Here is a 60,948-nt window from a genome sequence, read left to right as displayed (position 1 = left end):
ACGGAGCAGCAGCAACAGTCAAGTGTCTAATGGATGGAGCGTCGCACAACCGCGCGAGTTCGGAAACACTGTACACACGAGACAGAGTACTTCAAAGCCTTCTGGGTCCAGCGGGCCACGTTATTTCAATTAGCCTCCGAGAAGAAGCTTTCTTCTTCTTCTTCTTCTTCTTCTTCCCCGGTCGGACCCCCACCCATCACTCCCAAGGATCAGCCACACAGGACCCTGTCACTCTACTTCCTCCCCCCACACACACACACACACACACACCACCCAACCTACAAGTGCTTTGTTTTGGAAAAGTTGAATCGAGTCCGCTTCAAAGTGGAGACGACCGCGGCGTAACATGAGAGGACGGTCTGTCCGGCGAGGCCGTGGCCGTGCCAGACGATGGGTGCCTGCTGGTTCGAGGAGGGGATGATAGTGTATTTCTGAGCTACATATACACAGATGTTCACACACACAGTTTGTGAAAAAAGACATTCAACTACGCAGGGTTTCCACTAAATACCATTTAATGATTCCTTCATTGATTCTTCAGTTGTTTTTTTTATGAAAACACCGCGAGAAGCAAATCCCGTGCCGTCTTGAAATACAGATGTGCAGCAGTGCAAAGACAACTCAGAGAGGGTTGATGCAGTGTGGAGACTTCACGTGACCTTCATTATGTTACGTTTGTGGATTTTTCTCTCTTTCTCAGTCACTCAGCGAAACCCTCGGGTTTGACTGAAGGCTGTGAGCACACAAAGGCTGCGTGTGTGTTCACAGCCCCTCCACCGAAAAGACGATCAGGTTCGCTTCACGTCTGCAGTGAACATGAACACATCTGGTCCTATTTTCAACAGGAGAAGGGAGGAGTGTTGATTGTCATGTCGATATCGCTGTGGAGTGTTCATACAGTTCTCTCTCTCCCCAGGATCACAAGACCAGTCAAGCGAAAACATGAAACAATAAGCTTTTTCTTTTTTTCCCTTTACCTCAATGCTAACCCCGTGCGCCATTTGCCGCGACCTGGAGTTCATCCAAACGAAACAAGAGGGAACACATGAGGCTAAACAACACGCTGAAAGACTTTTCCCCCTGCTGAGGTCAAACGTTCAAGAGAAGATTGCTTGCCCTAACAAACAAACATATACAATATGGTTTCCAAATGCCGAGCTTCAAGCACATTCGTTGCACACAGGCCGCACGGTCGGAGGGTTTCCTTGTGGGGCCGTGTGACCCGAAAGCCCGAAGAGCGCTGAGGGTTCAGCAGGTTTGTTCTTGGGTCACCATCACGTCCCCTGATCGCTCTCTGAAAGTGTAAAAGAAAGAAGAGTCACTGAACGACGTCGGAGTTACAGACTGAAAAGGAAAAAGACAACCAAGTAGCGAAAGGGACTTTTTGCCTCGCCACTTCAATTCAGTCATGTTTCTATTTCCAAGCTGATTATTCTCACCTTCCCAGAGTCATATCGGGGGCCATCTAGCCCGCCGCTTCAAGGGAGTTGAACATGTGACGCAACGGGCAACACGCACTCGTTGAATGAAAAGTGAGCGCAGGGGAGTCGTCTGGTGACGCCGCATCAGGCGCAGGGATCATGTTCAACTCGGTTCTCCATATCAGCATTTTATTGCTCCTGTTCGTCGTGTTTCATTCACGGCGCAAAACAGGGACATGAATGCGCCGAGTCCTCCCGGGGCATTTTGAACTGGCAGTGCATTAGTTGTGTTTTGGCCATTTAAGTAGACGACTTTACAGCAAAGATTGACCGTATCTTATAACAACAACAATAATAAGCTTTATTTGTGCGGCGCCTTTCGCAGACCAGGGTCACAAAGCGCTTTATCATAACAACATAAACAATACACAGTTCAGAAATACATATAAATAGAACATTTTAAAAAGTTCAAAAGGCCAAAACATCTCAGCGTCAATCAAAGCAGCTCCAGGACAGTTAAGTAAAAGCCCGGACAAATAAAACAGTCTTCAGTTGCCTTTTAAAGGAGTCAACAGACTCCATCGAGCGAAGGGAGAGCGGAAGACCGTTCCATCTTATCGGATATATCTGTTTTTTTTTTATATTATGCAAGTTCAAGCCCCCCTCCCCCCCTCCCCCTCCCCAAAAAATGTGTTAAAACATACACATGCAGTATGTGCATGGAAAGTGCTCTCAGTGCTCGTAATCGCTCTCGTATAGGAAGCAAAATCTACCGTCTTCTCTCTCTTTCTCTCTGGGAAATTGCACACTGAATTTCAGCTGACGTGAATCTGAGGCTGCGGCCATTTTGGTTATCTTCCAAAGTTACGGCCTTTATAGTATATTAATCCCCCCCCCCCTCACCTCAGCTCAGCTCAGCTCAGCTCTGCAGGGTCACGACTCAATTCAACGGGGCTTTTTTGGCGTGAAAGTTTCACTTTCGGGGTGAAACATGAAGGAATTTTGTGCCAAAAGAGAAGACTATCTCGGCGCCGCCGAGCGGTCACATCGGAGCTCATTCGAGGACGCAGGTTGAGGACTCTGGATTTAGTTCCCCGTCTATTGGACGCACGTGAGGAAGGGATCTCCCGACGGCCGGCCAGTACGAACAGGAGGAATGATAACAGCAAGCCAGATGTCTACCGTTACTCATTTAAAAAAATTGTGGTGAAGGTCACAGTGTTTGCCCGCAGCGGATAAACCAGGAGAGAAAAAGCCTTGAAGAAAAGCAACTTTCATGACGAAGGAGGAGGGGAAAGAGCCGATGCCCATTTTCCCATTGTAGCATTGATCCAGTCCAATAAGTCACTTGCCAAAATGAATGAACACTCGACTTGCCCCGTGGCTGTTTTATCCCGTTAAGACATTTGTGTGAAATTGTCAAAATTGTGTTACGCGCGGTCACAGTCATGTTGGACCACCAAGTTTTTTGTTTTTTTTTATCACTTCATCTCATCAGTCGTGTCAAATTCGAAGAAAGTCACTGCAGGCGCTCTGAGACATCGGCGGGCCGGTCGAACCCGAAGAAATGATCCACTCGAAGTAACGCGAGGCTGACTGGAGGCGTCCCAAACTCAGCACTAACCCACGAACATTGGCGGACCCTGTGATACGTTTCACCTGCTGCGTTGCCTTTGAGGAGTCCCATCGTGTTTATTTCAGATTTCCAGGTGTTTAGGCGGTTTGTTAAATGTGCTTCCTCTCCCACTCCGTCGATCAGTTATGAACCCTGAGCCAGGTTCATCTTTACCCTTTTTGATGTGTCATACAGCAGAAATGGAGCGTGTGTGCGCACACACAGACACACACAGACACACACAGACACACAATGGTGTAATGACTTTCTTACTCTCGTGATGAGCTGCCAGCAAACCTGTTGAAACCTGCGGAGTAACCCTAGATGTGGAAAGTACCCCGCAAGTCTGAGACACAGGTTACTGAAGCAGAGGAGGCCCTCACCATCTCCCTGCGCTCACACACACACACACACACACACACACAGACACACACACATGCACACACAGGGTTGTGTAGTATCACTGCTTCTTTTCCCGAGACACGCAACCCAGACATGATCTGAAATCCAGTAAGACCCCCGCTACTTCCATCCTGCTGCGCTTCTGATGTTGGGAGGAATCAATGTGTCTGCACTTGTTAGTGGGGGAGCGTGTGTGGGTGCGTGTGCGCGTGTATGTGTGTGTTCATGCATGTCAGTGTGACCACTCACACTCGAGGAATGCACAAGGTTTCCCTTTACACATACAGGCTACTGTACACACGCAGCCGCAGTACGGTTCATGCCGCATGTTACGCGTCTCCGTGTGTGTCGTCTCTGCCGTACTACCGTGCATGTGCACCAGCATGTCGCGCATGTGTGTGAGAGATCACCTGCCTCACATCTGCCGACCTCTTGACACTCTCCGTCTCTTTCCACACCTGGCCTCGCATGATCAAGGCTCCAGGGGAGGGCAGGTGCGCTCGCGAGTCGCGACACTTGACCTCGTGACGAGAGCGCAGCAGTTTTCTTGCCCGGCCGCCTCGAGTGCCGCTGGGAGCGGGAAGCTGGCTCCTGACTCCCGACAGCCATCTTTTTTTCATCCTCTGCCGGAGTTATGGCGAGGGGAAAAGCCTGAATGAAGTCTATGAGCCCATAAAAACAGAAGGCCTTTAATTTCCTTGTGTACGCCCGGGGAGTACTGTTGGCCTCCCGTGTCTCTGGTCGGCAGTTTATTAGTGTGATCCCGCAGGGTGCCTGTGGTTTATTTGGTTTGATCAGATCAGAGAGAAATATCATGAGTAACGGTGAAGCGGCTGGGACATGTTGGACTTCAAACGGGCAGGTGGGATGCATCGCTGTCGTGTCTTCAAAAATGTCCTCAGTATTGAGAGGAAATGGGAGGGGAGGAAGACCTCTAGCTATGTACGGGTTTTCACAAGGTAGCAAGTGCCTCCCTATGGCCAACATATAATCCATCTATTAAAAGACAGAATGAAAGACATATACGGGCGCATATGGCTGCAGGCCGAGCGAGCAAAAAACACTATTTGTGGACGAACTCAGTGTTTGTCGGATAGGTGGAGGTCGTTAGTTTGATTCTACGATCTGTTTTAGTCTCAGCTTTGTGTTAAAAAGGTTTAATACTACTGTTTTTATGAGGAACCTGTCCGTGGTTAGTGCATTACAGACAGAAGATGGCGAGGATGAGGAGTTAAGCACTGAAACAGCAGCATCTGTTCAGGTGTCGGCTACATTTAAATTATTTTCTCTGCTTTACCTTGCCGTCAGACTGCCCTTTCTGATGGGGAACTGAAGCTGTTATCTCTGCTTTTCCTCAAGGCCTTTTTTACTCTTTTGCTCTTTGGACAGTCATTTCAGCTCGCAGAGCGCTGCTGCTCTATCGGCTGCCTCCATCGGGAAGTTTGTGTTTGCTATTGAGCGACTTTGGTGTTTTAATTTAAAAGATTACTTCGGCATCACCCAAAGACTCTCACTAACTCAATGCAGACCATTGATTGACAACGATGCTACAAACCCCCCAGACACACACACACACACACACACACACACACACACAGGCATGTTTTTGCCATTCAGTGGACATTATGTAATTATGTAATTATCTGTCTGCCAATTAAATACACACAATTCATTCTGTATATATTGGACTTTATGTACAACATGAATTGTACATATAATCTAATTCACATTTTAATTTTATCCCATTGATATCAGCCTCACGTCAAACCGTGCGCTATATTAATTGCGTTGTAATTGTATTGTATAAATGGAAACATTTCCGACTGCGTTCATTAAAAATGCGTTTACTAAACAAAGTCGGTGGTAATTTTTTTGGCGAGAGGGAACGGCCTCAACGAGTTGGTAGATGAAGAGCTGCAGGCGACAAGCTGCACACCTACAACAAAATGTCAGCGAGATAACCGCCTCTCCTTCTCCTGTGGAAAACTACTCCCGTCTTCTTCATGAAAACAGCGACTGCACTTTAAACAGATGCGACAGTCAAGTGGAGGAAGTAAAACAATACTCGTGTTGACAGGTAGAAGATGATATTTGCATTGTCGAACGACTGATGGAAACTATCTACGAATGTTTTTAATTGAGATAAATAATTATTCTGCAGCAGCAACCAAAAGTAAAAGACAGGAGAGGGCATGTTACTGTCTAAAACTGATGTAATAGTTTTTCTCGTATATTTCTTGTTTCCTATATCGATCTTGTGGATCTTATAGGTGAGCACGGGCGCCTCCCAGGGATGTGTGGTTTGGATCGTCCACCTAACAGGACAGAGACCAACTACAGCAGATCGTCACGTCTGCAGAGAGAACTATCGGTTCCAGCCTGCCCTCCGTCCTGGACTTGTGCACCTCCAGAGTCAGGAAGCGAGCTGCAAACATCACCGCAGACCCCTCACGCCCTGCAGGACACAAGCGGTTCCACCTCCTCCCCTCTGGTAGGCGCTACAGAGCAAAACCACGCAACACAGGAAGAGGAAATAGAAAAAGAGGAAATAGAAAAAAACAGGATCTGTTTCCTGTTTTTCGAGCTTCTTCTTACTGTCCGTCACTGTGATGAAGAGTTAATCAGACACCTCCATCTGCACTATCAGCACTATTCCATTCAGATTGTTGTCTTCGATCAAAGCGTATTTAAGCATTTTGAAGTATTATGTTGTATATATGTATGGGAAGAGAAACGTGTACACACACACACACACACACACACACACACGGCGAATAAAGCTGATCCTGAGCCAGAACAGAGACATTGATTTTTCCGTGAGGTGAAGCATGTGTGGACCCACCTGTTTCGCTTCCTGTCGTGCAGGCGGATCATCACTCCCACCGTGACCAGCGCTGAGAGGGAACCCACCGCGCCGAGCACAAACCCCACGTTACTATCTGTGAAAATCACAACAACAAAGCAATCAGCCGCTGTTATCGGCCATTGATCCTTCCGCAGGATCCATCCGTCCTCCGCAGCGTTTAATATCTGGATCAATACGAAGCCAACAGGCACGAGGGGAAGATCAATCAGTGGTCAGGCTTCCTGTGAGCAAGGCATCAGGTGGACGGTGGTTGAAGGTCCATGGAAAGGACGGGGGGAACCGTTTAGGTGTGGCTGAATTTTACGATGCATCTGACTTTGTTTAGTGCGTTTTATCCTCAGAGCAAGAATGTATGTATGTAATGAATGTCATTTATTTTATTTAACTTAATCTTTTCTTAGCCAGGACATTCCCAAGGGGGTCCTGAAAAAGATGACGGCGTGAAGGTTTCACCACATAAAAACAGACCTAAAAACAAAACTGTAAAAAAAAACAATATAAAAAAATGACATAAAAAAGGACAACAGACGTAAAACAAACCAGCAATTTGCATCCAAATTCAGTGTCTGGACAGTCGATGCTCAAATGATCCTTAATCCTGTTTTGGAAGTCCCGCGTGCTTACACAATATTCTGCTTTAAAACGTCTCTGCAGCTCAACCCACAATGAGGGCGAAGAGGCTGTAAAAGGGATGACGTATTCATGAACAGAGGTTGCAGATATTCATTGCTTCTCGTGTCAGGAGAGAACAGAGATAATGAGGCCGTTTGTTTAAAATGGCCCGATGAGCGTAGTACAACGTAAAGTGTGTAAATGTAAATACACGACTTGGTCAGATGCGATTGTCAAATAAATATCATCTTGTTACCATCTGAGCATCACTTTTCTGTTGTGAGTAGATGTTGTTAAGCAGCTCATATTTTAGCACAGGTTAGCTTTAATTCTACTAATCTCAGTGGTTAACTGGGGAAAGTGCTGATACTTTTTAAACCAATTGGGCTGAACAGGTTGACTATTTCACCAATTGGCTTAAACAGCTGAGCTTGTACATCAGAACCATTTAAATCCAGACTAAATCTGAGAAGTGGGGGAGAGATTCAGAGGTCTGAAACCAATTTGTAGCATTACCCACTGCGTGTACTTTAATTGTTCAGATCTTCTTTTTGCTCGACCAAAAATATTCGTTAGCATTTTATTGCTACATGATTGTCTTTCCAGGAGATTTGCTTCACTGTGAGGTACATCATACCTCAAATGTTCTGTATTTTACTCACATCACCCACTTCAAGGGTCTTTGAGTACCTTTAGAAGCGCTATGCAAGTTTGAATTATTATTATTACTTTCATTCAATGATCATGAAAGTGTATCAGTGCAAAGTAAAACATTGCCTTTGCACACGCACCGAGAGCACAATGCTGGATGGACGGCTTCCTCTGGCTTGGTTTTCCTTAACAATGTCTGCATTTGCTTTTGGTAACATTGTGATCAAATTAGAAGATCTGAAATGTTCCTCTGGGTCTTGGCAAGTTCAGTGAAGTGCTTTCCAATCTATTTGACTATTCATACAGTAAACTCAGCCAGGAGTAATTTGTTTTAAAAGGCAGGCAAGTATCCAGACGTTCAGAGGAAGATGATTATCAGAGCGCCGTCATCTTCCAACGCATGATTGCACGGACATGTGTCAAGTGTGGTAGCTGTTTGTCAGGTAAGCGCCGCAGGTGCAGGACCTTTTAAAACATCATCAGCTCTGGGAACATCAAACAGACGCAGGCATGCAGAGGCCCAGTGAAATACAAACCCACACGTACAAATATTCCCTGAAGTTTCTAAACCAATCGGTTTCGCTCCCCACGGCCAGGCTTTGGACGCAGCAGCGCCGGCATCAAACTGCCGGAGGCCGAAGCCTGAAGCCTAAAGCCTGAAGCCCGAAGCCTGAAGCCTGAAGCCCAAAGCCTGAAGCCTAAAGCCTGAAGCCTAAAGCCTGAAGCCTAAAGCCTGAAGCCTGAAGCCTAAAGCCCAAAGCCTAAAGCCTAAAGCCTAAAGCCCAAAGCCTAAAGCCTAAAGCCTAAAGCCTGAAGCCTAAAGCCCGAAGCCTAAAGCCCAAAGCCTAAAGCCTAAAGCCTAAAGCCTAAAGCCTGAAGCCCGAAGCCTGAAGCCTGAAGCCCAAAGCCTGAAGCCTGAAGCCCGAAGCCCGAAGCCTGAAGCCTTTGGCATCCGGGAGACAAGCTGCAGGTCACGAGCACTTGGAGGACTGGCAGTCAATTAGTGAGAACGTTCAACCTTTCCTCTTTTTCTTTTCTGCTAGTAAGATTATAAAACCATCTCATTACTCCGCTGGAGCTAGTCCCCTCCCCCTTTATTGATCATGGGGTGGGACTGAAAGATGGCGTGCATCACTCATCCGGGCGACAACCCTTTGGGTGTGGAAAGTGAGGCCGATGCAGAAGTGTCTTAAACTTGCATTCTCTTTAGCGGCCATCAGGGGGCGACTCCTCTGGTTGTGTAGAAGTCGATGAGAAAATGACTCAACTCATCACTGGATTATTCCCTCAGTAAACATTGTAGACATGAGTTTATGGTCTGTGTCGGGTCTGTGAGTTGTCTGTTTTTGTATCAGTACACCAAAGGAATTCTCACAAGCAGATGAGACGAATCAGAAATCAAAGACATGTTTACACAACCCGAGCACGCCCGTAGACCCCGGAAGCGTCTCTTCAATAGCAATTTAGATAGTTTTTTTTTTTTTAATTCTCACTACATCTCGACAGCAATCAAGGAATCAAATGCAAGAACAGCGCCGTTCATCGTCTACCTTCATAATGATAATTTTAGGGGCGTGGCTTTCGGAGGAAGGCCTGAAGGGACGGCTGTCAGCTGACTTGGCAACTTTTTTGCTTGATTTAGCAACTTTTGGAGACAGTGCTGAAAGCTACTTTCATTGAAACATAGTTGGCAACACTGAGCTAGGCTTTTTTTTTTCGGTTGGCTGATTTTTAAAATCCAGCGTACTCTTGCAAGTTTCTCAAGATTAACATTCGTTTTGTTTTTTGACAGAGCTGATATCATCTCAAAATAATTCGCTTGTCATTTTTTTTCCTCCCTCGGAAAGGTATGCGTGTGTCTCTGTACCAAGCTACTGTTGTCATCCGATATGTGCATCTCACCATGTCTGACTTAATGGGACGGGTGGAAGTATTCTTGGTATTTGAACCATGTGTCAGATGATGAACTTCAAGACGTCAAGTACAAACCGAACAAAACACCCAGTTGCATCAACACACCACAAACAACACAGAGCTGAGTAGTAGCCAACTAAAACATTTATTGTGTCAGAACGGGCCTGTTGACTCCTTCTGTGGTCGGAGACTCATACCCGTGCACACACGTGCGCAGCGGCCCAACAGCCCAACACAACACAAGCAAAGAAATGCAGTGAGGCCAGTACCGGCTTGTAAAAGCAACAATCACATTTAGACCTCACCGCCGAACAGCGCTCCTCAGATACGTCACATGACGTCATGTACGACCTGCGCATGAGCACAAACTCAAAGAAAGCGTTTTTAAACTCGACGCTATCGATCAGACTGGAAAATAGTGTAAAGGTTGTTTAGCTCGACTTGACTTAAAGGTCTAATTCAAACTTCTCCCGTGTGGAAGGCAATCAGGAGAAATACGGTGGCCCGACGGGAAGACCCGGGTGACTCGACCACCAGATCCATCCTTTCTCATTATGTGCGACACTCAGCCGAGATTTCCAGTTCTGACCGACTGTCAAACTGGATAACAAAAGACAACTGTAATGCATTCACTCTCCCTCTGAATGTGTTCATGTTTGACAAAAGGTTTGAACCTTAATCACACGCCTGCACGGGTAATCGGGTCGGCCCTTTTGCATCGGCCGAAGTTCAGGCATCGCACCGGAAAGGAAACGTGACTGGTTTGAAAGTCTGAAGCTCAAACTCCTTCCGTGTGCGCTGCATTTACCGTACCAACGACCTGCGTCTCCCTCGGCTCGCTCCCCTGTCTCATCTCAGGGGAATCCGAGAACCACAGACAGAAAATTGAGCGAGGCTTTGTTTGGCCACCCTGTTTCCTGTGAAAATCGTTTTAAACGCCTCCCTGGCAGCTGTCACCTTTCCTTTAATCACCTTCTCCTCCTCTGCGCGAGGAACTCTATTAATACCACAGCTCCGTCAAGGTGGAGCGTTCCTGGTATTGGTATGCATCCGATACTCGACCAGGGTTATTGTTTTTCAGAAGACGAGGCAAGGCGCAGCCGAGCTCATAAACTCGATGACCTCATACCTCTCAAGTCTCCCGTGGCCCCGTTAGCGCTCAGACCGAAAAACACTCCGAGGACTTTCTACCCAAAACCCACCTTCACCTCTCCAACACTCCCATCTCTCCAGCCGGAGATGTTACCATCGATCATCACAACACACCGCACTCCTGTCTGCAGCGGTCGGGGGGGAAAGTACGACAGTAGATTTTCACGCATCTCAAATAGGCGGGGCTTTTAGTGACGGGAGACATTCATACAGAGGTTCACTTTGAATGGAAAGAGGCCGAGTGTCGGCTCTTCTGACGGCTCATTAGCGTGACTCAGAGAAAGAAGTCAAACTGGATGCAGTGGCATTTTGTCGTTGAGCGGCACACCGTTTTCATCTTCACTGTGACTGCAATCCTCTGGCGTTCAGCCTGCACCGCCACAGCTGAAGGGGAGGAGGAGGGATCCGTTGGGGCGTCACCTGCTAGCGCCTGTATTTAGTGTTGTTTACATGGCTAGAGGTCGCATTTGAATGGTGGAGGTAACAGCTCATGCAACACCTGCCATGGTGACCCTGTGGTCATGTTGACAGTTGTTAGCACTGATTTGTGTAATGAGAGTACTGCTGCAAGTGTCACATATAGCTAAAAAAAGACCCAGATGTGTGTGTGTGTGTGTGTGTGCGTGCGTGTGTGTGAGCAACATGCATGGGCACAGCTGAAGCTCGACCGCACACCGTATGATTACTTTCATCTGTACGTGCATGTGAATGTGTCCGTTGTTCCAGACAAATCACTCGAACCCTCACAGATGCTTTGTGAACTTTCTGTCCGATTAGTTCTCGCAGGCTTCTCATCAGCGCTGCACTGGATAATCAAGTCAGGAAACTTGTATGTTTCCCGAGTGAAGGAATCAGGATCGATTGCGAGCAGCAGTGACCCAGACTGCTGATACCTGGACCTCATTGTCGGCCATATGAAGTTGATTCACCGGCGATTACTATCGAGAGGAAGTCTCCGTTTGCAGTTCTCACGAGGAAATGACGGAGGCCTGCGGTGAAGCCGTGAAGGGATGCAAGTGGAGGTGGATCACAAGGCAAGTGGCTTTGTTTTTTTGCTTCCTCTCACTTTTCGATGAAGCCAAAAACCCTTGAGTTTGGTTCTCAAGGTTCTCACAGTATTTGTATTACCCAACTAACTGATTAAAGATGTAATTTCATCCAATATGTCTGTGCCGTTGCCACTTACTTGCTGAAAACCAGCCTTAATAGCACAAAAAGAGGAAATAATCTGGTCACACAAGGAATTTAGTAGGAAACACTGCCGCCTGCTGGCGACCGTTGACAACTACAACAACACTCTCAGAGACTTCGCGGCTGGAACGGTGAATGAAACCCTGAAACGGATCCAGCTGCTTCCAATTTACCAACAGAAAGCCAATCCAGGTTAAGACGTTTATAGCTTTGTAGCGAATGGTCTGCATGAGCAAGCGAGAGCCGACCCCATTGAATCTTTACTTTCAGAGAGACTGGATGAGACGACGAGGACTCACAACGTCCGGTCGTGCAGAAAAACATGTGAAGAGTTAGACAATAATTAAAGTAAGTAAGGTAATTTACTTTGCTTTGGGCCTTTCTAGAGCAATCGTGGGAAACAGTTTCACGAGTGAATGAAACAGAGAACAACACAGACTTCAGTGTGATTCAGGCAAAAAAAATGAAAACGCGGGAAAGAAGGACGTTTTTTGCACGTTTTAACCAAATTTAAATGATATCATGGAAGTACGCTGCATTAAAGACGGCTTCCCTTCCTGCAGCCTTTGGTTTTCTATGTCGTACAGTATGAGATAAATAATTGTTTTGTAAATAATAATGTCCTTGTCATGTGGTAATGCCAGGAAGGGACTGGTTTTAAACCTCTGCCTGACTGTGTTGAAGATGGATTTGGACGTCTGATGTCCCAGAATCTGTGCATCTACTGCCAAGGTTTAGAGGTATTGTTTGTCTGGAAGCTAATATTAATAGTCGACTCAATAGATGAAATCCCACCTGTCACACAGTAGGGGGGATCCCCGGTCCAGGTGCCATCACCCAGACACGTTCGCTCTGTTGCACCGAACAGCGTGAAGCCTTCACTGCAGAGGAAGCTCACAGCGTCCCTCTGCAGGTAATGTGTCCCGTTCTTCCTCCCATTCCTGGGTGTGGGGAGCCAGCCGCAAGACACCACTGAAGGAACGGACCAAATGGTTTTTAAAAGATCCGCAGATTTGTAAACACATAAAACGTATTCTTTCACTTCATTAAGCTTTCGTATTGAAGAGATGCACCGACATCAGAAAACAGTCCGATACGACTCATCGGGTATTGGGTCAATATGTTTAATTTAATATGTTTATATTATATGCAATATAAACTGGAATTGTTATTTCTGATGATGTTTTGACCCTGTTAATGTTTTAAGATTCTCTACCAAGTTGCTAGATCACAATGTATTATTTTAAGAATAAATAACATTTAAACATGTATATCTATTGTTCCATTTAGTTTTGTAACGTTTAAATCAGGCAGAATGTTGCCTTACACATACATGAATAATCCCAGTTTATAAATATAACGCTGGTATCGGATGGGCACAAAGAGCAGGCATCGCCGTCGGGACTGAAACTAAGTTGGAGTTTGCAGACTGGGGATCCAAGTCAAAAGATCCAAGTCAAAAGAGAACGAAACAGTTGCACAGGTCTTGTTTCGCATGGTTCTCTACCTGGCTCCAGGGCCGCCACGAGGGCCCGGTGACTGCTGAAGGCCCGCAGCGTGGCGTTTCCCAGCGCGAGGCTGCGAGCGGTCAGCGTATCGTATTTACAGAACTGTGCTCCTTCTCCAAAGCACACGGCCAACATGTCCGCCACCAGAGGGTCGTCCGGTCTCTCGGGGAGAGAGAAGGCAGGAACAAAAGCAGGGTGGGGGCTCGGTGGAAAACTGTAGGTGTCCAAGAGGTACTTTGAGTCATAAGTGAAAAGGGAGGACTCCTTTGAAACGTTCCCTGTGGATACAACACAAATAGCAGTTAGGTTATGCAGCCATGTTGGATTGAAAAACTAATTAAAATGTTCCTAAACCAACTGAAAGTGAACTGAACTATGCAATACTGTTCTCACATTTCTGTGCCTTATTTGACATTGTTTAATACTATTAGCATTCGCCTCCTTTTTATTATTTATTGTAATTCTGTGTGAAAGGAGAACCTAGCAAAGTACGAGTGACTGTCTGTTAACTGTGCACATGACGATAAAAATATCTTGAATCTTGAAATTAATGTCAACGGTGGTAGTCGAGATGTCAGAAACATCAAAAATTCCCACAATAAACAGCCTCAATGGCATTTCTATTTGTATATTGCAGACATGTAAGCAAGGCACATGCAAGAAATATAAATGTGTAAGAATGAGTAAACAGGGAGACTAATAACCAATTTAGCACCTGATCAGACACGGCTAACTATAATTATAGCAATTATTTCCATATCAGACAGCTCGGCTTAAACCTAATCTCTAAAACAGGGCCTCAAAAAGAGAGAATACGAGTGTATAATTTGGAGATAAGAGCATAACTCACATAATGCTGTGACAGTTTTGTTTTGGCACAGACTTTGATGCATGGAAAACTATCAGCAACATTAAATCAATTAGTTCCCACAGGCGTAAGACGGGTGTTTTGCTGCTCTTAGACTGAAGCATATGCTTTCAGTCAAAAGGTCAAGTCAGCTCCTGGCCCGTTTTGAGGCTGTAATTAAAGCCCCGAGACATTATCGTCGTGCATGTGTGCGGTCTGGCCCCGACTGGGTTCCAGAGAAGTGGTTTCACTTGCGCTATCTCTCTGTAATCTGCCGGAGCGGCGCTAACTCTTAACATGTGCCTTGTTTTCTTCCTTCAAAACGTTTGTCGAAGTCGGCGGCCAAACGCGGCTCCAGTCTGGCAGCCATCAAGGAAGACGCAGTGATGAGGGGAAGTATTGGCAGATCATGGAAACGCTAATCAGCTCCTGCCTTTCTGAACATGTGACACGACTCGACACGGTCAGCCACTCTGTTTTGGGGATTGTGGGCCGTAGAAAGAAAAATTACGGGCAAAACAAGAGTAAATGCGTAGTTTTTAAACAGTTTAACTGCAATGAAATCAGTGTGCCACAGAACATTCAGTGTCTATCAACATCACTACAGTTTCCACTTAAAATATGTTGAGGAAATCGCCAAACGACGAAATTGGTTTCCGTTTACGGCCTAAGGAGCCACCGAAAAGATTAAACGTAAGCTCGCTCTCCTGATTATTTTAGCGTTGATCAATATCTCATGTCCAACAGTCTTTCGCACTCACATCCAGATCCAAAGGTGAAGATTTCCTCCGGCGTGGCGTCGGCCAAGGCGATGATCTCTCCTCGCTGGGTCAGCAGGTCATCGGATGGGTCAGAGTTCATCCGGCCGAGGAGACCCCGAGTGCGGTTGGTGAACTCTGTCGGCAGCAGGACGGTGGCTGCCATCACCCCCCCGTGCACGCGAGCCTCGAGGCCGACGCCAGAGAGGAGGATTACGGTCACATTATGAGGGCCGGGGGCGAACACCAACACTCCTAGAGAACAAACACTGGGCTTGTATTCTCACTCCTTTTATGGATTTCGTGACAGATGGTGACGAGGATTTACCGCCTCCCGGTCCTATGATTTCACCAACTAGACTGTCCAAAATGTCACATCTATCCTGTTAGACGTTCGTGTAAAATTGTCAGAGTCAGCATCTGCATCTGTCTTGTTTTGTGAGCTCACAGGGACGCAACCCAATTTGAAAAGATCCCCTCGAAGCGTTCCTGAGAACAGCCCGAAAAAAATTATACAAATCTGATAAACATGCATGTGTGAAATACACCGTCGTCTCCAAACCTTACAACGTTTAGCAAAATGTCGCTGTACAAAAAACAATAAGCTACGGTTGCAAAAGAAAATGGTACATCCATTTTTTTTATGCCTGGTGAGGTCAATGGTGGAAAACTTTAGCACAAGGAAGCGGGGAATCAAAACTTGATATTATTAAAAAAAAAACTATTTAAATGATTACTGTAATTCTAAAAAAAAAACAACTTAATTCAGAAGAGAGTGGCGAAATGTTGCCGACGTCACAATACAACATTTTATAGCACGAAGTTCTCTCTCGCTGTCAAAGTTAACGATGTCTGGTGTGGTCCGACTCATCTCACCCTGTAGCTCCATCCAGCTTTGCTCGGTGAACGGGAGGACCTTCTGGTTCCTCAGCACCTGCAGCTGGCCGTCGGCGAGGCGCACCTCGATGACATCAGAGGCCTTCTCCCTCACAGCCACCGACGACAGCCATGTGGCTTTGGCCGCGGTACCTTGGTGGTCGACATAAACATCACACTCTTACAGACTTTAGGTAAGCGCGAGCTGCGCTGGTACGTGTACTGGAGGTGAGAGCGGTCTCGTCGCTGCTCAAAGGCTCAAGTTGGAGTGGACCTGAACATTGATGACATGTGTTGGCCATCTGCAGTCGCTTTGCCCACGGCTCTTGTGTAATGGCTGGGAGGAAACTGACGCCGACATCTGTTCTTCTTCCCCACATCTGACCCCAATAAAAGACTGACCGAAGAACAAGAGAGGACCGGAGGAAACAGGCTGTCGGTTAACAGCGCCAACATGCTTCACTCACACAAAGAGGACCAGACACCACTTGCTAAAAAAAGAAGATAAGAGCCTTGAAACGCATCTTGAGTGCAAAGAGAGAACAGAAAGACAAAATACACCGAGAAATACAGAGTTCATTATGTCTGAGAGAACTCGAGAGGCAGGCCATCAGTCTTGCGACCGCCTGAAAGAAAAAGAAAGAAGAAAGACACGGCCTCTCTGAAGAAGTCTTGGAACAAGTTCCACCCAAACAAAGCTGCTACGGCAGCATCGTGGGGATGAAAGAGGGGACACAGACGGGGCTTTCACATGAAATGTGGACTCACCGTTCTTAAGTTTCACCTGCTCCGTCCTGGCCTGAACACTCAGCTCTCTGTCCGGCGAGGACGCCAGCTGGAACTCTCCTACGCCGTTGAAAGTGTAGCCGAGGCCGTCGAACGTCACGAAGTGCGGGTCCCCGAGGACGACACCTGCGAGGCGCCCGAGAAACACACAACACACAACACACATTTTGGCCCAAACATGTTTATCCTCCGAAAGGTACACCGCCGAGCTCTCGCTCTCGTATCAGCGCGCGGCTTATTGTTGCGTTTTGCAGCGTCTGGAGAGCAGGCAGTCGATTGCATGATCTAATATATATATATATTTTTCCATAATATAAACTCTCGGCTATGTCTGTAATCCATTTACTTCTCCCACAAACTGATCTGGAGTCACCTGCGCGACACACAGGTGAACCATTTCTTGCCGTTTGTGATGTACTTTTTACAGCCTTAATACAAATTCAGCGAGCCAAACCCGGAATCGGCCACGCGGTTTAATTTTAGCATTCATAGTATCCTTTTGTTTCTTAAATAATATTTCAATATTTCTAAATGAACAGTCTTGGAATTGCAGAAATTGGGTTTGACTGAAAAGCTGAGACTGTATTCACAGACGATGTTAGTCCCCAAAGGAGGCGTTTCATTGTTTTCACTGTAGAAAATGACCTTTTGTGACCTCTAGGATAATCCCAGCCTCGTGAAACTTCACCACCACAAACTAGAGACATTGGACATTCGGAGGATGTATGGCTCTCTGAGGGATTTTGACAATATGGGTTTATGAGCACTTTCCAGAGCAGAGGATTTTTTTTTTAATCATTCTTATCAGTTCCCAGGTTTTGCATCACATCTGTGTAACAAATGGCATAATCCCCAAAATTACTGTCATACAGTACGAGGCGTAATCCATCATAATGTTTCAAGTCGATCACGAGAACTGTTTACGTGTCTGGAATCAAACAAAGATTAATTCATTTAAAGATGCTTTCGAAACAGGAGGTCCTACAAATCTACATTTCAGTAAATATTTTGCAGCCGAATCGAATCGTTTACAGGATAATAAACCTTTGTTTATTCATAATGATTGTAATACTAGTTTCTTTCCAGGGCTTGTACAAAAGCAATGAAATGGTCTGTGATGTCATGAGAGGTTGGGTCATCAATGGGCAGTACATCGCCTCCCAGTGGTTGCAGCAGGGACTACAACCCATCATGGCATCCGGTAAATAAACTACAATTCCCAGTCAGCAGTGCAGCCAGGCCCAAGCCTGCCGCCCGGCTGAGGGGGATGAGGCTGATGACCCTGGAGCGCGCTGGAGTGAGGGTGAACAAAGGACAGGAGCGCAGGAGAGGAAAGGGAGTTCCTATAGTACGTTGAAGACAATGAACCGGGAGAAAACTGAAGTACTTATGTTGGTTTTGTACAACGAGTTAAGTTTCCCTTTTGTTAAGAAGAATCTGAATACAGAACTCTGAGTTAAAGAAACCACCGCACGTCGTCTTGACGTGTGCGCCCACGCCTCGCCTCCCGATCCCGACCTCTCGGGACATCACAGTCCGTGAATATGAGCTACGAGTTGGCTTCCGGCTTTCGGACACGACTCATGAGCGCTCTCACCGGCTCTCGGGGGCCGGTAGCGGAGACAACTGCTGGACGGCCGACGGGCGAAGTAGACGTGGCAGTGGTCGGACCACAGGCAGCAGTAGTAGAAACTCATGACGTCGTAAAGCCAGTGGGAGTAACCCGGCACCCGTGGCGGCGCCCTGTACGGGGGCGAGCCCCAGGCGTGCGCCCTGTCCGGGGTGCCGCCGCCCGTCGAGTCCCCCGTCAGCACCAGAGCGCCTGTGCTGTCGTAGCAGCACTGCTGCCCCGATCCGTGCGTAGGACTGGGAATATGAGAAGAATAGCCTGTCAAAAAAAAAACCCTGAAGAATGGCTTCTATCTTTAAGAAAGGAAAAAAAACCACCAGTGAGCCGTCGTCTTGTCACGCCTACCTGGCCTGAATGGCTCTGACGCAGTGGACGCTCCCGGGGTGATACGTGCACACACTGCCCCGCTCAACGTCACAGCTATAGTCCGGCTGAAATGGCACGGTGGATACACATCTCGGTGAAATAACAAATGCGATTGAATATTATTTGGCAATTGACACATTTAGGTTCAAGAAACAATGCTTCTTTGTCTGTCTCGATCCTGCCGACTTCAACAGAAGTCTGGTGAAGTAAGATCACACGTAGTGATTCAACACAGAGCTTCTTCCCTGAGTCGGTCTTCCTCGTCTTCGTCTTCTTTTCATTAGAGGGATGAACTCCAATCGTACGTAATAGAATCACTGCAGCGCTTTTGTTTAGTTTCATTCTGTCTTTTTGGAATAGATTTGCAATACTTGCCATCCAAATTTGACCTTGAATACATCATTCATTTTCTGATTTATCATTTATCAATACCTCTGACTCACAGGAACTGTGCATAGTCTTACAATCCACAATTCTTGGTCTGATATTTAATTTGTCTTAGATTAACAGTCTCTAGAGACAAAGCATGTATTCACCTTGACCTTTCTTATATTGCGTTCATATTTTTTCCCCAACAAAAGGTCTCATGTTCTCTCTCTCAGGGCACCACACCCACAGATCTACCTCCGTCAGAAAAAATATTGCATTAAAAAGCCTCAGTTTCAGCAGATAAAATCATACTTCAACCAATAACTTGGTATTCAGTGCTGTACTTTCTATAAATGTTCGACTAATGTAATTCAGTAGAGCACATGTTTCTGTTATATATATATATATATATATATATATATATATATATATATATATATATATATATATATATATATATATATATATATATATATATATATTCAGATTACAGCTACAACTCTGACTTCTACAAGTGAAAGAACTAAACATAATGTATATTAACAATATAATGATAACCAGAGTCACTGAAGTGCACTCACATGAAACCTGCCTGTGTCCGCTCGGGCCTGTGCCAGAGTGCAGGGACAGTCGATGAGCTCGTCCAGGAAGGACGGCAGCTTCTCCTCCAGGACGTCCCACTGCAGACACTTTCTCTTGGCCCAGGCGGCGGAGTCTTCTCTGAAGGGCCGCTCCAGGTGCCAGGCCAAGACGTGGCCTCCGCTCCAGAGCCCCTGCACATGCCTGCAATCAAAGTTACTTCCTAAAATATCATCATCTGATTGATGATTATATGTATCTCATTGTGGACTAATGGTACACTCAACAATTATTTTTTTTTTAAATACATATAAAAATAACCCCCGAATATCAAAGCGCATGAGGTGACAAAAAAAAAAAGCCCAAAATATTGAATTTACATATCGATGGCCACAGTATTCCTTTCTGCAAATATGATTTAGGAAAAGTGGGGGAAAACCTCCTATCTGCACTTTTCTATTTTTGTATTTCCTTTTTAACTATGCATTGGGTATCCTTACCAAAAATAGATCTGCAAGAAAGAGGTTTTGCTCTTCGGCCATGGATACATGTAACACTGAGAAAAAGCAAATCCTCGCAGTTGCGAAAAATGGTGTTGCTTTAATTGTCTCATTGTTTATCCAATACATGTTTAGGATTGTGAAGATTGACTGTCTGGCTGTAGAATCAGCAGCATTACTATGAAGCTGCAGTTTTTCCCGGTGTCGTCCCAATATGGGCAGAAAGAAAACGTTTCCATTGGATGTGGGGCATTTCTAAAACGCTTGACGTGCGCTATGGATACCTCGCTCCGTCGGACGTCGAACTAGCAGTGACGCGGATATTCCCCAACTCCCAGTCAGAGAAGTCCTTTGAGGGCTCAGGGAGGAAGTCGAAGGCTCCGGTGTTGGGCAGATTCCTGCCGAGTGAGTGCAGGTAGCTCAGCTCGGCCTGCAGGGAGCGCGATCCGTTGGTCCGGGCCTCCGGGCCCCCGCTGAGCTCTCTGTAACCCCACAGCTCTATGTGGACTTCCTCCGCTCCAACCAAAGAGCTATTCCATGTCATCCTGAGCCGCCCCGCCACGTCCGGCGTGCCGTAGTACTGCCACTGGGTTGCATTCACCAGGGTGACCTCCAAGGCTGGGTCTGCTTTACCCGGGTGGACTAGCACAGTGAAAAAAAACAGGAAACATTAAGAGGACACACAAATAATCGGTTTTGTGGGGAACCAGATGTTTTGTTGAGCTACAGACAAAAATATGTCAGTTTGTGAAACTACAAGAGACAAAAGCAGATAATAAAATGCTCAATTTGCTCAAAAAAGTCTTGAGGAAATAGTGACAGTTACATAAATAGTTGCTTCTCAGCAGAAATAGTTACTGCAAAATGTGTCACTTTATATCTTTTTAAAGTACCACTTGAAAGTGCATTCGCAAAAGCTAAATATTAAATAGCATTTTAGATAATGTTTCATTGATCCTCAATGTATAACAGATTCTAAAGCAAACAAATAGTATGATGGGATCTCTATTTCAATAACAGACCTGACAAGTACTCTCCGGATCTGTTGAAATGTATTCCATCTGTGGAGACTGTAAATGGTATCCAACCCGTCTCGTACAGTAAAGGAGAGACACAGTAGCCGCGGCCTTCAGCATCAATAAATCCTTCTTGTTCTATCTCTTCCTTGAATCTGCGACAGAAACAGACAAAAACCTGACGCGCTACACAACACGACTACTTGGTCTTTTATTTTCTACAGCCAGTAGAATAATCATTTTCGGACTCTTATACAAAAAAATTGAGAACACTCAGAAAAAAATATGTCTGTTTAATGTTGGTATTTAAACCTTTAAATGAGTAAATTAATGGAACATATTATATATTTATGAGACAACAGCAAAGTCAATTAGGTTAAACTATTGTATAAATACTGAAATATCAAAGAATGAAATGTCTTTTCAACGCCACCATTATGTTTTCTTTGTATACACAGCCTGTTTCAATCAGCTTTAAATTCAGGAATATTATGAAGACGCACAGCTGACATGAACAGCACGTTCACACGTTCATCATTTATTTGTTTTGTGACGCGACCTCAATGAACAGGAAACTCCACCGACATGTTTTGTGTTTAACATCTACAGAGAGCATTTGTTACAAAGTTTGCGACAGTACTGGAAAGAAAGGGGAACTTTTTTTGCATGATTTAGTAGTTTCTTTCCATGATTTTGTATATTTATCTTCATTAAACCGGTTGTTTTTCCTGTAAGCAAAACTTGGTTTCCGAGGATAGATAATAAAAATTGGAATTTCAAATATCGGTGACCAATACTTTGAATAGCTACCACGAAACAAAACCTACTGTAAAAACGTATGTGCTGAACAGTATACACTGTTTATATTAATAGAAATAATCCCATGATAGAGGTACGCCAGATGTAGATTATGAAAAGTGCCGAAGGTCACTCGGAGACACACACCTGCAGACAAGACGCCCACCAGGACGAAGGAGCAGGCTGAGGATCCTGAGAGCTCTTCCACCCAACATGGGGCTGGAGTGAGGCGTCACCTGGAGACAGGACTGGTTGTAGTCGGCACAGCAGCTCAGCAAAGATGCACAGGTTGCACGGCAGGAGCATTCCTCCAACACACTGCCACACTTTCCCCTGCATGTTTGACCTGGTAAATAATACATTGAACAAGGAAGCTTAAAGTTCTTATAATCCTCAAATAATTCAATAAAAATAGATCTCTGAAAGTTGTATTTTCTACCTTATGGTGGAAGAAGTAAAAAAAAACACAATATAAAAACAAAAGAAAGAGTTTTACTTCAGTAAAAGTACAAAAGTCTTAGCATCAAAATATACTTAAAGTACCAAAAGTATAAGTACACATTCTGCAGAATAGCCCATTTCAGAATAATACCATATATATTAATGCATTAATGTGTACATCAGGTTCACGTTGCTGCTGGGTTATCTGTAATTATGTTTTCCTATTAATCTGAATCTGCAAAGAAATGGAGTAAAAAGTGCAATATTTTCTTTTGAACAGTAATGAAGTATAAAGTAGTAGAAATGTAAAATTACCTTAAAATTGTACTTAAGATGCATACAATACTTTGGTGTTATTAATGATTAATGTGATTCTAGATACCAAACAATGCGAACAGTCAATTGTCTTTCTCTTTACAGAAGTTGAAATAAAATGGCTCATATCCAACTTTAGTCCCTGAAATACCCTTTAAAGTGACTTACCAGCTGTTTTCGATGAGCACATAATAAATATTCCACAGAGAAAAATGATCTCTCTCAGGTTTGCTCTCATGTTTTCTCACAGAACGAAGTAACACTGCGTACACTGCGTACACACTCACACACGTACACACACGCACACATACACACACACGCCCACACGCACGCACGCACACGCACACGCACACGCACACACACACACACACACACAAACCTGTCCTCCACTGTGCTGGCAATGAGGTGTGCAGAGATTTAAAATTCAGTTAAAAACCAGACTAACTAACTACAGAAGTTTTCAAGGGCAGTTGGGAAGTTACACATTAACAGACTTAAGTTCAAAGTACGTTTGTAGGTTTAAAAACAAAACAAAAATTATTCAGGCATACCAACACACAATATGCATGCATGCATCCCATCATCCCTACTGTCACGTTAATCATTTCCGTTCAACGCTTGCGCTCAGTCCCGTTGTAGGAATATACTCTCGCGATAAACCCCCGCGGGATTTGCGCGTTCGGCGCATGCGCATGTCGCTCCACCTCCCTCTGCAATGCCTCAGAATGAATAGGAGGTCGTAATATTAATAAAAACGAGAAGAATAAAACCGTCTTCTGAAGTGTTTTATTCGTCCTGGATCATCTGCGCCACGTTAACCGCGACAAGACACGGAATGGAGGAAAAGTAGGCGTTAAAAAACGATGTATTTCTTAGTCAAGTAGCAAGCTAACCAGCTAGCTAGGTGACGTCACCAGCAGGCAGCAGCACCAGTATTGTTGCAAAATGTACTTTCTCTACACAATCATCGCGTCTTTAGTTGCTTTTTTCATCTTGAAATGGATGAAAAAAAGGAGGCATTGCACCGATGTGAAAAGACTTGATGGCAAAACAGTTCTTATTACAGGTAAATAAAAATAAATAAAAACACGTCTTGTTATTGCAGCAAATACAATATTTGTAGATTTTACCCAGTGGTGGAAAGTAACTTTAAGTATGTATTCAAGTACTGTACTTAAGGGCGGTTGTAAGGTTATTTTACTACGAAATATAGTCAACACATAATAATTTATTATTACAAGATAAGCGGGAATAAGTTGTGAATACATTCATTTATCAATCATTGTAATTCTAAAATGGGCCATTCTGCATAATAGATACTTCTACTTCCGGTACTTTGAGTATGTTCAGATGCTGATACTCGTTGAAGATGGTAGTACCACCGATTGTACTGTACACATGAAGAACAGCTCGGTTTAAAAAAGTCACCTCTCCTATCAGCACTTGCACAACACATGGCGAATTTCCTCTTTTTGTCTATTTGTTTTTGCAGGTGGAAACTCTGGCATTGGCAAGGAGTCGGCCGTTGCCTTGGCAATGAGAGGCGCCCGCGTCATCGTCGCGTGCAGGGACCCCGACAAGGCTGAGAAGGCCGTGAGGGAGATCAAGTTCAAGAGCCGCAGCCTTGACGTCCTTCACATGGAGCTGGATCTCGCCAACCTACGCTCTGTGCGGGAGTTCTGCGAGAGCTTCCTCCAGAGAGAGAAGAGGCTGGACATCCTGATCAACAATGCAGGTGAGGGCGTCAAACACGTGGAAGTCTCCCGGTACCTTAAAAACAATATCACCAAAGACGGAGAGATGAGGAAATGTGTTCCTCTGAAGAGGAAGCCAAGAAGTTTGATTGGAAAGATGATGGAGTTCATTAAGATTTGTGGAGTGTCTAAACTGTTCAGATTGTGCAGCAACGTCAGCTAAAAGCCAAACGTTTCTGTTTTTCTTCACCTCCTTGCTCCACCTCTTTCTCCTCCCTCTGTGGCGCTTCCTCAGGCATGCCCGGTGTCCTCGACTGGACGGACGACGACTTTAGCATGTGTTTTGGCGTCAACCACCTGGGCCACTTCCTCCTCACCAATCTGCTTCTGCCTCGCCTGAAGGACTGCGGCCCCAGCCGCGTGGTCACCCTCACGTGCTCCAGCTACAAATACCAGAAACTGGACTTCCAGGACCTGAACTACAACCTGCTGCCCTTCTTCACCTACTGCCGCAGCAAGCTGGCCAACATCTACTTCAGTCAGGAAGTGGCCCGCATCACGGAGGGGAAAGGAGTGACCTCCTATGCCGTGCACCCTGGTGAGAGACGCTGCTCTGTGTGCTGCACCGGCACCCGACTTGGGTTGCATGTCCACCTCATTTGCTTAGAAGACAATACAATACAGGTTACTGTGAAAGAGCATTTTATGTGACAAAATGGGATGAATTCTTTATTTTCTGAAAGAACTTTATGTTCAGAAATGATCGAGTAAAACTCTTACTTGTCGTTTCAAATGGAGGTCTGTTTTCAGATGAGTGCTGTGTCAGCAGATTTACAGTCTATTTATATATTTTCCTATTATATTTAGTTATTTTAGATCAACATCATTTTTATTTGAAGTGATATAATTTGGGTTTGTGTAACAACAGACATTTTTGTACCGTTTACACTGATGTATCTCTCTCTAGGACAGTGTGTGTGCTCGTGTCAGGCCTTTGTGGTCAACAGTGATCAGTGATCAGCAGTGCTTCTTTACGACAATATTTACAGTTTTCATTATTATTATATCGTACCTTGAAACGTTTCACTATGTATTATCAAGACTGGCCACAAGCGGACATCCATATCTGATTATTTAAGTTTTTTCTCAATTTGATTTATCACAACACATCCTTCAGTCAAGACCTAAAATGACCCAGCTAAAAGACTTGAATCCTGTCGCCCAAACCTGAACATGCAGCGTGAGTGTTCATCACACTATTGACGTATGAACATGTTCTTCACGTCTCCCATGTGTCGCTCCAGGTTTCGTGCAAAGCGGTTGGACGCGCCACTACTCCGTCCTGTTCCGCATGCTGCTCCAGGTCATCATGTGGATGTTCTTTGTGCCGTGTGAGGTCGGGGCTCAGACCGTCATCTACTGCGCCGTATCAGACGAAGCTGCCAAACACAACGGCGGTTACTTCGCCGACTGCCGAGCAGCGACTCTGCGTCCTTTCGCCAGAGACGCTGGTGTGGCCAAAAAACTCTGGGAGGCCAGTGAGAGACTGGTGAAACTGGCCTGATGGTGGGAAGTGGTGGGAGGAAAGCAGATTCTTAGAGTTTTTCACTGTCATGTACTTTTTTTTAAATGTTTGTTGTCTTCGTTCACATTTCTGTTGTGTACAATGCAGATGTAAATATTAGTTTTATGTGCTTGTGTAATTTAAGAGGAAATGTTTTTGCACACGATAAAAGAATGATGAGTTCATGTTGAAGCCCTTGGTGACGGCATTGATGCTGAATGAGGCCACACCCACAACGCCACGCTCTGCTTTACAACAGATAGCATCAGCTACACGAGGCCGAGCGGCGTTTCCATGAATGCAGATACTTCACGACTGAGTTTGATCCATCGGAAGAATGAGGTCAACCTCTTAAGTCACTGATAATAAGAAAGCTTTAAAGCTGTTTTCTTTACTTGATGGCAGGAAGTTTATTTGAGATGCCTGCTGTTGTATTGTTTGATTATTTTTCTCTGTTTTTTTTTTATTCCATCCATCTTCTCATAAACACTAAGAGCCACCAAGAAGAGGAGAAGGGAGGAAGACGTTTTATTAACCAAACATGTAATTAATTTTGGGAGAAAATAATCGACAATGAAAATATTCATTTGTTGAAGCAATATTGTAAAGTGTATTTTCAACAACTTTACTGATAAAATAAAGAACTTTGTTGTTTACACATGTGTTGACTTGCTGATTATTTCCTAAAACATGTCAAACTAATTCATTAAATGTTGTATTTTAAATTACTTCTGTTGTCAGAAAGTGTTACAATGTCAATGCATGTTATGATGTTTATTATTTCACTTTTAAATAAGTATGTTTATTTAAAAGTTAAATCATTTGATAATAGAAACCATAATAAACAGCACCATCTGCTGGTAATGAAATGAAATGTCAGCTGTTATTTATTTAAAAAGATTGAAAGTGAAACTTAAAGCTGATTTCTACGTTGCTGAACGGAGCAGAAAGCCGCCATTACAGGGTGAAGTATCTCTACTATAAACATACTATCAGAAGGACTGTAATCTGTATTTAAAGACACAGACTTAGTGAGTCTTGCTGAAGATTAATGAGAGAAAATGGCGGAGAAACTAGTTCTTGTTGAAAGTTTCCTGAACTGCCACGTTTGTTCAGAGACTTTCAGAGATCCTGTGTCTCTGAGCTGCAACCACAGCTTCTGTTCAAGCTGCCTGCAACAATTCTGGGAACAAGCTGGAAACAAAAACTGTCCCATTTGTAAAAGAAAATCCTCAAAAGAATTTCTACTTGTGAACTTTCCACTGAAGCAACTGGCTGACTTCTTTGCTGAGAGACAGAAATCTGGATCATCTGAGACGGAGAAAGGAGAGAAGAAGGTGGAGGTGGTGTGTAGTAAACATGGAGAAGAGACTAAACTGTTCTGTCAGGATGAAGAGAGAGTTGTGTGTCCTGTCTGTGAGTTTCATCTCCACCAGAGTCACAAGGTGGTTCCTATAGAAGAAGCAGTCAGTGACCTGAAGGAGCAGCTGAGATCTGACTTGGAGTCTCTGCAGGACAAGAGGGACAAACACAAACAAGTGGAGAAGACATACAATGAAGTGATGCAACACTCCAAGAAGCAGCTGCTGTCCACAGAGAGGCAGATCAGAGCAGAGTTCAACAAGCTGCACCAGTTCCTGAAAGAGGAAGAGGAGTCCAGACTGGCAGCTCTGAGGGAGGAAGAGGAGCAGAAGGGGAAGACTGTCAGCAGAGAGATGAAGAGGATTCAGGCGCAGATCTCCTCTCTGTCAGACAGCATCTCTGCTGTTGAAGAAGACCTGCAGAAACACAGCGTGTCCTTCCTCAGCAGCTATAAAGCCACTCAGACCAGAGCCAGAGTCCAGAGCTCACTGTCAGATCCACAGCTGCTCTCAGGAGCGCTGATAGATGAGGCCAAACACCTGGGCAACCTGTCCTTCAGAGTCTGGGAGAAGATGAAGGACCAGGTCCACTTCAGTCCTGTCATTCTGGACCCAAACACTGCAAACCCCTTTCTCCATCTGTCTGATGATCTGACCAGTGTGAGACATGGAGACACAAAGCAGCAGCTTCCTGACAATCCAGAGAGAAACACTATGTATGCCAGTGTTCATGGATCTGAGGGCTTCAGCTCAGGGAAACACAGCTGGGAGGTGGAGGTGGGAGACCATCCTGCCTGGAATGTAGGTTTGGTTAAAGACTCAGTTGACAGGAAGGGAAAGAGATTTGAGTCACCAGAATATGGAGTCTGGTGTTTAATTCATTGCAGTGGAAAATACACTAATGGAGTTGGTCAGACTGTCAGAGTGAAGAAGAGTCTCCAGAGGATCAGAGTCCAGCTGGACTATGACAGGGGGGAGGTGTCCTTCTACAACCCTGAAGACATGACTCACATCTACACTTACAGAGACACTTTCACTGAGAAACTCTTCCCATATTTCAGTATTGGAAATGCTGGTGATGCTAAAACTGCTGATATCAAAATGTGTGAAACTGATGTTTCTCTGTGATGTTCAGACATGTTTGTGTTTGTTTAGACTTCACTGTGTGTCAAGATCTCATTGATGTAATCAATACCATCAACAGTTATAACAGGAACAAATAGATGTGAAACTCAAACTGCATCACGTCATCAGATCATCAACTTTCACACAGAAACAAATGATTATTCAATAATCACTAAATCAGCATCTTGTGTTTCATCACAACTCAATCTCACATTTAGTGAATCCACTAAAGCAAATACTTTGTTTACAGTTGTGTTTCTTTCATGTAATGCAAAATGTTTTTCTTTATTTTTTATTGTTTTCATGCAATTTACTGGAAAACATGAAATATTGTTTTAATCTGCAGCATTAAGAAAATAAGTTTGAACTGGATGACATCATCTTCTAAAAGCTTTAAAGATAAAAGCTGTGAAGTTTTCTGGTGATCAGCTTCTTGTTTTATGATATATTTTAATCTTCTGATGATTTTTTTTTAGTTTAGGATTCCTTGTTTTATTTTGTTTGAAGAAATGTTTTAATTGTGTTTTATTTCAAGATCAACTTTATTCATTCTGAGGGAAATTGATGTTTAATAGTTTTAATACAAAGTGTGAAGAGTGTAAATATAAAGTCTAAGAATATAAAATACATACAATGTGAACAATTCATTCACAGATTAACAGTATGATCATAACAATATTAATGTGTTTTGATTCAGTTTGTAATTCTTTCAAAGCTTCTTCATCGTGTTTATCATGATTTCTGTAGTTTTTACATGATCAGTAACATAAACAAATATTCATGTGACAAATTACAAAGAATATAATTCATGAAAAACAATTATACAACCAGTTAAAAATAAAGACAATATTTAATCTTAAAGTGTTGAATCTAAAGATTGTTTTATCAAATCAACAAATTCCTGAAAATGAACAGTATTTTATTTACTGTTCATTTGTTTTATATTTGTAATATTTTGTTTTGAAGTTTTAGGAGCATTTTGTTTTTGTGCATTTCAGATAAATGTTTTTCAATAAAATATCCTGAAATCATCACTTTGACTGTATAAATACAGAGAACATTAAATAATCAAACATTTAGATATGACCAGCTGTACGCTTACACATCTGTATAATAACCATCTGTTGTTGTGCCTCAATACAAGTACAACTGTAGCATGATATTTGGAGATTAGCATCTTATTTGCATAATTAAAGCAGTTTGTATCCTAACATTGACATTAAAGAGAGCGTACAAGCCATAAAACATCTTTCAGAAACACCTCGAGAGAAAAGAGACCAGATGAAGAAACCCTTATGTCATTACAGGTCTATAGATGACATGTGAGGGGTGAGCGCCACTCAACTAAGGATTGAGACATCTTTGACAAGCACAACGTCTCCTTCAAACTCAAATCTACTCGTCGTTTGACCTCTGGTGATTTTCTGGATCCCAGTTTCCATGAAGCTCACACACTGGACATCAGGGTCTTCTCTAAAGAGACAGACACACGCGCTCTGCTCTCCAACACCACAGTGTCCATCAGAAACACACCTGCAGGCTTCATGAAGTCACAGCTGCAGAGCGTTCACACAACATGGACCCAACAGGAGTCAACGTGCTACTTGCAGCTCTGGCCAGCAGAGGGCCCTGGAGGTCTGTTCTTAGAAAGTGTCTCAGGTCTTTTACAGGCCCAACCTACTGTGGTGACCTCTGACCTTCAACGTGTTTCCACTTTCTCCTCATCGACAGTGCCGCTTGTCAGTGTGATGAGAAACAAGTTGAAAACCCACATCACAGCTACTTCACTGATGGAGTTGGTCAGACTGTCAGAGTGAAGAAGAGTCTCCAGAGGATCAGAGTCCAGCTGGACTATGACAGGGGGGAGGTGTCCTTCTACGACCCTGAAGACATGACTCCCATCTACACTCACAGAGACACTTTCACTGAGAAACTCTTCCCCTGTTTCAGTATTGGAAAGGCTGGTGATGCTAAAACTGCTGATATCAAAATGTGTGAAACTGATGTTTCTCTGTGATGGTCAGACATGTTTGTGTTTGTTTAGACTTCACTGTGTGTCAAGATCTCATTGATGTAATCAATACCATCAACAGTTATAACAGGAACAAATAGATGTGAAACTCAAACTGCATCACGTCATCAGATCATCAACTTTCACACAGAAACAAATGATTATTCAATAATCACTAAATCAGCATCTTGTGTTTCATCACAACTCAATCTCACATTTAGTGAATCCACTAAAGCAAATACTTTGTTTACAGTTGTGTTTCTTTCATGTAATGCAAAATGTTTTTCTTTATTTTTTATTGTTTTCATGCAATTTATTGTAAAACATGAAATATTGTTTTAATCTGCAGCATTAAGAAAATAAGTTTGAACTGGATGACATCATCTTCTAAAAGCTTTAAAGATAAAAGTTGTGAAGTTTTCTGGTGATCAGCTTCTTGTTTTATGATATATTTTAATCTTCTGATGATTTTTTTTAGTTTAGGATTCCTTGTTTTATTTTGTTTGAAGAAATGTTTTAATTGTGTTTTATTTCAAGATCAACTTTATTCATTCTGAGGGAAATTGATGTTTAATAGTTTTAATACAAAGTGTGAAGAGTGTAAATATAAAGTCTAAGAATATAAAATACATACAATGTGAACAATTCATTCACAGGTTAACAGTATGATCATAACAATATTAATGTGTTTTGATTCAGTTTGTAATTCTTTCAAAGCTTCTTCATCGTGTTTATCATGATTTCTGTAGTTTTTACATGATCAGTAACATAAACAAATATTCATGTGACAAATTACAAAGAATATAATTCATGAAAAACAATTATACAACCAGTTAAAAATAAAGACAATATTTAATCTTAAAGTGTTGAATCTAAAGATTGTTTTATCAAATCAACAAATTCCTGAAAATGAACAGTATTTTATTTACTGTTCATTTGTTTTATATTTGTAATATTTTGTTTTGAAGTTTTAGGAGCATTTTGTTTTTGTGCATTTCAGATAAATGTTTTTCAATAAAATATCCTGAAATCATCACTTTGACTGTATAAATACAGAGAACATTAAATAATCAAACATTTAGATATGACCAGCTGTACGCTTACACATCTGTATAATAACCATCTGTTGTTGTGCCTCAATACAAGTACAACTGTAGCATGATATTTGGAGATTAGCATCTTATTTGCATAATTAAAGCAGTTTGTATCCTAACATTGACATTAAAGAGAGCGTACAAGCCATAAAACATCTTTCAGAAACACCTCGAGAGAAAAGAGACCAGATGAAGAAACCCTTATGTCATTACAGGTCTATAGATGACATGTGAGGGGTGAGCGCCACTCAACTAAGGATTGAGACATCTTTGACAAGCACGTCTCCTTCAAACTCAAATCTACTCGTCGTTTGACCTCTGGTGATTTTCTGGATCCCAGTAGCTCTGGCCAGCAGAGGGCCCTGGAGGTCTGTTCTTAGAAAGTGTCTCAGGTCTTTTACAGGCCCAACCTATTGTGGTGACCTCTGACCTTCAATGTGTTTTGCATAGCAACGCCAAACACATACAGGACTATAAAACTGACTACCTGACTGACCAGACCGGTTGAAAGCAGGGTGGAGGATGACACCCAGCCACCGATGAAAATAAGTGCTCTCGCTGCCTCTGTCCGTCTTTTCTCCCTTATTTCCCCTCCTCCATGATGTTTAGAGAACTTGTCTCACTCGGGAAATTGCCGACGGTGATTATCTTTCACTGGAAATCAGCGCTATTTAGTTGGAATGCTGCAAGCATTCCAACTATTGTTCTTCAAATCTTTATTAAACTTATTATTAGTTGGAATGCTGCAAGCATTCCAACTATTGTTCTTCAAATCTTTATTAGTTGGAATGCTACAAGCATTCCAACTATTGTTCTTCAAATCTTTATTAAACTTATTATTAGTTGGAATGCTGCAAGCATTCCAACTATTGTTCTTCAAATCTTTATTAAACTTTTTATTATTATTATTCTATTTCTTCCATCCGTATTTTGGACCTCTTCAACTCTTTCATATTTTCAGCTACAGAAAAAAGTTCAATTATAAAAATATTCAGTTACCTAAGGACACGATGGCTAAGACCTTTCATATTTCTGACTTTTCAAATCTTTGAATTATTAAGCTTTTTATGATTTTTTTTATAATGGGACCCAATGGGGAAATCTTCAAATCATCTTCAACTTCAAACGTTTACAGTTTCTTCATACATTGAGCTTGAGACAATATTTAAAATTCCAAATGTTGACAAAACCTTTAGCTATTAATCTACGCTTTTACATTTTTCATATTTTCTCAAATTTTAAAATTATTCAGCTTTTTATAAAAAAAAAATGAATGGTTTCCAATGAAGAACATCTTCAAATCCGCTTTCAACTCTTCAACTTCAAAAGGGAAAGGCTCTGTCATGCCTTCAACTAGAGACACCATTCCACCTTTAAAATGTTGACAAAACGTTTTTGCTGTTATTGTATTACTCATCTTTTCGATATATCCTATATTGTTTTAACTGTCGGCGTTTTCGTTTTATAGTTTTTCCGCACCTTTTCTGCCTTTCTCATTATTGTGTGTTGGGCAGCTCAGAGCAGTGACGTAATACTCCAGAGCGAGGGCACTTGGCGATACACATATTTTAAACTTGCTCTCTACTCCAAACCGTATACTCTTTGGACATAATTTATAGCTCAAAACGTTGGAAATCTTGTCTTCTGCCGTAAACTGCGGTCGATAGGAATCCAACAGATAAGACGTGTTGAGGTCCGACTGAATGGGAGAGCCGGTCCGTCCCCAGCAGCAGCCCTTTGGTCTGTGCATCTACAGGCAGCAGGCACGTAAGCGGCCGCACACGCGAACGGGTGGCGCACATGAACGGCCGTGCTCGCGCGTGAACGTGTTATTATGGTCGCGTGCACGTTCGTGTGTGTGTGTGTGTGTGTGCGCGCGCGTGTGTGCAGGTCACTTTGGTTATAAACGTCAGGATTAACAGCGTCACTGACGTTCACGTTGAGGTTTGACGGATGGTTTTGTAGACACTCAGTAATATCAGGTCTCTCACCAACTGCACCTGTAGATCAGTGGTTAGCAACTCCGCCTTAGGAGCAAAGGGTCAGTGGTTCAAACCCCACCTATGACAGATTTTAATTTTTCAAAAAAACTTTTTTTTTTCTTCTGTTGGACTGGACACTGTGGCGGGCCGGGTCGTATGTTTGACACCCCTGATTTAGATGATGCAGTTTTCCTTTCAACTTTTCCAATTATAAATTTAAACGACAAGAATTTTCAACAGTTCAATTAAATGACTTTGAACTGTAAAATGTTTCAGTAGGTATTTTGCCTTTTCTATATTTTCAATAATGATTTGCTATTTATTTATATATTCATCTATTCCGCTATTTTCAGCTATATTAATATATTCAGCTATTTTTACATATATTCAGCTATTCTTTCATTTTCAAATATATTTAGCTATATTTAGCTAATTTAAGCTATATTCCACTATGTTCCGCTATATTCAGCTATTTCTTTCAAATATTTCAGCTATAAGCTTCAGCTTTTTGCATTCCAACGCATTTTCAGCAGGAAATGCTCTTTCTAGTTAGTTGGAATGCTGCAAGCATTCCAACTATTGTTCTTCAAATCTTTATTAAACTGTTTCTTCTTCTATTTCTTCCATCCGTATTTTGGACCGTAACTAGTCCTTCATATTTCCAGTTACAGAAAAAAGTTCAATTATTCAAATATTCAGCTAGTTAAGGAGACGATGGCTATGACTTTTCATATTTCTGACTTTTCAAATTTCCAAATTATTAAGCTTTTTATGATTTTTTTTATAATGGGACCCAATGGGGAAATCTTCAAATCATCTCCAACTTCAAACGTTTACAGTTTCTTCATACGTTGAGCTTGAGACAATATTTAAAATTTCACATGTTGACAAAACCTTTAGCTATTAATCTACGCTTTTACATTTTTCATATTTTCTCAATTTTCAAAATTATTCAGCTTTTTATAAAAAAAAAATGAATGGTTTCCAATGAAGAACATCTTCAAATCCGCTTTCAACTCTTCAACTTCAAAAAGGGAAAGGCTCTGTCATGCCTCCAGCTAGAGACACCATTCCACCTTTAAAATGTTGACAAAACGTTTAGCTGTTATTGTATTACTCATCTTTTTTGATATCTCCTATAGTGTTTTAACTGTAGGCGTTTTCGTTTTATGTTTTTTCCGCACCTTTTCTGCCTTTCTCATTATTGTGTGTTGGGCAGCTCACAGCGGTGACGTCAGACTCCAGAGCGAGGGCACTTGGCGATACACATATTTTAAACTTGCTCTCTACTCGAAACCGTATACTCTTTGGACATAATTTATAGCTCAAAACGTTGGAAATCTTGTCTTCTGCCGTAAACTGCGGTCGATAGGAATCCAACAGATAAGACGTGTTGAGGTCCGACTGAATGGGAGAGCCGGTCCGTCCCCAGCAGCAGCCCTTTGGTCTGTGCATCTACAGGCAGCAGGCACGTAAGCGGCCGCACACGCGAACGGGTGCGCACGTGCACGCGCGTGAACGGGTGCGCACATAAACGGTCGTGCACGCGCGTGAACGGCAGCACACTAACGTGAAACGGCCGCGCGTGTAAACGGATGCGCCCGAGCCTTAACGGCCGCGCGTGAACGGCCGTGCGCGCGCGCGAACGGCCGCGCTAACTTGTTATTATGGTCGCGTGCACGTTCGTGTGTGTGCGTGTGTATGTGCGCGCGTGTGTGCAGGTCACTTTGGTTATAGACGTCAGGATTAACAGCGTCACTGACGTTCACCTTCTGAGGTTTGACAGATGGTTTTGTAGACAGTCAATAATATCAGCTGTCTCACCAACTTCGCCTGTGGATCAGTGGTTAGCAACTCTGTCTAAGAAGCAAAGGGTCAGTGGTTCAAATCCCACCTGTGGCACACTAAAATTTTTCCCAAAAACTTTTTTTTTTCTTTTGTTGGACTTGACACTGTGGCGGGCCAGGTCGTATGTTTGACACCTGATTTAGATGATGCAGTTTTCCTTTCAACTTTTCCAATTGTACATTTAAACAACAAGGATTTTCAACAGTTCAATGAAATGACTTTGAACTGTAAAATTTTTCAGCAGGTATTTTGCCTTTTCTATATTTTCAATAATGATTTGCTATTTATTTATATATTCATCTATTCCGCTATTTTCAGCTATATTAATATATTCCGCTATTTTTACATATATTCAGCTATTCTTTCATTTTCAAATATATTTAGCTATATTTAGCTAATTTAAGCTATATTCCACTATGTTCAGCTATATTCAGCTATTTCTTTCAAATATTTCAGCTATAAGCTTCAGCTTTTTGCATTCCAACGCATTTTCAGCAGGAAATGCTCTTTCTAGTTAGTTGGAATGCTGCAAGCATTCCAACTATTGTTCTTCAAATCTTTATTAAACTTTTTATTATTATTCTATTTCTTCCATCCGTATTTTGGACCTCTTCAACTCTTTCATATTTTCAGCTACAGAAAAAAGTTCAATTATAAAAATATTCAGTTACCTAAGGACACGATGGCTAAGACTTTTCATATTTCAGACTTTTCAAATCTTTGAATTATTAAGCTTTTTATGATTTTTTTTATAATGGGACCCAATGGGGAAATTTTCAAATCATCTTCAACTTCAAACGTTTACAGTTTCTTCATACGTTGAGCTTGAGACAATATTTAAAATTTCACATGTTGACAAAACCTTTAGCTATTAATCTACGCTTTTACATTTTTCATATTTACTCAAATTTTAAAATTATTCAGCTTTTTATAAAAAAAAAATGAATGGTTTCCAATGAAGAACATCTTCAAATCCGCTTTCAACTCTTCAACTTCAAAAGGTAAAGGCTCTGTCATGCCTCCAGCTAGAGACACCATTCCACCTTTAAAATGTTGACAAAACGTTTAGCTGTTATTGTATTACTCATCTTTTTTGATATATCCTATATTGTTTTAACTGTCGGCGTTTTCGTTTTATAGTTTTTCCGCACCTTTTCTGCCTTTCTCATTATTGTGTGTTGGGCAGCTCACAGCGGTGACGTCAGACTCCAGAGCGAGGGCACTTGGCGATACACATATTTTAAACTTGCTCTCTACTCCAAACCGTATACTCTTTGGACATAATTTATAGCTCAAAACGTTGGAAATCTTGTCTTCTGCCGTAAACTGCGGTCGATAGGAATCCAACAGATAAGACGTGTTGAGGTCCGACTGAATGGGAGAGCCGGTCCGTCCCCAGCAGCAGCCCTTTGGTCTGTGCATCTGCAGGCAGCAGGCACGTAAGCGGCCGCACACGCGAACGGGTCGCGCACATGAACGGCCGTGCTCGCGCGTGAACGGCAGCACACGTAAACGCCCACTAACGTGAAACGGCCGCGCGTGTAAACGCTCGCCAACGGGTGCGCCCGCGCCTCAACGGCCGCGCGCGTGCACGGCCGTGTGCGCGCGAACGGCCGCGTTAACGTGTTATTATGGTCGCGTGCACGTTCGTGTGTGTGCGCGCGTGTGTGCAGGTCACTTTGGTTATAGACGTCAGGATTAACAGCGTCACTGACGTTCACGTTCTGAGGTTTGACAGATGGTTTTGTAGACACTCAATAATATCAGGTCTCTCACCAACTGCGCCTGTGGATCAGTGGTTAGCATCTCCGTCTTAGAAGCAAAGGGTCAGTGGTTCAAACCCCACTTATGGCAGACTTCAATATTAAAAAAAACAACTTTTTTTTTTCTTCTGTTGGACTGGACACTGTGGCGGGCCGGGTCGTATGTTTGACACCTCTGATTTAGATGATGCAGTTTTCCTTTCAACTTTTCCAATGATACATTTAAACGACAAGGATTTTCAACAGTTCAATTAAATGATGTTGAACTGTAACATTTTTCAGCAGGTATTTTGCCTTTTCTATATTTTCAGTAATGATTTGCTATTTATTTATATATTCATCTATTCCGCAATTTTCAGCTGCATTAATATATTCAGCTGTTTTTACATATATTCAGCTATTCTTTCATTTTCAAATATATTTAGCTATATTTAGCTAATTTAAGCTATATTCCACTATGTTCAGCTATATTCAGCTATTTCCTTCAAATATTTCAGCTATAAGCTTCAGCTTTTTGCATTCCAACGCATTTTCAGCAGGAAATGCTCTTTCTAGTTATTATTCTATTTCTTCCATCCGTATTTTGGACCTCTTCAACTCTTTCATATTTTCAGCTACAGAAAAAAGTTCAATTATAAAAATATTCAGTTACCTAAGGACACGATGGCTAAGACCTTTCATATTTCTGACTTTTCAAATCTTTGAATTATTAAGCTTTTTATGATTTTTTTTATAATGGGACCCAATGGGGAAATCTTCAAATCCTCTTCAACTTCAAACGTTTACAGTTTCTTCATACATTGAGCTTGAGACAATATTTAAAATTCCAAATGTTGACAAAACCTTTAGCTATTAATCTACGCTTTTACATTTTTCATATTTTCTCAAATTTTAAAATTATTCAGCTTTTTATCAAAAAAAAATGAATGGTTTCCAATGAAGAACATCTTCAAATCCGCTTTCAACTCTTCAACTTCAAAAGGGAAAGGCTCTGTCATGCCTCCAGCTAGAGACACCATTCCACCTTTAAAATGTTGACAAAACGTTTTTGCTGTTATTGTATTACTCATCTTTTCGATATATCCTATATTGTTTTAACTGTCGGCGTTTTCGTTTTATAGTTTTTCCGCACCTTTTCTGCCTTTCTCATTATTGTGTGTTGGGCAGCTCACAGCGGTGACGTCAGACTCCAGAGCGAGGGCACTTGGCGATACACATATTTTAAACTTGCTCTCTACTCCAAACCGTATACTCTTTGGACATAATTTATAGCTCAAAACGTTGGAAATCTTGTCTTCTGCCGTAAACTGCGGTCGATAGGAATCCAACAGATAAGACGTGTTGAGGTCCGACTGAATGGGAGAGCCGGTCCGTCCCCAGCAGCAGCCCTTTGGTCTGTGCATCTACAGGCAGCAGGCACGTAAGCGGCCGCACACGCGAACGGGTCGCGCACATGAACGGCCGTGCTCGCGCGTGAACGTGTTATTATGGTCGCGTGCACGTTCGTGTGTGTGTGTGCGCGCGCGTGTGTGCAGGTCACTTTGGTTATAAACGTCAGGATTAACAGCGTCACTGACGTTCACGTTGAGGTTTGACGGATGGTTTTGTAGACACTCAGTAATATCAGGTCTCTCACCAACTGCACCTGTAGATCAGTGGTTAGCAACTCCGCCTTAGGAGCAAAGGGTCAGTGGTTCAAACCCCACCTATGACAGATTTTAATTTTTCAAAAAAACTTTTTTTTTTCTTCTGTTGGACTGGACACTGTGGCGGGCCGGGTCGTATGTTTGACACCCCTGATTTAGATGATGCAGTTTTCCTTTCAACTTTTCCAATTATAAATTTAAACGACAAGAATTTTCAACAGTTCAATTAAATGACTTCGAACTGTAAAATGTTTCAGTAGGTATTTTGCCTTTTCTATATTTTCAATAATGATTTGCTATTTATTTATATATTCATCTATTCCGCTATTTTCAGCTATATTAATATATTCAGCTATTTTTACATATATTCAGCTATTCTTTCATTTTCAAATATATTTAGCTATATTTAGCTAATTTAAGCTATATTCCACTATGTTCCGCTATATTCAGCTATTTCTTTCAAATATTTCAGCTATAAGCTTCAGCTTTTTGCATTCCAACGCATTTTCAGCAGGAAATGCTCTTTCTAGTTAAACTTATTATTTTTATTATTATTCTATTTCTTCCATCCGTATTTTGGACCTCTTAAACTCCTTCATATTTTCAGCTACAGAAAAAAGTTCAATTATTCAAATATTCAGCTACTTAAGGACACGATAGCTATGCCTTTTCATATTTCTTACTTTTCAAATTTCCAAATTATTAAGCTTTTTATGATTTTTTTTTATAATGGGACCCAATGGGGAAATCTTCAAATCATCTTCAACTTCAAACGTTTACAGTTTCTTCATATGTTGAGCTTGAGACGATATTTAAAATTTCAAATGTTGACAAAACCCTCAGCTATTAATCTACGCTTTTACATTTTTCATATCTTCTCAAATTTTAAAATTATTCAGCTTTTTATCAAATTAAAAATGAATGGTTTCCAATGAAGAACATCTTCAAATCCGCTTTCAACTCTTTAACAGGAGCCTTTTAGTCTGTGCATCTGCAGGCTGAAGGCACTTGAACGACCCCACACGCGAACGGGTGCGCACGTGCACGTGCGTGAACGGTCGCGCACGTAAACGGCCGTGCACGCACGTGAACGGCAGCATAAGTGAACGCTCACTAACGTGAAACGGCCGCGCGAACGGCAGCGCTAAAGTGTTATTATGGTCGCGTGCACGTTCGCGTGTGTGTGCGCGCGCGTGTGTGCAAGTCACTTCAGTTACAGACGTCAGGATTAACAGCGTCACTGACGTTCACTTTCTGAGGTTTAATAGATGGTTTTGTAGACACACGGCAAGCCAATAATATCAGGCGTATGACCAACTGCGCCTGTAGATCAGTGGTTAGCAACTCCGTCTTAGAAGCAAAGGGTCAGTGGTTCAAACCCCACCTATGGCTGACTTTAATTTCTTTTTTTAAAAAAAGCTTTTTTTTTTCTTCTCTTGGACTGGACACCCGGGCGGGCTGGGTCGTATGTTTGACACCCCTGATTTAGATGATGCAGTTTTCCTTTCAACTTTTCCAATTATACATTTAATTTTCAAATATATTCAGCTTTTTTAAGCTTTATTCAACTATATTTCACTATGTTCAGCTATATTTAGCAATTTCTTTCAAATATTTCAGCTTTATGCTTCAGCTTTTTTGCATTCCAACGCATTTTCAGCAGGAAATGCTCTTCCTAGTTAGTTGGAATGCTGCAAGCATTCCAACTATTGTTCTTCAAATCTTTATTAAACTTATTATTAGTTGGAATGCTGCAAGCATTCCAACTATTGTTCTTCAAATCTTTATTAAACTTTTTATTATTATTATTCTATTTCTTCCATCCGTATTTTGGACCTCTTCAACTCTTTCATATTTTCAGCTACAGAAAAAAGTTCAATTATAAAAATATTCAGTTACCTAAGGACACGATGGCTAAGACCTTTCATATTTCTGACTTTTCAAATCTTTGAATTATTAAGCTTTTTATGATTTTTTTTATAATGGGACCCAATGGGGAAATCTTCAAATCATCTTCAACTTCAAACGTTTACAGTTTCTTCATACATTGAGCTTGAGACAATATTTAAAATTCCAAATGTTGACAAAACCTTTAGCTATTAATCTACGCTTTTACATTTTTCATATTTTCTCAAATTTTAAAATTATTCAGCTTTTTATAAAAAAAAAATGAATGGTTTCCAATGAAGAACATCTTCAAATCCGCTTTCAACTCTTCAACTTCAAAAGGGAAAGGCTCTGTCATGCCTCCAGCTAGAGACACCATTCCACCTTTAAAATGTTGACAAAACGTTTTTGCTGTTATTGTATTACTCATCTTTTCGATATATCCTATATTGTTTTAACTGTCGGCGTTTTCGTTTTATAGTTTTTCCGCACCTTTTCTGCCTTTCTCATTATTGTGTGTTGGGCAGCTCAGAGCAGTGACGTAATACTCCAGAGCGAGGGCACTTGGCGATACACATATTTTAAACTTGCTCTCTACTCCAAACCGTATACTCTTTGGACATAATTTATAGCTCAAAACGTTGGAAATCTTGTCTTCTGCCGTAAACTGCGGTCGATAGGAATCCAACAGATAAGACGTGTTGAGGTCCGACTGAATGGGAGAGCCGGTCCGTCCCCAGCAGCAGCCCTTTGGTCTGTGCATCTACAGGCAGCAGGCACGTAAGCGGCCGCACACGCGAACGGGTGGCGCACATGAACGGCCGTGCTCGCGCGTGAACGTGTTATTATGGTCGCGTGCACGTTCGTGTGTGTGTGTGCGCGCGCGTGTGTGCAGGTCACTTTGGTTATAAACGTCAGGATTAACAGCGTCACTGACGTTCACGTTGAGGTTTGACGGATGGTTTTGTAGACACTCAATAATATCAGGTCTCTCACCAACTGCACCTGTAGGTCAGTGGTTAGCAACTCCGCCTTAGGAGCAAAGGGTCAGTGGTTCAAACCCCACCTATGACAGATTTTAATTTTTCAAAAAAACTTTTTTTTTTCTTCTGTTGGACTGGACACTGTGGCGGGCCGGGTCGTATGTTTGACACCCCTGATTTAGATGATGCAGTTTTCCTTTCAACTTTTCCAATTATAAATTTAAACGACAAGAATTTTCAACAGTTCAATTAAATGACTTTGAACTGTAAAATGTTTCAGTAGGTATTTTGCCTTTTCTATATTTTCAATAATGATTTGCTATTTATTTATATATTCATCTATTCCGCTATTTTCAGCTATATTAATATATTCAGCTATTTTTACATATATTCAGCTATTCTTTCATTTTCAAATATATTTAGCTATATTTAGCTAATTTAAGCTATATTCCACTATGTTCCGCTATATTCAGCTATTTCCTTCAAATATTTCAGCTATAAGCTTCAGCCTTTTGCATTCCAACGCATTTTCAGCAGGAAATGCTCTTTCTAGTTAGTTGGAATGCTGCAAGCATTCCAACTATTGTTCTTCAAATCTTTATTAAACTGTTTCTTCTTCTATTTCTTCCATCCGTATTTTGGACCGTAACTAGTCCTTCATATTTCCAGTTACAGAAAAAAGTTCAATTATTCAAATATTCAGCTAGTTAAGGAGACGATGGCTATGACTTTTCATATTTCTGACTTTTCAAATTTCCAAATTATTAAGCTTTTTATGATTTTTTTTATAATGGGACCCAATGGGGAAATCTTCAAATCATCTCCAACTTCAAACGTTTACAGTTTCTTCATACGTTGAGCTTGAGACAATATTTAAAATTTCACATGTTGACAAAACCTTTAGCTATTAATCTACGCTTTTACATTTTTCATATTTTCTCAATTTTCAAAATTATTCAGCTTTTTATAAAAAAAAAATGAATGGTTTCCAATGAAGAACATCTTCAAATCCGCTTTCAACTCTTCAACTTCAAAAAGGGAAAGGCTCTGTCATGCCTCCAGCTAGAGACACCATTCCACCTTTAAAATGTTGACAAAACGTTTAGCTGTTATTGTATTACTCATCTTTTTTGATATCTCCTATAGTGTTTTAACTGTAGGCGTTTTCGTTTTATGTTTTTTCCGCACCTTTTCTGCCTTTCTCATTATTGTGTGTTGGGCAGCTCACAGCGGTGACGTCAGACTCCAGAGCGAGGGCACTTGGCGATACACATATTTTAAACTTGCTCTCTACTCCAAACCGTATACTCTTTGGACATAATTTATAGCTCAAAACGTTGGAAATCTTGTCTTCTGCCGTAAACTGCGGTCGATAGGAATCCAACAGATAAGACGTGTTGAGGTCCGACTGAATGGGAGAGCCGGTCCGTCCCCAGCAGCAGCCCTTTGGTCTGTGCATCTACAGGCAGCAGGCACGTAAGCGGCCGCACACGCGAACGGGTCGCGCACATGAACGGCCGTGCTCGCGCGTGAACGTGTTATTATGGTCGCGTGCACGTTCGTGTGTGTGTGCGCGCGCGCGTGTGTGCAGGTCACTTTGGTTATAGACGTCAGGATGAACAGCGTCACTGACGTTCACGTTCTGAGGTTTGACGGATGGTTTTGTAGACACTCAGTAATATCTGGTCTCTCACCACCTGCACCTGTAGATCAGTGGTTAGCAACTCCGCCTTAGGAGCAAAGGGTCAGTGGTTCAAACCCCACCTGTGACAGATTTTAATTTTTCAAAAAAACTTTTTTTTTTCTTCTGTTGGACTGGACACTGTGGCGGGCCGGGTCGTATGTTTGACACCCCTGATTTAGATGATGCAGTTTTCCTTTCAACTTTTCCAATGATACATTTAAACGACAAGAATTTTCAACAGTTCAATTAAATGACTTTGAACTGTAAAATTTTAGCAGGTATTTTGCCTTTTCTATATTTTCAATAATGATTTGCAATTTATTTATATATTCATCTATTCCGCTATTTTCAGCTATATTAATATATTCAGCTATTTTTACATATATTCAGCTATTTTTTCATTTTCAAATATATTTAGCTATATTTAGCTAATTTAAGCTATATTCCACTATGTTCAGCTATATTCAGCTATTTCTTTCAAATATTTCAGCTATAAGCTTCAGCTTTTTGCATTCCAACGCATTTTCAGCAGGAAATGCTCTTTCTAGTTATTATTCTATTTCTTCCATCCGTATTTTGGACCTCTTCAACTCTTTCATATTTTCAGCTACAGAAAAAAGTTCAATTATAAAAATATTCAGTTACCTAAGGACACGATGGCTAAGACCTTTCATATTTCTGACTTTTCAAATCTTTGAATTATTAAGCTTTTTATGATTTTTTTTATAATGGGACCCAATGGGGAAATCTTCAAATCCTCTTCAACTTCAAACGTTTACAGTTTCTTCATACATTGAGCTTGAGACAATATTTAAAATTCCAAATGTTGACAAAACCTTTAGCTATTAATCTACGCTTTTACATTTTTCATATTTTCTCAAATTTTAAAATTATTCAGCTTTTTATCAAAAAAAAATGAATGGTTTCCAATGAAGAACATCTTCAAATCCGCTTTCAACTCTTCAACTTCAAAAGGGAAAGGCTCTGTCATGCCTCCAGCTAGAGACACCATTCCACCTTTAAAATGTTGACAAAACGTTTTTGCTGTTATTGTATTACTCATCTTTTCGATATATCCTATATTGTTTTAACTGTCGGCGTTTTCGTTTTATAGTTTTTCCGCACCTTTTCTGCCTTTCTCATTATTGTGTGTTGGGCAGCTCACAGCGGTGACGTCAGACTCCAGAGCGAGGGCACTTGGCGATACACATATTTTAAACTTGCTCTCTACTCCAAACCGTATACTCTTTGGACATAATTTATAGCTCAAAACGTTGGAAATCTTGTCTTCTGCCGTAAACTGCGGTCGATAGGAATCCAACAGATAAGACGTGTTGAGGTCCGACTGAATGGGAGAGCCGGTCCGTCCCCAGCAGCAGCCCTTTGGTCTGTGCATCTACAGGCAGCAGGCACGTAAGCGGCCGCACACGCGAACGGGTCGCGCACATGAACGGCCGTGCTCGCGCGTGAACGTGTTATTATGGTCGCGTGCACGTTCGTGTGTGTGTGTGCGCGCGCGTGTGTGCAGGTCACTTTGGTTATAAACGTCAGGATTAACAGCGTCACTGACGTTCACGTTGAGGTTTGACGGATGGTTTTGTAGACACTCAGTAATATCAGGTCTCTCACCAACTGCACCTGTAGATCAGTGGTTAGCAACTCCGCCTTAGGAGCAAAGGGTCAGTGGTTCAAAACCCACCTATGACAGGTTATAATTTTTCAAAAAAACTTTTTTTTTTCTTCTGTTGGACTGGACACTGTGGCGGGCCGGGTCGTATGTTTGACACCCCTGATTTAGATGATGCAGTTTTCCTTTCAACTTTTCCAATTATACATTTAAACGACAAGGATTTTCAACAGTTCAATGAAATGACTTCGAACTGTAACATTTTTCAGCAGGTATTTTGCCTTTTCTATATTTTCAGTAATGATTTGCTATTTATTTATATATTCATCTATTCCGCAATTTTCAGCTATATTAATATATTCAGCTGTTTTTACATATATTCAGCTATTCTTTCATTTTCAAATATATTTAGCTATATTTAGCTAATTTAAGCTATATTCCACTATGTTCAGCTATATTCAGCTATTTCTTTCAAATATTTCAGCTATAAGCTTCAGCTTTTTGCATTCCAACGCATTTTCAGCAGGAAATGCTCTTTCTAGTTTGTGATCAAACCCTTTTCGTTCCTCGTCTTCGTTTCCTGTTTTACGCGCTTGCTCCCCGCTAATTAGTCAGCTATCAGAGCGTTAACTAGTCTCTAATAGCGTTAACTACTCTGCTCTCAGACCGTTAACTAGTCTCTCATAGCGTTAACTACTCTGCTCTCAGACCGTTAACTAGTCTCTCATAGCGTTAACTAGTCTCCCAGAGCGTTAACTAGTCCACTCTCAGACCGTTAACTAGTATCCCAGAGCGTTAACTAGTCTCTCAGAGCGTTAACTAGTCTGCTCTCAGACCGTTAACTAGTCTCTCAGAGCGTTAACTAGTCTCTCAGAGCGTTAACTAGTCTGCTCTCCTGATCGTCAGCCGTATCAACGTGCAGGAACAGGGACCACAAACACATTATTCGCCGCTGACATTCTCATCAAAAGTAATTCCAGCCAAAATATCAATGTTTACACGAAACATGTGTAAGCTATTATATTGTGTACGTCTTGTCTTACCTGCGGAGCTGCGTGTTGTTGTTTTATTATTATGAAAGTATAGGCTCAAGAGAAACCCCCGCTACACGTTTGGTAAATGTCAAGCTGAAAATGACAACTAACGGTCGCGCAATTTAAATCTACCTGTTATTTTGAGTGCGCACTGATATGGAACGCTGGTTAATGTAAACAGGCTGTACAGTACTTTATTGTCTGAATAAACTACCCCCCGTGACTCACTCTCAACCAATCAGAATACTTGATTTGATCTACCATATTATAATTGGATGCATTGAACACCATTAGTGATCTACTAGTGAACTATATAGCCAGTTTTAAACCAAAGAGATAATCATCCTGAAAGTGCTTTTCTTCATTTACTCTTAACCAGTAACATATATAATGATATCTACACATGTGGACAAACCTTTGTCCAGATGTAATCGTTTTATAATAGTAGCATTTCCTTGTGGTTTCAGAGTTGAACTCATTTTAGTTTGATTTCTTGCAATTTTTGCAACAAAAAAAAACAGCTCGGGCTTAAAGTGTTGAGGCCCAGGAGCATTATTTATCTCTCTGAAATGCTTTAACGGTTTCATTAATTGACTGCTGTTTGCATTTCCTCTTCCAAGTCAAACAGTAAAATAATAAACACCAATGCCCCAATTAAGAATTTAGTTTCCTCCTAATCTGGTATGTTTGTTTCTCCAGTGCTCCACTGTGCACACGTTGAACCTTTAAATGGGTTTGATAACGGAGTATTAAAGCTCTGCTTTTCGAAAAACATAAGGGTTGGGGAGACGTTGACTCGTACGTGGGTCATTTTGACTCTAATGGGATTTTATTTACAACAAACAATTGCTCCCCGTTCCCCTTGTAGCCCTCGCAATAAGGCCACAGCTCAGTACCTCGGTTAACTTTCCACTACTGACAGTGGGCTGCATCACACGGCCAGTCAATAGTGGTCAGCATGATTTGCATGATTTGTACAAGCATCCAGCTACAAAGAAAACTGTACAATTAACCCTTTAGATGACAAAAGATTGAATTTAAATTCAACATGATTTCATTCAACATTTCATGATTTAAATGTATTTATTCATTAAATTCATTAAAGTGGTTGAGACAAACAAATAAATAAGTCAATTTGACACAATTTGTCAAACAAAAAACAATTAAAACACAAATGATTAGGCCATAGTCAGTTCATGACTGTTCAGAACAAAACCTGTATACACGTCTTCATGTTTCAATGTTCTCTTACCATTTGCAGGATTTTGTTTGACTATTCATGATGAATAATATTGGACCTTATTAATAACAACAACAATAATAATAATAATAATAATAATAATAATAATAATAATAATAATAATAATAATAATATTGGACCTGCTTCAACAGTTCTTCCAACACTAGTGCCTATAAGAGCAGGTTGCATCTGAGTACCTGGCCTCTTACTAGTAATAAACGCTCCAGAAGTTGTTTTTTTTAAAAGTGTTTTTAATTTAAACCTTTATTTAACCAGGAGAGTCCCGTTGAGATTAAAAATCTCTTTTTCAAGGGAGACCTGGCCAAGACAGGCAGCAGCACAAAAAACACAGTTACAGACAGAAAACATAGAAGACAAGTTAAAAGAAGCTAAAAACTAAGAGACAATGATGGACCAGAGTTCATTTAAGAAACATAGACATTTTAGGGAACCTTCCTCTATTTCCTTCATTCTAGATGTAAAAGTGGTCAGTGGTTTCAGTTCTTTGAGCTTAAAAACATTCTGCAACATATTCCAAAATGAGGAGGCATGAGTACACAAAAGCCCTTTTTTCCCATTTCCGTTCTGGCATTTGGGACAGTGAGCATAAATAAGCCCTGAGAACGCAAAGAATATTGTCCGAAAACAGACATACAGACTTCTCTCCATGAAGAAGACACACAAGTAGTTTAGGAGCAGATCAAGGATTTCCTTATAAATGAAGGTGTACCAATGACAGAGCCTCCGGGTGGCCAAAGCAGGCCATCCAACCAGAGAGTAAAACTCCCAGTGGTGAGTCAGAGCTTCACAGTTTGTGATGAACCGCAGTCCTGTAGGACTCCCCAACGTAAAGTATGGATACTGAAAATAGACCAACCCTAACCCAGTAGGTCATAGTAGATCCTACTGATGTGGAATTCTTCTTTGTAGGGCAGTAAGTCCTGTAGTGTTAACTTGTCATTCTGGGCGGTCCACACTGTTAGAGTGTACCTGTGTAGAACATGGGCAAGAATAAGCATTTAATGAATAGCTCAAAAGGTGTTAACATATATGTTACATATAAGAAAATAATTATTCATTCAAGAGATAATCTGCTGTTCAAAGCATTTTTCATGCGCGCTTTACTGGAGCTCTCATTCACACACTCACATAACACACCGCTGTCAACTCAAAAGCGTTTGTGTGCTTTCCAGTAGTGTGAATGCTAAATTTACTTGTACAATAAACTGTACTTGTATTTATCTTTTCTAGTCATCTGACCACTGAACGTGCTTTCACACTACACATTCACCCATTCGCACACTGATGGGAGGAGCTACCATGCAGGTACCACCTGTCCATCAGATTAAACAGACATACAGACTTCTCTCCATGAAGAAGACACACAGGTAGTTTAGGACCCGCTCCCTCTGTACAGGGCTTTCTATTACCAGGTCTGATGTGTAATAATCACCTGTCTGACTGCTGGAGCAGCCATGAGAGCTGGGAGAAGGACTGGGCCAGGAGAGCTGCCCGCACTGGGAAGGTGACTGGATGTTGAAGGGGTCTACATATCTCCTCCATCACACGCACCATGTCCCAGCTGTAACCTGAAACACATTCAAACAAAACCCATCAGTATGCCAGCATCCTTCTAACATTATCTATGTTGTTTTGCTTACCTTCAGCTTCCAAGGAAACTAGAGTTGTTCTGGTGGACACGTGGTTAGATGAGTTAGATGCATCTGTCCTTAATGAAACACCTACGGTAAGTTCAGTGAAGCTGGAGACATTTTGTGTCTTTGCTTGAACCTGAATCTTAATATTAAGAGCCCAGTGAGATGCATTCCTTCAGACGGTCATAGGGGAGTTTCTGTGACATGGAACTGACTCAACGGGATGTGTTGAGGTAAGAGCATAATAATCCATCTTTTCTACCTGCCTTCAGCTATAGCAATAGATCCCCAAGCCAGAAACCTTTTTTAAGTTAGCGATCATTTCAGGCGAGCTTGTGCATTCCTCCAATCGCTGTCTCACGAATGTGGACTGCATGGATGCTTAAGGAGCTCATAGTGCCATACTACCCCACGAGAGAGTTGCATTCACTGAATGCAGGGTTACTTGTGGTTCCTTGAGTTTTAAAAAGTAGGTTGGGGGCTAGAGCCTTCAGTTATCAAGCTCCTTTTACTATGGAATAAGCTTCCACTTTCAGTTCGGGGGGCAGACACGGTCGCTTCATTTAAGAGTGGACTTAAGACTTTCCTCTTTATCAGCACTTATAGTTCGGGCTGGCTCAGGTTAGCCCTGCTCCAGCCTCTAGATATGCTGCTATAGGCCTAGACTGCTGGATGACATCTTAGGATACACTGATCTCCTTTCTTCTTTTCTTTCTCTCATCGCTCTTCTCCTTTCCCCTCTTCTTTCTCTCCTTCTGGATAAATTATTGTCTCTTCAATGCACATTACTAACTCTACTCCTTTCCGGGAGCCTCTGTGCTTCCTCGCCTCAAGTTTCCATGGACCGTGGCTGTCTGGAGCTGTCCTGCCCTCTGTTACGTTGCTCATTCTGGTCACATGTCATCTGTTGCTTCTGTCTTTCCGGGGAGAGGGATCCTCTTCTGTTGCTCTCCTGGAGGTTTCTCCCCTTTTTTCCCTGCGAAAGGGTTTTTACTATCTTCATTTGGGGAGTTTTTCCCTGATCCGATGTGAGGTCCTGGGACAGGGATGTTATGTGTACAGACTGTAAAGGCAGAGGGTTTCTTTCTTTATGTCGCTCCTTGATAGGCTGTTACATCTATGCTTTGTATATCCGTAGTGTTTTTAATTCACCTTTCTTTTGATAGCTGACTGAATATTAACTCTTTTCACTTCTCGGCTCTTGCTTTGTACAGGTAAGCGTAGCTTTGACTCTTGAAATAAAGACCCAGGTGTCTTGAGTAGAGTATAGGGCTGTTAGATAGAATATGTGTGTGAAAACATAAGGATATAATAAACATATACATCCATATAAAACTAAAGATGTGCATATCGCCATCACGTCAGAACAATTAGTGGCCATTATCATGATGATGCAGGAATTGTTGTCATCTAAGCTAATTGTTTATCTGTTACCACAACACAAATGTTAGACTTAAACAGCAAATAATCTTTTCATAAAATTACACTTAGACCCTAAGGCTACCAAAGAGGAACGACGGCAGAGAAGAGGGGTAAGAACAATTCTATATCACACTTTATGTAATGCTACCAAAACATGATAAACATGAACTATTATATCACAGTATATTGTCATCAGGTATTTTGGTCTTTTTAAATACTGATACTGGTATTAGCCCCAAAAATATGCATTCAGTACCGACGAGTAGCTGTTGCTTTGTGTGTTTATAGTGGACAGTGTGTTGTGTTCTCTACAACTGAATTAAACTTCTCTCAGAATGAATCCTCAGACGCAGGTTTTAAACTTCTACAATGGTCAGAAACAAAGCCCCCACGTAAACACAGCGAGCAGTACTGAAGGGTACTCACCTGCATTGTCTGTCCCAGCAGTCCATCCTGTAGTCCAGCCAAGAGAGAGCACGGTGTGAGGAGGAAGAGTCTTCACCGAGGAGAGGAAGGCCTGGGGCTCCAGAGGCCTGGCCTGTCCCCCAGGACCAGAGAGGATATCTGCATTGATCCACACGGGACGGTCCAGCCGACACGCCTCCTCCAGCTGGACGACAGACTGAGACAGCGCCTCCTGGCTGCAGGGAGCACGGCGCAGTGTTGGCTAGACACACAACCACACGCTGCATCTACCGGACAGAAGCCGCCTCTCACCTCTTGAAATCTAGCTTTATTCCCTTGTCGTGATCTTTCACTCCCTCCAGCCACTCTTTCAGTGTGATATCCCCGTCTGTGTCAGGCGGATGTCCCATGATCGGCTCCCTGGGGTCACGACCTCTGATTATTACGTCGGCCTCCATCATATGATTGGGGCCTAAGGGGGAAAGCTGGTGGTTACGGCTGGTTACACACTGGATCTGAATCTCTCGCTGTTCATCACTGTGATCATTGTTCATTTCAGTCTGAATCAAGTTCAGCATCTTTCATTCATCAAGGTTCTAATGTTAGTGTTTTGTTCATATTCTCAGAGGCTGATTATGGAGGCTGTTAAAAGACGTAGAGATGTATAATATGTGCAGGGAGCAACAAGTGCTTCGGTATAATATTAAGTTAATTTGGTTTAATTGCTGTATTGACTGCAATAGTCTACTATCTGTACTGCTGGATGTTTGTAGGTAATATTTGATGTTGAAATCAAACATAATAGAGAAAGCACCTCAGCTTAAAGGAGTCATTTGTTTGCGGCTCAAGATGGACTGAGGATTACCTCATCAGCCAAAACAATACAATCCCCAATTATTGATTCATCTGCAGATTCATTTCTTCTTTTTTACATTATGATTATTGTGTGAAACAAACTAGACGTGTTAAACAAGTCAGGACGGAACCTAAGACATTGTGACACTACAGGGCAGTGTGTGTGTGTGTGTGTGTGTGTGTGTGTGTGTGTTAGAGAAAGTGCAGTATGTCTTCTTTAGGGTTCTGGTGTGACTTTATTAGTATTTAGCATGTCTAGGCAGATTACTTTCTTGGTTCATTGTTAGTTGATAAAATGTCAAAAGCAAAAAAAGTCCAAAATCCCAAATATTTTGATTGACAATAATTTAAAATTGTAAAAAAATAAATTAAAAAAAGCAGCAAATCCTCATACTGGATCACTCTGATTATTGCTGAGAAAACAGTTAATGTGGCGCACACGGTGACAGTAGAAGCAGTGAGTCCATCTGGTGTAGTGTGCAACACTACAAGTACTCAGCATCAATACTACAAGTAAGCAGTACTATGTGCACACTATATTGTATGTATAGTATAACTCATACACACCTGTCAGAGCCTCGGCCAGCCGGCTCCTGCTGTTCACGGCGTGAGACCACGTGACCTCGGCAGCGTCCCGCCCCATGATCCGCCTCTGACGGGAGAAGTAGTCCAGCGTCTGCTCAGACATGTCACTGAGAAACACTCCGCGTCGTGAGTCGGTTCAACGACAGACGTTCCAAGTACCGTTAAGTACCGTTAAAGCAGTACTGCGCAGTTAGCCACGCGAATCCTCCTCTTCTTCTTCTTCTTCTTCTTCTTCTTCTTCTTCTTCTTCTTCTTCTTCTTCTTCTTCCTGCTCCTTCTTCTTCCTGCTCCTGCTCCTCCTCCTCCTCCTCCTCTTCTTCTTCTTCTTCTTCTTCTTCTTCTTCTTCTTCTTCTTCTTCTTCAGCTCTACAGCCGTCGTTACGACGCACTGCTGCCACCCTCCGGAATAATCTATGGGACAACCATAGTCTCTTAATTGCGTCCACGATTCCCTCACTTGCGTCCTTTCCTTGGAAAAAGGAAACCATGCGAGGAGAGAGGAAACAAGGAAATATGTTTTTTACTCTAAAAAAAAAACTCTTTCCTTGTTTCCTCTCTCCTCTTTAGAGGAAAGGACGTCTCTTTATCTAAAAGAGACATGGCGTCAGTCTCTGCAGGTCTGGAGACTTTAGCTGAGGTTGTATCTGCACACGTGTACAAATACTGTAAATACTCAGTTATTATCCCAGGAACATCTGTATACTATGTCCTGTCTCCATTTATACAGTGTTCATTTGCATGTTTTGTTCGTTGTTTGCATCTGTATTTATACATTTTCTGATTTCAAAGTCATTATTCTGTAAAATGATTCAATATGATTACGGTGTCTTTTGAACAGAATATTTATCATGCAAAATGTTTCAGAGACAATAGAAATGATGTCATATCAAACCTGGCAATCAGGAATTATCAGCCTGACGTGACTGATTGAAACTAATGATACAACCACCAAAATAAATTGTATCTTTAGCCAAGATCAACATAAAATATCTCAAAATACAAACAATGAAATAACCTTAAATAAAATAAAACCTAATGTACCTGAAGTGGAGCCACAGACAATTCAACCAGGGAGGCACCTTACAGTATATGTCTACGAATTTCACACACACACACAGCGGAAAACGTTTGTTCATTCTGGTCACATGACATCTGTTGCACTAGTCCACACTAAAACAGATCTGTTTTGAAAGCACCTTTTAAGCTGTGTGGCCATAAGATGATGACATCATGTACCCAACGTGAGTATTGTTGCTTTGTATAATGAGCATGCACCTGAAAAGATAACAGAGATGTTGGATAACCTGAATGTTTATGTTTTGTTAGCACTGCTAATAAAATTACTATACTTTACATTTGAACCTATATAACATTGCTGCACCACTTCACACACACTTCATGCGCCCAATGTTATTTTGGTCGCCCTCAAAACTACTGCTTCATTCTCAAAGGTTGTGTGGCCAGAACATATGTTCTTCAAATGATATCTGTATACTTGTTTAGTGTACAGATATCCAGATTTCTCATTTTAGAGGAGGGACCAGACGAGTCAGAGTCATAATCATCTTTTTGCCTTGACAAAAACTATTATCTGCCATATTACACAACTATAGATGTACTGCATGTTTGTCAAATGGACATCTGCTTTCATGGCGTGCACCAAGACCAGCAGCATTATTGTCCGGCCGAGGAGAGATGGGCCCTTTCTACAAGACATTCCCAAAGCTGAACTCTTCTGCATCTGTCACTGCATAGAGCCTTAACCTGGCTGAAGAGATGGCATGTCTGTACTGCAGGTAATCCAGTGCAGAGACAGCTCCCAACACCTTCACTATGTCTGTGTGTGTGAACACTACCAGATGCTCAAAAAAAACGGAAAGGCGGATGGACATAGATCCCAATAAAAGAAAAACCCACGGTCAGTTCTGCAGGCATTGGGGATGCTACTAAACATTCACAAGTTATAAACAAATAGTAACTCACCTCAAGACATAAATGCTAAATGCGTTTGTGTCATATTGATTATTCACATGTGTTTATGAAAACACTTTATTTTGATTAAATTATGTTAACTAAGAATCAATGTGAAAATATAGTAGATTTAGGGTTATATAGTAATTTGGCGTGGAGAGCGCTGCAGTCATATCTCTGTGATGTGTCTCATGTGTATTTGTTGAAACAGTTATCTCTGAAGGTTGAGACCAGCACACATGGTGGTGATGTAATCACTTGGTTGATGGGTATCACAAATGTTGTTCATGTTGCATAAGAGTGAATATAGTCAAACTCTGCTGTGGAAAAACTCCAAAAATCCAAAAAAAACATATCATTTTAAAACATTTTTTTCTGTTTAGTATAATCTATTTTTTTTTTTAATTAAAAAGTAAATATTTTTGAAGGGATAACACATTTGCAAACATATTCCAACAGTCTTATCATGTGGAAAAAAAATCTTTGTAATGGTAATTTCATGTTTTTTTTAACAGGATAGTTGAGTTATTTTACATGAAAAATACATTTCTGTAATTTCTTTTTTTTTACAGTGATATTGCATGTGATTTCTGTTTTAATAATTGATAAAACAGTTTGATAGTTTTTTATACTTTCTATTTCACTAGACAACATCAACTCGTTACAACATTTTCTCTTTGTTAAAAATGGGGGTGTTCTGATATTATAATTAAATAAATAATAATTAAATACTATTCAACACAACAAATACTTATTAGTTATAAATAATTATTTTGAGGTAAACATTAAATAATATGAATATAAAAGTATTCAAATCCGTTGATAATTAAGGGAATGTAAAAGAACGGGGGACCTAAATATGCAGGGAGGAGGAGGGGGAGGAGGGGAAACAGTTCAATAATCATTGCTGATGTATAAAACTCGTTTAAAACTATTTTTTTCTGGTCATACCTCCAAACCATCTGTCCATTCAATTGGATTATTCCAAGTTTCTGTTTAATAAATCAAAAACATTTAAGCTTTCCACATCACATTTGTTTCCACTGAAAGAGATTCATACGATTAATTGATTTCCATCACAGTGACAATTACTACCATGTAATAGCCATTTAAATGCTTGTTTGAACTACCGCACACATCATTTTGGAGGCTTGTTATTCTTATTATCTATGAACAATTTAATTATATGAATAATTATGTTAATATTTATATGTATATATGGGAAATGTGTATTTGTGAAATGTGTATTTAAAGAGAAATATTTTTTTACTTTTGTTTCAACTCTGCCATACATGGACCATACTCTCATGATTGGTTTGGTTTGTGTGATGTTTATAAGACATTCATAAACTAAACTATCAGCCCTGGAGGGTGGTTAACCTCCGGTCCAAAAGAAGAAGTAAAATATCATTTTGACTCCCACAATAGTCTGTGAAATGACTGAGAACGTAGGTTTGGTTGTTCCAGCACACTTTATTTCTCATTGACAATCTAAGAAACAAGGTAACATAGCCAACGAGTGACAGCCACCATAACAAGGTTCATTGACTAGGTTAACGATCCTAATTCTGAATGGCAAATCATAGATTTGGGACAATCAGCATGAAAACAATCCTCAGAGCCAGTCTGGGTGAATTGTAGACTGCATGTGAGGACTGAAGGTCCGAAGCATCATGCATGCAGAACGTCTCAGCCGAGTGTGTAGGTATAATGGAGGGTGCCACCTTTCTCCAGGAAGCAGTCATGCGTATGTGTTCCCTGTGTGATCAGACGCTGGCAGACTCCCAGCAGGTCATCGAAGCCAAAGTCACTGTCGTGAACCTCAAGCCTCAGCACGTTACTCTCCCGGGCCTTGAAGTAGGTGAACTCCTCTTCCCACCAGGGGTTTCTGTTGTTGTTGCGAACAGATGTTTCACCCAGAGAGAAGGAGTCGCTGAACACCTTGACGTAGCCGTCAGGGGTTCCCAGCAGGTTACTGTGGAGTTTGCTGGCCCGCAGGTCAAACACTTTCAACTGGGCTTCAGCGAGACTCAGACTGCACAGGACCAGCAGCAGCAGGAGGGGACGAGTGGAGGCCATGGCTCTGTGGAGGAGGAACCACAGCATTTTCATACGGATATGGATTTACATTGCGATGAATCAACCGTTAGTGTTAGTCTTCAGACACATTTTTAGTTTACAATGTCTGTGACTGCACCACTTTACCCCCTTAGACCTCATCATGTCCGCTTCTGTAACAGTGGACCATTACATTCAATTATCTGTCAAAATGCTACGCTTACACGCTGTGTGTAGGGCATGCGTGTGTGTGTGTGTGTGTGTGTGTGTGTGTATGTGTCTGTAGACCATGTGTGTAGGGCACCAAGCGCAGGAGCGGCACCATGCTGTTGTGAACATTTTAATATAAATGTGCATGGAGGAACCCATGACCAGGATGGAGATACTGACAATCAACCACCTACCAGCAGAGAAGTGTTATCATCTTCAAAGGAAAAGGGTGTCCACATGCAGTCTGATAACAACTGACTATCAAATGGAACATGTATTGACTTTGTCATTTTCTTTTGTCTTTCAGTGTTGGTCACAGAGGAGTGAAGGATGAATCCCTCAAACACTGTATTTCATTTAAAGGACATAATGGAAAAATAATCAAGACAAGAGCACAATAGGTTATTTATTATTTAAAATAAACAAGCTATGAACAATAAAAAAGAATAAATAATGATTAGAGACAAAACTAAACAACTAAATACAACAACAACATAAGACTATGTCTTCCCTTTTGTAGATATTTTCTATTTTTTTTACAATTTCAATGTGTAAAATAATGCAAATGATATTTACACCGTTGCAAAGGGTTTCCGTATGCTTTCTTCAGCAAAGGCTGTTTTTAGTTTTCACATTTTTCCTAGAGAGCTCCAGTGACCTCGGACAACTGTTCCACTGGTTTCATTCATCCAATTCAACTACAACAGGCCAGCGTATTAAAAACACCATCAGGCTGTGAAGTGTTGCGACACAGTGCCAGTTTATGAGACCGGAATAGCTCGATAAAGAGTGTAGATAGCTCCTATGGTAATAGTATGAATATAAAAGGGATAATCCCAATGACTTACCTGTAGTCCTGAAGCAGTGTCTCTCGCCTGTAAACTGTCTCATATGTTTTTAAAGGCCAGCAAGCCTCATATCAGCTTCATCTTATCCTCCCACAAAAAGAACATGCGACACTCTCAGTGTTACATAATATGACAAAACAGGGATTTCAGGCTTTTGGTTGGATTGTTTGGCTCATTAGTCACCTTTTTAATCATAATCAGATTTAGATTATTTGGATAACCCTTCTCTCAAAGGGAAAAGGGAAAAGCATTTCAGACATTTCACAATAGTCCTGAAAGATGTTTTACTTTTGCATCAAGAGCCTTTCATTGTTTCAACTGAAAAGAATCGTATTGAGAGAAAATCACTGTCTGTTAATCTGATAAAGCACTCCAACCTCTATCAGCGTCTTTGTTCTATATTGTTCTTTAACTTTAAATCTCTTTCTTAATGGGCAGTAAATTACTAAAGTTAGAAAGCCTATTCAACTCTGGGGGTTGAACAGCTGGTCCTCTCCTGTGGTCAAAACCATCTGGAGCTGTGGTTTCTGGGAGCCCCAATCTCGCAGGATCTAAAGTGGGCCTCCAATATAGAGCGTATTCACGTGACGTCATCATTTCATCCGCGCCATCTTGGGGTCCACCTTGTTAGCCTGCTGCTAGTGGGAGGCAATGGGTTTTGCTATGGATTTTGCGTACTGGAGACAAGTTTTTACACACAGGAAAGTTTCAAGGCGTACAAATGTCCGCAGGCTTATGCCGAATTCACACCAAAGGCGTAACGCTTGTTTCCCTGATTTTACTCGCTCGACACGTTATGTGGTTAACTCGTTTTTTGCTTTTTTCGCAACCAGTTGCGGCGGAAAGCCGGCGCGGCTTGAGTCCCGTTGCCCCTAGTTACCATCATCACATAGCCCGGTCACGTTCCTGTGAAACAGTTTTCATTTCCGCTATCGACCATGGGACATTACCAACTATTTCTGCGTTGTGCTTGTTGTCTAAATACCACAAACAAAACAAATGTCGGAACATTAAGCGCCCTGTGTCTGGGTTCATACTACAATCCGTAGTCACACAGCTGTCTCCGGCTCCAGGACGAGTGTCTGGATGAAGCCGCTTCCAGCGCTCATTCAAGACCAGCAGTGACTGTTTTGGCTACCGTGCTAAGTGCTGTTCCCGTTCCCATGTAGCCAGTGTTTTATTTTACCTTGAAATGAATCACACAGTAAAGGCAGACATCGCCCGCCGGAGTTGCCATGTCCATGGCTTTCTCTCAAGTTTACATCCACAGTTCCCTTTGCGGAAGTGAAAGACATTGATTTTGACTCGGAGATTATTGACAAGTGTGTCAATGGAAACGTGCCCACAGCCCGATGTATCAACAGAAACACATGAGAACAGTCCTAACGCTCATACGCGAGTGAAACCGAAGTAAGTTAGATATATTATTTGAGAAGCTGGACAAGTTGAAGTACAAGCCTGTGTTGTTGAGCTGATAAACCCATATTCTGAATCATTAGTCCCACATCCAACAATAAGGCACAGTACAATAATCACAAGACACGCCGTTTTGAACCGAAATTGTGTCTCCTTCGGGATATAATGGTCATTTCTTAAGAAGAGCGGCATACAACACAGCAAAACAATGCCGTGCATGAATCCCAACATGGCCGCCAAAGCTTGTTGTGGTCACGTGGGTGAATACGCTCTATAGATAGTACCATCTGGAAAAAGGCCCAGCAGAAGATGAACTTCCTGCGCCAGCTCAGGAAGTTCAACCTGCCTCAGTTTAACTGCGGCATCATCCTGTCTGTTCTCTGCAGATCCATCACTGTTCCATCAATCCCTGTCTTCGATATTTAATACAAAATTGGCAGCTCTGACCATTAAATCATGAGATGAATGCATTTAATCTGTGTGTCTGCCACAACAAAGGGTCCTTACAAAAACACAATTTTTGTCCATGAACAAGAAATCAATAGATTTAATTTCAAGACTATTTGACAACCTGCTAGTGCTGGCTGATGGACACGTGTTACGACTTAATACGTGTTCAGCAGTCAGAGAGAGGTGTTATCGTCTCCAAAGGAAAAGTGTGGGAAAACCTTGTGTGGTAACAGCTGGATTTGTTTGGATTGGTACTCCATTCACTTTGTTATCTCTAATCACTCCAACAGTACTCATGGAGTGGACACCTTCAACTTGTGACCTATTTGTCTCAGACCCACTGTCCACTTCACTCATTCATCTACATTCCAATCTTTTTAATGTGTTTTCTTGCTCAAGCTCTCAGTCTTCACTTCTGCAATGATGTCAAGAGAGAAAGTCTAACTAGTTCAGTTCATCGGGGTGACGTGACGTGTTTCATCAGAAGAGACAAAAGTGTTGTATTGTTTCATTCAGACTGTTGTCTCAGTGGACAAGAGGAAGAAACCCACAAACACCAGTAAAGAAACAGGATGTGGCTTGAACAAGACACAGAAATATCAGTTGTATGTAGGGCTGGGCACGATAACGCGTTAACGCAAGATTAATCCGGCAATCCTTTAACGGCGTTAACTATTTGATCATGCGTTCACTGCGTTTTGTTGTTGTTTTGCATGTTTGTTTTGTTTTTGCATTGGGAGGGGCTTATCGCTTTAAATCTCTCCAGGCGGCGTAGTTCAGACCTGGTGTCTCACGGCTCTCCCAGTCAGGCCCAAGTGAGGTCAATCAAACATGAAAAATAAATAAATAAGATATACGCCATGAACGCATTACAGCTACACTGCTTTCATTTTTAAAGCGATTCATATAGATGCGCGCGCGTGCCGCAGTCTCGCCGACAGACAGCATGACGAAGTGAGTCTGACCCAAAGCACGTATTGTTCTGTAGCTTCTGTTCTCAACGAGCAGCGGTGCTGCCGCGAGCCGCTTCACGCGCGCTCACAGGCGGGCAAATACACTACATGAATATGTAACGGCAGCCTCCCCGTCCAGATTGAAAGTTAATCGCGCAAAGCTGCTGACCCCGCGGTCTGATCCATGCAGAGCACTTTACATTTTCTCTTTGTTAAAAAGGGAGTGTCCTGATATTATAATTGAATAATATTAAAAGAACGGGGGAAATAAATATGCGGGGAGGAGGGGAAACAGTTCAATAATCATTGTTGATGTACAAAAATCATTTGAAAACTACTTTTTCTCATCAGACCTCCGAACCATCTGTGGGGAAGAGCTCTGTCCATTCAATTGGATTATTCCAAGTTTCTGTTTAATAAATCAAAAACATTTAAGCTTTTCACATCACATTTGTTTCCACTGAAAGAGATTCATATGATTAATTGATTTCCATCACAGTGACAATTACTAATTCCATGTAATAGCCATTTAAATGCTTGTTTGAACTACCGCACACATCATTTTGGAGGCTTGTTATTCTTATTATCTATGAACAATTTAATTATATGAATAATTATGTTAATATTTATATGTATATATGGGAAATGTGTATTTAAAGAGGTTTTTTTTTTAAACTTTTGTATCAACTCTGCCATACATGGACCATACTCTCATGATTGGTTTGGTTTGTGTGATGTTTATAAGACATTCATGAACTAAACTATCAGCCCTGGAGGGTGGTTAACCTCCGGTCCAAAAGAAGAAGTAAAATATCATTTTGACTCCCACAATAGTCTGTGAAATGACTGAGAACGTAGGTTTGGTTGTTCCAGCACACTTTATTTCTCATTGACAATCTAAGAAACAAGGTAACATAGCCAACGGTAGAGTGACAGCCACCATAACAAGGTTCATTGACTAGGT

The 60,948-nt window shown here is 41.7% G+C and overlaps 5 protein-coding genes across 6 annotated transcripts; 2 read left to right on the top strand and 3 right to left on the bottom strand.

Annotated features, from left to right (window-relative positions):
- Positions 1 to 545: 545 nt before the first annotated feature.
- On the bottom strand, positions 546 to 23,192 carry susd2 (sushi domain containing 2). Its single transcript, XM_068604419.1, has 14 exons — positions 22,782 to 23,192; positions 22,005 to 22,203; positions 21,066 to 21,214; positions 20,328 to 20,685; positions 19,546 to 19,747; positions 18,575 to 18,660; positions 18,197 to 18,465; positions 16,582 to 16,725; positions 15,814 to 15,966; positions 14,941 to 15,192; positions 13,332 to 13,610; positions 12,620 to 12,796; positions 6,281 to 6,377; positions 546 to 1,294 (listed from the first exon to the last, which is right to left on the bottom strand). The coding sequence occupies exons 1-14, from the start codon at positions 22,849 to 22,851 to the stop codon at positions 1,249 to 1,251; spliced, it is 2,481 nt and encodes an 826-aa protein (XP_068460520.1). The 5' UTR covers positions 22,852 to 23,192; the 3' UTR covers positions 546 to 1,248.
- A 116-nt stretch (positions 23,193 to 23,308) lies between these two features.
- Positions 23,309 to 26,527, top strand: si:dkey-174n20.1 (uncharacterized protein LOC796174 homolog). 2 transcript variants are annotated; one of them, XM_068605005.1, is made up of 4 exons: positions 23,309 to 23,459; positions 24,106 to 24,348; positions 24,603 to 24,905; positions 25,612 to 26,527. In XM_068605005.1, the coding sequence occupies exons 2-4, from the start codon at positions 24,150 to 24,152 to the stop codon at positions 25,869 to 25,871; spliced, it is 762 nt and encodes a 253-aa protein (XP_068461106.1). In that variant the 5' UTR covers positions 23,309 to 23,459; positions 24,106 to 24,149; the 3' UTR covers positions 25,872 to 26,527. The 2 variants fall into 2 exon arrangements, with proteins under 2 accessions (XP_068461106.1, XP_068461105.1); XM_068605004.1 differs by having other exon boundaries at positions 23,309 to 23,679.
- Positions 26,528 to 26,907: 380 nt separating this feature from the next.
- On the top strand, positions 26,908 to 28,583 carry LOC137779262 (nuclear factor 7, brain-like). The gene has a single exon (XM_068566872.1). The coding sequence runs from the start codon at positions 26,933 to 26,935 to the stop codon at positions 28,358 to 28,360; it is 1,428 nt and encodes a 475-aa protein (XP_068422973.1). The 5' UTR covers positions 26,908 to 26,932; the 3' UTR covers positions 28,361 to 28,583.
- An 18,803-nt stretch (positions 28,584 to 47,386) lies between these two features.
- On the bottom strand, positions 47,387 to 52,330 carry fam151b (family with sequence similarity 151 member B). The gene is made up of 5 exons (XM_068604369.1): positions 52,061 to 52,330; positions 50,951 to 51,110; positions 50,660 to 50,874; positions 48,610 to 48,745; positions 47,387 to 48,146 (listed from the first exon to the last, which is right to left on the bottom strand). Exons 1-5 carry the CDS (start codon positions 52,179 to 52,181, stop codon positions 48,035 to 48,037), a joined length of 744 nt encoding a protein of 247 aa, XP_068460470.1. The 5' UTR covers positions 52,182 to 52,330; the 3' UTR covers positions 47,387 to 48,034.
- Positions 52,331 to 55,738: 3,408 nt separating this feature from the next.
- LOC137804904 (perforin-1-like) lies at positions 55,739 to 56,128 on the bottom strand. Its single transcript, XM_068604371.1, has one exon. It carries the CDS (start codon positions 56,126 to 56,128, stop codon positions 55,739 to 55,741), a length of 390 nt encoding a protein of 129 aa, XP_068460472.1.
- Positions 56,129 to 60,948: the final 4,820 nt, after the last annotated feature.

The sequence above is a fragment of the Clinocottus analis genome, unplaced genomic scaffold, assembly GCF_023055335.1.
Source record: "Clinocottus analis isolate CAN_PGR_092001 unplaced genomic scaffold, fCliAna1.0.p SCAF_7, whole genome shotgun sequence".
Taxonomy (NCBI): domain Eukaryota; kingdom Metazoa; phylum Chordata; class Actinopteri; order Perciformes; family Cottidae; genus Clinocottus; species Clinocottus analis.
Note: the sequence above shows the minus strand (reverse complement) of the source record. Positions and strands in the feature narration are given on the sequence as shown.

Bases quoted from the DNA above. Each gene is read 5' to 3' on its own strand.
- susd2 (XM_068604419.1), bottom strand. From the start codon at position 22,851: ATGAGAGCAAACCTGAGAGAGATCATTTTTCTCTGTGGAATATTTATT. The intron at 19,748-20,327 runs GTATCCATAGCG...CTTTGATTGCAG, and splicing joins TCGACGTCCGACGGAGCGAG to GCATGTGCAGGGGCTCTGGA. The intron at 13,611-14,940 runs GTGAGTGCGAAA...TTGTATCCACAG, and splicing joins CTTCACCTTTGGATCTGGAT to GGAACGTTTCAAAGGAGTCC.
- si:dkey-174n20.1 (XM_068605004.1), top strand. From the start codon at position 23,559: ATGTACTTTCTCTACACAATCATCGCGTCTTTAGTTGCTTTTTTCATC. The intron at 24,349-24,602 runs GTGAGGGCGTCA...GCGCTTCCTCAG, and splicing joins CATCCTGATCAACAATGCAG to GCATGCCCGGTGTCCTCGAC. The intron at 24,906-25,611 runs GTGAGAGACGCT...GTGTCGCTCCAG, and splicing joins CTCCTATGCCGTGCACCCTG to GTTTCGTGCAAAGCGGTTGG.
- LOC137779262 (XM_068566872.1), top strand. From the start codon at position 26,933: ATGGCGGAGAAACTAGTTCTTGTTGAAAGTTTCCTGAACTGCCACGTT.
- fam151b (XM_068604369.1), bottom strand. From the start codon at position 52,181: ATGTCTGAGCAGACGCTGGACTACTTCTCCCGTCAGAGGCGGATCATG. The intron at 51,111-52,060 runs GTGTGTATGAGT...TTTCCCCCTTAG, and splicing joins GCTGGCCGAGGCTCTGACAG to GCCCCAATCATATGATGGAG. The intron at 48,147-48,609 runs GTGATTATTACA...TGTTCTACACAG, and splicing joins CTGCTCCAGCAGTCAGACAG to GTACACTCTAACAGTGTGGA.
- LOC137804904 (XM_068604371.1), bottom strand. From the start codon at position 56,128: ATGGCCTCCACTCGTCCCCTCCTGCTGCTGCTGGTCCTGTGCAGTCTG.